The 72,089-nt window shown below is 45.5% G+C and overlaps 2 protein-coding genes across 3 annotated transcripts; one reads left to right on the top strand and one right to left on the bottom strand.

Moving 5' to 3' along the window:
• The first annotated feature begins 12,808 nt into the window (after nt 1-12,808).
• zdhhc17 (zinc finger DHHC-type palmitoyltransferase 17) lies at nt 12,809-61,593 on the top strand. 2 transcript variants are annotated; one of them, XM_046296846.1, is made up of 19 exons: nt 12,809-12,967; nt 13,053-13,230; nt 23,158-23,261; nt 29,034-29,156; nt 31,569-31,646; nt 32,619-32,763; nt 33,587-33,651; nt 34,774-34,936; nt 36,064-36,189; nt 36,861-36,869; nt 38,374-38,516; nt 40,107-40,207; nt 50,590-50,714; nt 53,625-53,687; nt 53,793-53,886; nt 54,793-54,876; nt 57,553-57,710; nt 57,973-58,067; nt 58,673-61,593. In XM_046296846.1, the coding sequence occupies exons 2-19, from the start codon at nt 13,168-13,170 to the stop codon at nt 58,809-58,811; spliced, it is 1,878 nt and encodes a 625-aa protein (XP_046152802.1). In that variant the 5' UTR covers nt 12,809-12,967; nt 13,053-13,167; the 3' UTR covers nt 58,812-61,593. The 2 variants fall into 2 exon arrangements, with proteins under 2 accessions (XP_046152802.1, XP_046152803.1); XM_046296847.1 differs by lacking the exon at nt 36,861-36,869 and having other exon boundaries at nt 12,810-13,230.
• A 118-nt stretch (nt 61,594-61,711) lies between these two features.
• csrp2 (cysteine and glycine-rich protein 2) lies at nt 61,712-70,971 on the bottom strand. The gene is made up of 6 exons (XM_046296848.1): nt 70,708-70,971; nt 67,774-67,892; nt 65,605-65,773; nt 63,467-63,596; nt 62,800-62,893; nt 61,712-61,906 (listed from the first exon to the last, which is right to left on the bottom strand). Exons 2-6 carry the CDS (start codon nt 67,883-67,885, stop codon nt 61,830-61,832), a joined length of 582 nt encoding a protein of 193 aa, XP_046152804.1. The 5' UTR covers nt 67,886-67,892; nt 70,708-70,971; the 3' UTR covers nt 61,712-61,829.
• Between the last annotated feature and the right edge of the window lie 1,118 nt (nt 70,972-72,089).

Raw genomic sequence — 72,089 nt, 5'->3', positions numbered from 1 at the left:
CGCTACGTTTCCCTCTTTTTCGGAGTTGTTTTCTTGGGTTGCTGCATGCGATCCATTCCGTTGTCCTGTTTATAAGGCAGAACACAGGATCCGCGTCGCGGAAAACATATTCTTGGTCGTACTGATGGTGAGTTGACGCTGATCTTATATTCAGTAGTTCTTCTCGACTGTATGTAATGAAACCTAAGATGACCAGGGGTACTAATGTAAGAAATAACACATAAAAAAAAAAAAAACTGCATATATATTACGGTATTCCTACTAAAGACATGTGCATTGCATCAGTGATGATTTGAATTGAAGTCCATTTTGACTTCAGTGCAACATCAGCCTCCAGCAGTGACAAGGCTACTGGTGGCTGTGGCTATTGAAAGCCCTTCAGATCCAAGGCACAGAGGAAAGCCTGAGACAACCATTACACTGAACCAGCTATTTGTCTACATAGCACTCAGTCACCCAAATCACAGGCCAGACTCGACCCCGTCCATCCATTACACTCTGCAGTGGTGTCGTTTCCATGACCATCAGCCTCCAGGGTGTGTGTGACTCAGCATTAGAGCTCTGTTACCAAGGCTGGGCTTCAACCCTGGCAGGAAGCAATATCAACACAGTGTACAGATACTGAGTGTGGACGTTTTAAATGTCCTCTGCATTTAGGCCTCTGCATTTAGGCCTCGTGTCTTAATATTATATTATGAACAGAAGATCATTACAATTACGTGGATTCAGGTGGAAAGACTAGAAGAGACATTATTTCATATGGAATTGTTGGAAAAGTTAAACATGGGTACTGTACCCCTCTTATTTTGGTTAAAACTGCATTGTTGGTTAAGGGCTTGTAGTAAGCATTTCACTATAAAGTACACAACTGTTGTATTCGGCGCCTGTGACAAATACAATTGTATTTGATTTGATTGTCTTTAGCAGGATACTGTAGTGTATGTCATATCAGTGGGTGCCTGTCACATAGGACGTAGCCCAATGACTGCGAGCAAGGATGTTTTTTAAACCAAAATGATGAGTCTATTCACTCATTTCTATGGCCTTTTGAATCCAGCGAACTCCAGAAAGCCATGTGATTTGACCGTCTTAAAAGGTGCAATATGCAGAAACAGCGTCGTCATTTCTTGGTTGCTAAAATTGGAATAGTTCGCTTAATTTCAGCAGCTTTAAAGGGATACTTTGGAATTTTGGCATTTGTGTGTCTCTGCGTCCATTATGAAGGAAGTTAGAGGAAGTTTCGAAAGCCAATGATAACTTGCGTTAGTGTAATGAAAGTCTATCAGATATGATAGACTTCCAGTCATTGCCTTAGCACTAGTGAGCAACTGCCTTCAAACTGCACGCAGAAACATAAAAACAGTATCCAACGAAATCCTGAAGTATCCCTTTCAAGAGAAGTCATGACTGGTTGCAAGCAGGCAATCTCTTCCACATGACCACCTGATCATTTATCACTCCAGTGTTAATCTGATAAATTGTAATTATTCGCCTACCTCCTCATGCCTTTTGCACACAATGTATATAGACTATTTTTTCCCTACTGTGTTATTGACTTGTTTATTCCATGTGTAACTCTGTGTTGTCTGTTCACACTGCTATGCTTTATCTTGGCAAGGTCGCAGTTATAAATGAGAACTTGTTCTCAACTAGCCTACCTGGTTAAATAAAGGTGTTCTCAACTAGCCTACCTGGTTAAATAAAGGTGTTCTCAACTAGCCTACCTGGTTAAATAAAGGTGTTCTCAACTAGCCTACCTGGTTAAATAAAGGTGTTCTCAACTAGCCTACCTGGTTAAATAAAGGTGTTCTCAACTAGCCTACCTGGTTAAATTTACATTTACATTTAAGTCATTTAGCAGACGCTCTTATCCAGAGCGACTTACAAATTGGATAAAGGTGTTCTCAACTAGCCTACCTGGTTAAATAAAGGTGTTCTCAACTAGCCTACCTGGTTAAATAAAGGTGTTCTCAACTAGCCTACCTGGTTAAATAAAGGTGTTCTCAACTAGCCTACCTGGTTAAATAAAGGTGTTCTCAACTAGCCTACCTGGTTAAATAAAGGTGTTCTCAACTAGCCTACCTGGTTAAATAAAGGTGTTCTCAACTAGCCTACCTGGTTAAATAAAGGTGTTCTCAACTAGCCTACCTGGTTAAATAAAGGTGTTCTCAACTAGCCTACCTGGTTAAATAAAGGTGTTCTCAACTAGCCTACCTGGTTAAATAAAGGTGTTCTCAACTAGCCTACCTGGTTAAATAAAGGTGTTCTCAACTAGCCTACCTGGTTAAATAAAGGTGTTCTCAACTAGCCTACCTGGTTAAATAAAGGTGTTCTCAACTAGCCTACCTGGTTAAATAAAGGTGTTCTCAACTAGCCTACCTGGTTAAATAAAGGTGTTCTCAACTAGCCTACCTGGTTAAATAAAGGTGTTCTCAACTAGCCTACCTGGTAAATAAAGGTGTTCTCAACTAGCCTACCTGGTTAAATAAAGGTGTTCTCAACTAGCCTACCTGGTTAAATAAAGGTGTTCTCAACTAGCCTACCTGGTTAAATAAAGGTGTTCTCAACTAGCCTACCTGGTTAAATAAAGGTGTTCTCAACTAGCCTACCTGGTAAATAAAGGTGTTCTCAACTAGCCTACCTGGTTAAATAAAGGTGTTCTCAACTAGCCTACCTGGTTAAATAAAGGTGTTCTCAACTAGCCTACCTGGTTAAATAAAGGTGTTCTCAACTAGCCTACCTGGTTAAATAAAGGTGTTCTCAACTAGCCTACCTGGTTAAATAAAGGTGTTCTCAACTAGCCTACCTGGTTAAATAAAGGTGAAATAAAATCAAATAAAAAAATGTGAAGGACATCCGTCTGACTCTGAAAGCATTAGGCAGCTATTCCAGTCATCCTCGGAAAGAAAAACACATTGTTTATCATTGGCTGAGTGCGGTCCTCTGTTATAAGTCAATGATACAAGCAGTGAGGTTACGCCCAGGGCATCCATCCATCACCGTGGAGACCAGTGAGGAGATCAGTAACAGTGACTGGGGAGAGGAGACTTCCTTCTGTGTGTCGTTGCTCAGAGAGATTTCCTACCATGAGAGTAATGTCATTGTGTGCCGAGTCATTTAATGTTCTCGGTCATTTGAATGCATAGCTTTTTAAAATATGTTTATTTATGGCAGTAGAAGGCAGGCCTCCAGACATCACAATTCCATTCGGGAGCAAGATTATTCATGTTGAGACAAAATGAGGGTGTTAGTCATGTTAATGAAATGAATTCTTAATGCCAACATGTAGCGACATGCGACAGTGTAGTCGAATGGAATCAAATCAGAGAAGAAACCAGAAGGACAGACAGTTTACACAGGCTTTCAAATCCAATGATCTGGTTACAGTACAATTACACATTAATAGCATGTGTTTTTAACATTGGACAGAGTCTGTTTGATTACATGTGAATGATAGTCTTTTTTCTACTATGTATTTCTACAGAGTCGTATTAGTTGACAAGGTAAAGGTAAGTTCAACTAGGCTACTGTAGGCTAATTGCGATTGCGAAGTATCTTGGTCAGAATATTTTTTAGAGATGTTGCTATAGTAATTCAACCTTTTTATTTATTTTTTATTTGACCTTTATTTAACCAGGCAAGTCAGTTAAGAACACATTCTTATTTTCAATGACGGCCTGGGAACATTGGGTTAACTGCCTGTTCAGGGGCAGAACGACAGATTTGTACCTTGTCAGCTCGGGGGTTTGAACTCGCAACCTTCCGGTTACTAGTCCAACGCTCTAACCACTAGGCTACGCTGACGCCCCTTGTTTTTCCTAGTGCACTATAATCTCTCGTGGACAGAATACGTAACATAAATGGTATCTGACACAATTACGTAAAATTGTAGTTTTTGGTTTTGGAAATGAAGTGCACTATGACCTAAACAGTAGCTGGCCTTGTCAGGGAGCAATGTTCACATTGTTTACCATGGTGCTGCTATCACCTATTGGAATGCCAATAGGCTTTATGGCTGAGATATCTACAGCAGCCTGGGCTGTGAAGTGAGACAGAGGCCGGATGTTGTCTTTCTCAAGGGGGGAGAATCTATAGAGGTTGGGAACAGGGAGTCACACAACACCTGAAACCAGAGTGGGACTAAAGCACAGCCAGCTCCACAGCATGTCAGCATCCCATCTTAACAGGTAAATAAAAAGGCCTACGTGGAAACGGATCAAAACACGCCACAGACATCCCAGAGCTGAGCAACAGTACACTGGCCACGAGCTGCAGGCCTAGTTTGAGGGGCGAATGGAAACTATATTTGGCAGGCAAATTACCTGCAAGGCCCTGGCAGCCTGAGCCTGTGACTGAGGGTGTACTCTACACCTCATCACTCAAATGACAAATGTTTCCTCTCTGGGTGAGATGATGATTACCCTGCATTGACATGCAAATCTGTCAAGAATGGAAAACATGGAAATATGTGGTCCCCAATTTAGGCTAGGCTACCAGTCCACTCAGCCTGAATCCTTAGAGAGTCCCAATTTAGGCTACCAGTCCACTCAGCCTGAATCCTTAGGGAGTCCCAGTCTAGGCTAGGCTACCAGTCCATTCAGCCTGAATCCTTAGGGAGTCCCAATTTAGGCTACCAGTCCACTCAGCCTGAATCCTTAGAGAGTCCCAATTTAGGCTACCAGTCCACTCAGCCTGAATCCTTAGAGAGTCCCAATTTAGGCTACCAGTCCACTCAGCCTGAATCCTTAGAGAGTCCCAGTCTAGGCTAGACTACCAGTCCACTCAGCCTGAATCCTTAGAGAGTCCCAATTTAGGCTACCAGTCCACTCAGCCTGAATCCTTAGAGAGTCCCAGTCTAGGCTAGACTACCAGTCCACTCAGCCTGAATCCTTAGAGAGTCCCAATTTAGGCTACCAGTCCACTCAGCCTGAATCCTTAGAGAGTCCCAATTTAGGCTACCAGTCCACTCAGCCTGAATCCTTAGAGAGTCCCAATTTAGGCTACCAGTCCACTCAGCCTGAATCCTTAGAGAGTCCCAATTTAGGCTACCAGTCCACTCAGCCTGAATCCTTAGAGAGTCCCAATTTAGGCTACCAGTCCACTCAGCCTGAATCCTTAGAGAGTCCCAATTTAGGCTACCAGTCCACTCAGCCTGAATCCTTAGAGAGTCCCAATTTAGGCTACCAGTCCACTCAGCCTGAATCCTTAGAGAGTCCCAATTTAGGCTACCAGTACACTCAGCCTGAATCCTTAGAGAGTCCCAATTTAGGCTACCAGTCCACTCAGCCTGAATCCTTAGAGAGTCCCAATTTAGGCTACCAGTCCACTCAGCCTGAATCCTTAGAGAGTCCCAATTTAGGCTACCAGTCCACTCAGCCTGAATCCTTAGAGAGTCCCAGTCTAGACTACCAGTCCACTCAGCCTGAATCCTTAGAGAGTCCCAATTTAGGCTACCAGTCCACTCAGCCTGAATCCTTAGGGAGTCCCAGTCTAGGCTAGGCTACCAGTCCATTCAGCCTGAATCCTTAGGGCGTCCCAATTTAGGCTACCAGTCCACTCAGCCTGAATCCTTAGGGAGTCCCGGTCTAGGCTAGGCTACCAGTCCAATCAGCCTGAATCCTTAGGGAGTCCCGGTCTAGGCTAGGCTACCAGTCCAATCAGCCTGAATCCTTAGGGAGTCCCAGTCAAGGCTAGGCTACCAGTCCAATCAGCCTGAATCCTTAGGGAGTCCCAGTCTAGGCTAGGCTAGCAGTCCAATCAGCCTGAATCCTTAGGGAGTCCCAGTCAAGGCTAGGCTACCAGTCCAATCAGCCTGAATCCTTAGGGAGTCCCAGTCTAGGCTAGGCTACCAGTCCAATCAGCCTGAATCATTAGGAGTCATCTAGTATTTGCCTCAAATTTTTAGGAGGTGATAGTAGTTTGATAGAGTGATTTATAATAGTACAGTTGAACCTCAATATATCCTCTAAAAACAAAAGGTATATTTCTAATTGGTTGATTTTCAAGGAAGGACTAGATCATCTTTGACAACTAGACTAATGGGAAATCATTTCAACCGCTTTTCTGAACCAGTGCCAGACTTGGGCCGGAGCACCGACACCTCAATTTGTCTACTGCTGGAGTTCCTGTTCCTCTTATAGAATATTCACTCAAAAGTATCACCTAAATAAAAACAGTATCGGCAAACAAAACAAATGTGGGCACCTATTTCAGTCCAAGTCAACCACTGAGCATAACCCTGGTTTTAGTCGGCTCACTATACTGCAGCTTCAATTGCCTACACAATTTGTCTGGTGATGTATGCCTTCAGTGTCCCGTTATGAAAAGAGGGTGCAGAGCATGTTATTGTAGAGCTGTTTCTCATGGTGGGGTGTCATGTTACTGAGCTCTTCATATCAAGTGAGAGTTGTAACCTAATATCTGATCGGGCCTGGGCCTGCTAACATAACCCGACCTCAGGATCTCAGTGTAACGTGAAGTCAGCTCAGGGTTGATGTTTTGGACAGCTTTCACAGCACAACGTTGGCTAACAAACAAAAACCAAGCCCTGTGACTTGTATTTCAATATCTGAACATGTTTTAACTGAAGACGCAAAAAAATAATTGCAGACATATTGTAAAATGTTTCCGTGTTTGTTTCCCATTCCCTTTCCTTTAATGGAGAGCAATTATATAATTTCCCTCCCAATGCTTCAGTCACTGCATTCAAAAGATAACAGCAAAATATTTTACTTTTTATTTTTATTTTTACAAAGTGAAGAGAATCAACTTATATTTTACTGTTATATTTTAGCCTGACAATTCATCACAGTCGCAACGTAGGCCTTCCTTGTCACACAACTAGGCTATATCTACTGTAGTCATGCTGATCACGCACGTCTGCATTCAGATTGCTCTGTCATCTAGCTAATATGTTGCCTTGACATGGCCACCTAGCCTGCGATTGAAATACTCGGGAGAGCATCATCGATTCCGTTGCCATTCACATTTAACGATATCAGATGAAAAACAATCGAGCTGGTTGAATCCTGTTCATTGCCCTATCATCTATTACATAACCCCCACCGGGCTAGCTAAATAATGAAGTCAGTTAGCATTCTAGCTAGCTAGCCAGGATCATTTCTAGTTAGTAACATTGACGTTGATAAGCATACAGTTAACAACTCCATAGCCAACACTGATGTCAACAACTATATATAACTTGCTAACTAACTATCTGGCTGGTGTGGGTTAGCACCCAAGCAAAACAGAGCGGAACCATTCAATTTTGTCGCATTCAGAAGTGTCACCCTCCAATCCGTGTCTCTTTTCACACTCGCATAATTAACATCAATAGAAAGGTAACGTTATAGCTCTCCCGTCCTTACCTTGTTTGGTTCAGCTGGCTTATCTGGTACCATCCACTGTTAGTTTGACTGTGGCAACTTCCTTATGATGTAATGGTTTTTTCGTTCGCTAGCAAAGAAGAACTGCAGAAATAGCTAACGTTAGCTTACACACTCCATCATTTCACACTCGATAATGAGTCAGGACAGCTGCCTGCTATCACAGGTTCGCAACATATACATATGATTTTCTAGAAATGGCTTAATTAGTTGATGGAACGGTTTAGTTTCTAAAACTGATTTTTTTTTACATGTATTTTAGAGTCTATATAAAAGCTCTGAAATCCTGTTCGTAGCCTTCCTTCTTGTGAGTGCGAATGTTGAATCAGTGATTAACTGAGACGCCTGTAATCCGGTGATTATCGTTCGACTACTTTTGCTTGATGCTCGGCAGTCTACACAACTAGTAATGTCATGTTTTAAAGGATAGATAAATTGTCCATAAACAAATAACGAATATGTTGTGGGCCACATATACTTGTAGAAATAAGACAGCTACATTTAAAGCGTGTATGTTGCTGTGTAGAAAGGTAATGAAGCCGTAGAATAATGTATTTGTGTAACCACTAAATATGAGATGGGTAGAGTCCGACATCTAGTGGCAGAAAGATGTAGCACTCGCCTGGGTACCAGGCTCTTTCATTTACGTTCCACTCCTTGCCACGAGATTCGATCACCTTCACCGCTATCATCCAATCACAATGTCAATGCAAACTAGACTGATGGGAAAACGTTCAAATTTAATTGATACATTTGAATGGAAACATTCTAACGTTGGGCATTCTGACGTCATACACTTAATTGTAAACATAAACACTGGGCATTCTGACGTCATACATTTAATTGTAAACATAAACATTGGGCGCGGGAAGAAGGCAGGATTCCCGTTTATTGATTTTTTTTACCATCAGCCAACGTGATCACGTCATACCAGAGAAGCTCTCGCCATTCAAACTTGCTACTTCGAGGACACGCATTGGGCTATAGGGTACTGTCTCAAGAGCTGTAAGAGGAATACCGTAGGATTGGACAGAGAGAGGCCAGTGAAGATGTCAGCGGAGATGCATTAATTACACAAGAAAGGAACATTGAAGACAGAGATGTGTAAATTAGAAGTTAATTCATAGGCTGGGCAGCCTGGGCTATTAATCCACCATTCGAATGCTAGCCTATATACATTACCTCGATTAGCCTGTACCCCCGCACATTGACTCGGTACCGGTACCGCCGTATATAGCCTCGTTATCGTTATGTCATTTTATTGTGTTACTTTTTGATGTGATTAAAAAAAAACTTTATTTAGTAAATATTTTCTGAACGGCATTGTAAAGTAAGCATTTAAGGGTAGTGAAGTAGTGGTTCCCCTTGCTTCGTGGGTGACTGTTGTTGATGTGTGCAGAGGGTCCCTGGAGGGGACGGTCTAAATTTATGCTGTTACACAAGCAAGAGACAAAAACTATATTTTGTCTGACACATGTTTTGTGCCAACGAATTGAAGTTGAACATCGCCACATACGACAATTTAATTAAATGTGCAATAAAAAAAAAAGTATAATGCCTAGGCCTGTTTAATGAAACCCTGGCTGTTGACGTAGATCTCCATTACCCACTAAGGTCATTTTTGGGAAATGGCACTTTCTCATCAATAAACACATATCAAGCGCAAGTGCGCCAACAGCTCACACCAGCAGAATGGGGGGCCTATATTCTTTACGAGGGACGTCTAACGTGGATCTTTAAAATAATGATTATCGTCACCTTTCCTCAATTTAAATATTAGACTTATGGGGACACCAAATCATTTGTCAGCCATGCACGAGTGATCATTGTAGCTTTTTATCGTCTAAACATTTTTATTTATTTCACCTTTATTTAACCAGGTAGGCTAGTTGAAAACAAGTTCTCATTTGCAACTGCGACCTGGCCAAGATAAAGCATAGCAGTGTGAGCAGACAACACAGAGTTACACATGGAGTAAACAATTAACAAGTCAATAACACAAGAGGAAGAAAAAAAAGTGGAGTCTACATACATTGTGTGCAAAAGGCATGAGGTAGGCGAATAATTACAATTTTGCAGATTAACACTGGAGTGATAAATGATCAGATGGTCATGTACAGGTAGAGATATTGGTGTGCAAAAGAGCAGAAAAGTAAATAAATAAAAACAGTATGGGGATGAGGTAGGTAAAAATGGGTGGGCTATTTGCCGATAGACTATGTACAGCTGCAGCGATCGGTTAGCTGCTCAGATAGCAGATGTTTGAAGTTGGTGAAGGAGATAAAAGTCACCAACTTCAGCGATTTTTGCAATTTGTTCCAGTCACAGGCAGCAGAGTACTGGAACGAAAGGCGGCCAAATGAGGTGTTGGCTTTAGGGATGATCAGTGAGATACACCTGCTGGAGCGCGTGCTACGGATGGGTGTTGCCATCGTGACCAGTGAACTGAGATAAGGCGGAGCTTTACCTAGCATGGACTTGTAGATGACCTGGAGCCAGTGGGTCTGGCGACGAATATGTAGCGAGGGCCAGCCGACTACAGCGTACAAGTCGCAGTGGTGGGTGGTATAAGGTGCTTTAGTGACAAAACGGATGGCACTGTGATAAACTGCACCCAGTTTGCTGAGTAGAGTGTTGGAAGCAATTTTGTAGATGACATCGCCGAAGTCGAGGATCGGTAGGATAGTCAGTTTTACTAGGGTAAGTTTGGCGGCGTGAGTGAAGGAGGCTTTGTTGCAGAATAGAAAGCCGACTCTTGATTTGATTTTCGATTGGAGATGTTTGATATGAGTCTGGAAGGAGAGTTTGCAGTCTAGCCAGACACCTAGGTACTTATAGATGTCCACATATTCAAGGTTGGAACCATCCAGTGTGGTGATGCTGGTCAGGCGTGCGGGTGCAGGCAGCGAACGGTTGAAAAGCATGCATTTGGTTTTACTAGCGTTTAAGAGCAGTTGGAGGCCACGGAAGGAGTGTTGTATGGCATTGAAGCTCGTTTGGAGGTTAGATAGCACAGTGTCCAAGGACGGGTCGGAAGTAAATAGAATGGTGTCGTCTGTGTAGAGGTGGATCAGGGAATCGCCCGCAGCAAGAGCAACATCATTGATATATACAGAAAAAAGAGTCGGCCCGAGGATTGAACCCTGTGGCACCCCCATAGAGACTTCCAGAGGACCGGACTGCATGCCCTCCGATTTGACACACTGAACTCTGTCTGCAAAGTAATTGGTGAATCAGGCAAGGCAGTCATCCGAAAAACCGAGGCTACTGAGTCTGCCGATAAGAATATGGTGATTGACCGAGTCGAATGCCTTGGCAAGGTCGATGAAGACGGCTGCACAGTACTTTCTTTTATCGATGGCGGTTATGATATTGTTTAGTACCTTGAGCGTGGCTGAGGTGCACCCGTGACCGGCTTGGAAACCAGATTGCACAGCGGAGAAGGTACGGTGGGATTCGAGATGGTCAGTGACCTGTTTGTTGACTTGGCTTTCGAAGACCTTAGATAGGCAGGGCAGGATGGATATAGGTCTGTAACAGTTTGGGTCCAGGGTGTCTCCCCCCTTTGAAGAGGGGGATGACTGCGGCAGCTTTCCAATCCTTGGGGATCTCAGACGATATGAAAGAGAGGTTGAACAGGCTGGTAATAGGGGTTGTGACAAATGCAGCGGATAGTTTCAGAAATAGAGGGTCCAGATTGTCAAGCCCAGCTGATTTGTACGGGTCCAGGTTTTGCAGCTCTTTCAGAACATCTGCTATCTGGATTTGGGTAAAGGAGAACCTGGAGAGGCTTGGGCGAGGAGCTGCGGGGGGGGGGGGGGGGAGCTGTTGGCCGAGGTTGGAGTAGCCAGGCGGAAGGCATGGCCAGCCGTTGAGAAATGCTTGTTGAAGTTTTCGATAATCAAAGGATTTATCGGTGGTGACCGTGTTACCTAGCCTCAGTGCAGTGGGCAGCTGGGAGGAGGTGCTCTTGTTCTCCATGGACTTCACAGTGTCCCAGAACTTTTTGGAGTTGGAGCTACAGGATGCAAACTTCTGCCTGAAGAAGCTGGCCTTAGCTTTCCTGACTGACTGCGTGTATTGGTTCCTGACTTCCCTGAACATGTTGGAGGAATATCTTCACGCCTAGAATAAAAACCCCAAGGCTTCCGTCAGACTCAACTGAGTGAGAAAAAAATAAAGAATTACAGGGGGCAGTTTAGAAAAAGTCCTCTGGAATAAGGCACATGCTTGGATACAAATTATAGAACCAACGTCTCCAGTAATACCATAGCTGTCTCTCCTTGTCAATTCATTTAAATACATGATTTGAACATTGTGCTATAATGCTGCCTAGGCCTACTTTCTGATGGATTACAGCCAACATGTGAAGGTGAGCATATGTTTTGAATACGTTTTTAGGAAAGGAGAAATGTGATTTGTGTGTCTTGAGGTGCGCTGGTGGCTTTGATTGATAGGTCCTTTTAGTGTGTGAGAGAGAGAGATATTACTAATTCTCTCTACGCCCATTTAGAAAGTAGGAGCCGGTCTGGACTCCATCTCTCAATAAGAGAGGAGGGACAAATAATGCAAATGAAATGAGCATAACAAATGGTAAAACATGTATTAGGTCATGATGGTCAGCATATGTGCGAGGAATGACGACAGGTGCCAGTTTTGCGCTTCATTCCTCGAATTAATAGGATGCAACTGAAGCAAACATAGCTCGATTGAATCTTGTAGGCTAATATTTTCCGTATCATTATTTCTCTCTCATTACAGAGTCCGCTCTAGCCACTTTGAACAACATGACATTACATTGACACTGCCTTCTCACAAGGGAATTACCGCAGCAGGTCGTAACGGTCTTGTTTGTTGTTGTTATTCTTAAAATTCGAATTCTATATTGCTCCAAATTTGCGCACACCCATGTACCATATTGTTGTCATGGCTGTTGTTTCCAATTATCAATCAACAACTAACTGAGCCGTAAATCCGGCTGCATATTGAACGTTGAGATTGCCGAAAGACCAGTCAAGCAGTGGCATGGAGTGGAATAGCTCGACTGGTATCAGGCTAATGTAGCACGGTCCCTTCGAAAAATACAAATATTTCATACATATTGCACCACTGAGGTATATATTGCACAGAAACTTTATGGAAGCAAACATACCATTGCATATATTTACGTAGGGTTAATTTTGGTAGGGATTTTTTTTGTTTACATCTTGGAAGTAGCCTAACTAACTAACGGTTATACAGTACATTAACTGCTTTTCCAAACCTATTTTAAAATATGTATAGCCATAACAGTATTAGTCATGATGTTAATACTACTCAAGATTACTGTAAAATACATAAATATTTATTTAGTAAATAGGAACGTTTAAAAAAAATGTGACGCAATTTCTCGTACAGACCATACAGCTGCAACACCGTGGGGAATATTAGCGTTCAAGGTCGTCCATGCGCGCACATATCTGAATCATAACGTTGTTTCGTGTCAGGCATAGAGTGTGTTAGAATAACAGCATGCTACAACAATTACACCTCAAATGGCTTTACATGTGGGTACCGACCTCCTTTCATGACTTAACCTAGAGGTATTGATATGCATGACCCGATACAGAATTATACCAAAACGACGATGTGACACAATGACGTAATGCAACATCAATGTATCCCCAGAAAATCGCTGGACGGTTTGTGAGCCTCGAGCATCGCTTTGACCGAACGTCCGATCCTCCTGTTTGTTTCTACAGAGCGTTGTGTCCCATAATGCTTGGCGAGATTGACCACCAAGATGGCTGACGTTATGGATGAATATGAGAAAGAAGCTGGCTGTGTCCCTATTCTCCATCCAGAGGTAAGGTGCTTGGCCCTGCATCTTTGCACTGGGTTATAACGAGGGTGGATCTTGTACATGTCGGAATCTACCAAACCGTATAAATTCGCCGTGTTTTGGGAGAACCACGATGCCTCCCTCATCGGGAGGGCAGCTACCACCAAATACATGTCAGGTTTTCCCCTGCTGCGTAATAGCATGTTAGCTAGCCAGCTAATTTTGCTGAAGGTGTTATTGAATCTAGTAAATCAGACGACATGCTTGGGTTGTTTATTGTGCCCAACAGATACGCTACCTTGAAAATAACAGAATTACCGAACACGAGATCGTAGGTAGTTATGCTGAACTGGTTTATTGTCGTCAAAAAAGCAGGGCTTTGCTGCAGCCCGAATAATGACTTGTGCTGAAATGTCATGTTGCTTGGTCGGTGATGGCAACGTTAGCATGCAAACAGAGATGGGCGCGGGCCTCGCAGTGAAGTTAGCGAGGCTAGCCATGTCAGTGACAGTATTTGTCAAGCAACGTCAATTGCATTAAACTTCCCTGTCCTTGGCCAACATTCAGCCTATTTACATTTAGCCATATGAACGCATTAATGGTTTAGTTGCTAGCTAGGTTAGCAAGTTAGGGCTAACAAAATAGCTAGCTAATGATTGTTCTTGCTGGTAGCTAGTCAGCCCTAAAGCTAGATATGTTTAGCCCATAGCACAGGAATAAACACTTGAATGTTGTGAATGTGATACAATAATTACATTCATGTTGTAGCTTTATTCCAAATAAATTCAGATCTGACAATAATATTTGGGCCTTATCTGTGTGCAGATCGGCTTTGGGGCCGAAATGCATCCATTGTGACTGCTGAGAATAGTACAGCGAGCTAGCATCTAACGTTACTATTTATTTGAGTGCTGGCCGCTGGATTACTGCTGGGCTAATTTATACAGCACCTAAGACTTATTCACAGAATTTAGTAAGAGTTGAGCATGTCATTTGGCATTTTTGTTCATATAGCCTATTAAATGTGGTCGGGCAAATTGCCTTTGGCTCAGTCTTCAAAATTAGCTGCCTTATTTATTTGTTGTCGAAATGCATTTGACTATTTGGAGTGAAAGGATACCAACAACATGGAATACAACATTGAACTTGTTTCAGGCCACTGTTACTTGATTAACAAACATTAGATGTGTTTTTTAAGAATGGGCCAGTACAGAGGACCTGTCACTAAATTATTCACGGTTTACTAACTCACTTGTGTTGGCCAACCTGTTACACCACATGGTGTTTGAAGCTTATTTCCCCCTCTTGTCTTGGTGCAAAAAGTACAAAGTTTTCAATCTGGTGCTGGCAGCAAGCCACAGAAACAGTCATTTATTTGAAAAAGCACATATTTGAAAGACAACCAATGGGCATTAAATAGTGCCATCTTGCCTTTTGTAAATAATTTGGCAAACCCACACACTTAAAACACACTGACTGAAAATAATATTTGAAAGAAAATACAATTTTCCTGGTATTAGACTCACACCAAGTTCCTGCCAATTTGTGTTACTTTTGCCTGATGCGTCTCTTTTTCTTACTCTTGCGCTTAATGAGTTTTTGATATGTCAAGCCTCATTCCTCTCCATTTATTGGTTATGCAAGCTCTTTTGACATGATGTCACAATTCCTGAATTCTATACGTAGTGTGACACTGCATAGCTTAGATTTAGCCTGTGGTCAGGCAGAGGGCAGCTGGGCCTGAGGGGAGAAGGAGGGTAACCGAAACCAATGTCTCCTTGCATTAAAATCCCATCAGACACTCAACCGACAGCCAACTCTGCTGCGGAATTAAACAACAGCATGCCAGTTAGGAGAGGGTGAAATCTGAAACCATAAAGCACGTTTAACCTGCGGAGGGTTGGGTGTTGCTGTAGTGATAGACGACCTAAACACAGAATTATGTAGTGTTCTGCTCATTGGCTATTATCTATGTGATTTGTAGTATGTAGCCTAATAATACATATTAATATATTCCTTTTAGTAGACACATTTTTGTTTATCCCAGCGGGAATCAAACCCCCTGATCCTTGGTGTTGCAAGCGACATGCTCTACCAACTGAGCCCCAACGGACTTGTGATCTTTCTTAGGCTTCATGGGACTTGTACTGCTCTTATATGTGGACTAATTACCTTATTTCAGTAAGACTGCAGCTCGGCTCCTCACAAATCCAAGCCGTTTGTTGAAGATGGACAGCCCTGTGTTGATATCTTGACTTCATGATGGCGGTGGGACATTGACTGCTTGGAAAACTGCCATATGTCCCATGTTCCCTTGGTACAAATCTCTTGCATGACTCGTCTATCTATCGTTGCAGTATTCCACTCTTGGTCATGTGTGATTGGAATGAGCAGTGTTAGGCCTATGGCAGGCTGTCTGTGACAGAGCCTGCTCCAGAGCCCTCAGGCTGTAACTGTCTCTTGTCAAAGTAGAGGAAGCATTACGCCTCGATGACAGCGTCATTGCCATTTGTCACACCAGAAATACATTTATTTCCAACATATAGGTTGGAGAAATCCAGCGTACGCACCACACAGAACGCACTACTACTGCCTCTGCAACGCAAGACAAATACAGAGGCAGTAGTAGTGCGTTCTGTGTGGTGCGTACGCTGGATTTCTCCAACCTATATGTCAAACTGTATTTGTAGACGGCTTGACAGAAATGGTAGCAGAAGGTGAATGTTGAACTTCTGTTGCACACACATCCAGATGATGCAGTGTACCATAAATACACAGTCACCTGCACTCACGTTGGTTAATCTCTGGATAGAGGTTACACTTTCTCGGGTTGTGAAGAATAGTGTTGGGCTATGCCTGTTGCCTCAACCTTGTTGCTGCTGTTAAAGAGCCTTCAGGCTTAGTGCCCTGGTCTGAATTCCAGAAGGTTGACAAAATGCTTTTTCAGATTCCTCCAAAGCTTAGCTGTCATGTGGCTTTTGAGTCACAGAGCTTTGTGGAAAAGCCATCTCCACTAATGCAGCATAGACTAGGCCTAAATGTTTTGCATCTCTGATATAGGCTGTACATTTATGGCCCGTCTCCCTGATTTGTTTTATTTGAATGAGAAGCCTTTACTGTTCTCTCGTTGATCTCTAATAGAGAGACGTGTGAAATTCAAGTGCCACATGACCCCACCACCATCCACCTGCTCAGTTTTGTGGTGAACATCTGGTGTACTCTAGGGAGTCCCAGAGAGATGCACATCAATAAGCTACCCTTGGATACGACCGTTTGATATGCAAGTTCACTTATTCTCTCTGTCTAGGCCTGTGTTTTCCCCTCTGAATCTCATTAAACATGTCTTCTCATGAATTTCAGCCTCTTTTGCAATCTTTCCTATTGTTGATTTTGTTTGTCTGACTGTCAGCCACAGATATAGTCTGTGTCCCAAATGGCTCCCTATTCCCTACTTTGGACCAGAGCCATACGGGCCCTGGTCAAAGGTAGTGCACTAGGCTATATAGGGAGCCTTTTGGGATGCAGCCTAACTCCTAGGCTCCTGACCCAGTTTAAACATGCAAATTATTGTTTTTGAATAGAACAACTACAGAATCTTGCTCCATTGCTGGATTCATAACGTCGATGGAGGCAATAGACGGCACAGAGATAATGTAGAAAACGGAGTCTGTTTCTCTTTGCTATCCTTTATAGTTGCTTCTTAAACATAAAAGTTCTCCAGTCCAGGTAGCATCCTCTCTCAATCAGCCATTGTCCTCCCATTAAATGAAACTGTGTGACTATTGAAGTAGTAATACAAAATAAATGGCCTTCATTTCAGATGGTTTAGATTGGGCCTGTCCACTGTGGTTGGTGAAGCCTTATCCTCTCTGTGCTTTCGGACCTCATCTGGTGGCAACCCCTAGCTACTGAAAGGATGTAGCAGCAGCTTCAATAGATTATGAGTGGGTCAGATGTACTCTACAATGGGCAAGGAAACATGTCCTCTGCCCTGAACAAGCTTCTGTCAATGGGTCAGGTGCAACAAATGGTGGGATGTATTTAAAGTGTTGGTGATGAAGTCTGGATCCAGAGATTGTATTTACAAACTACAGGCTACAGATGATGGCAAATACCCTAGTTGACTAAATGATTTGAGCTAACTTGTAAAGATAGCAATACAGGCACATCACAGACCTGTACTCTGAATGAAACTTATGTCATTTAGTTTTTGTTTTTTTGCTAGCCTAAAATCTGACACTAAACTGAAGAGGAGCACATTAACTCATGGGGATACTGCAGCTAATACAAAGCCATGCGATTCCATAGTCTACATTTAGGTTAGTTTTTTTTGTAGCTTATTTTTAGATCTGGGCGTATGACACCGTCCCCTGGGATGAGCCTGCCATATGTCCTTATTGACTGAGAACCTCCTTGATCACTGCTTCTTCAAACAGACAAGATTCAAATGGTGAGTCAACTGGATTAGAGGTCGACCGAGTGATTTTTCAACGCCGATATCGATTATTGGAGGACCAAAAAAGCCATTACCGATTTAATCGTCCGATTTTAAAAATAAAAATATATATATTTTTTAAATGTATTTGTAATAATGACAATTACAACAATACTGAATGAACACTTTTTTAACTTAATATAATACAATTTATTTTACCTTTATTTAACTAGGCAAGTCAGTTAAGAACAAATTCTTATTTTTAATGACTGCCTAGGAACAGTGGGTTAACTGCCTGTTCAGGGGCAGAACGACAGATTTGTACCATGTCAGCTTGGGGGTTTGAACTTCCAACCTTCCGGTTACTCGTCCAACGCTCTAACCATTAGGCTACCCTGCCGCCCCGTGGTGAATACACCCCTGGCATGCTGACTGTCTACCTTGTGTTTCTCTCACTGTCATGTAAGGAGAGCTGGTTCAGCACTTCACACTACTCCAGTGTAACTCCAGTGACATGCTGCAGGACTGATTGAGCATGGGTGGCTTCAGGCACCCTTAGTGCCTCTCACCGCTCACTCCTGGCTATCTTTGAGGCCCTTCGTCAAGCCCCCTTGTCCCTTAGCTAACATCCATGGTTGGAGGATGACATGATCATATCATTGGCTACTGGCCTAAAATAGCCCTAACAGTTTTGCTCTGTCTTTAGGGGTTTGTTGTATTGCCAAGCCATCCTCCACTTCGTCAGATAATGTAGTTGCTGCTAGATCAGAGAGACAGGCTGTTATGGCCTCACCAGCAAAATAACATCTCTCTGTTCCTGGAAGAAGTTGCTTGGACCTGTTTCTCAGCATTATTTCAAATCATCAGATCATCATCAGATCATGTTACTTACCGCTGTCAACGACATAACAGTGCATGAAACTGTCCCAATCCGTACCTTGCCAAAAGCATATTGGTGGTTTAAAAAATACCTCTCCTGAGTGTGATTCTGGCATACTCACCAGAATTCCACTCTTTGTGGCTGTAGCTATTATGATGAAGACTTACTATAAGCTAGTGTTTCCCATACCTAGCTCTGTTCTCCCTCAGGCCATCGTTTGGCTTCCATTGTTTTCAATTAACAAGTTTGATACCTTATGGTCATGTGTAGCTCCCTTGGTAGAGTGTGGCTCTTGCAACGCCAGGGTCGTGCGTTCGATACACACTGGGGCCACCCGTAAGAAAAGGAAGGCTATGAACACACTACTAACACACTACTAACGCACTACGAACGCACTAGTTGCTTTGATCAGATAAATGGCATATTATTATTGTTATTGTTATGTCAGAGGTAGGGTTGCACAGTTTGGGGAATATTCAGAGGTGGAAACTTTCCGTGGGAATTAACAGGAATATATGGGAGTTAAAGGAAATGAATGCAAATTAATATTAGTACCGTTTTAATGTTTTTTGTATTGAATACATTTACCATATCATATGGAGACAAACATAAACATTTATCTTATAAGTAGAAATGATTTAATCCTTACAATAGAAATGTTAAAAACAATTTAGTTACGGATTGAACTTTAATTAAATGAGTTGACTCTTCACATGGGATGATTTCACTGAACAACAAAAAAAGGGAATACTGAATGATCCCCAATGATCCATCGCATTTACCAAAAATGTTTTCAACATACATCTGTAAAATGATAGTGTAGAAACTAAAGCTTTGGTTGTCTTCCTCTCAGGCTTCATGTCTTCTCCCTGGACCTCCTCAATGTCCACCTCTTGAACATCAGACTCTGAGGCCTCATCTTCACTGTCACTTTCCAACCTTGTTGAGGATGGCTCGTTGTCAGGTTCAAAAAGCCTCAAATTTTCCCGGATGGCCACCAATTTTTCAACCCTGGTATTGGTCAGCCTGTTGCGTGCTTTGGTGTCTGTGTTCCCAAACAAGGACCAGTTGCGCTCTGATGAGATGTTGGCACGACTGCCATATCACATCTCCATCCCAAAGCCCTTGCTTGGAAGTGTACTTTGCCAGACTGCCAAGAACCTTGCCCTCATCCAGGCCAAGGTGGCGAGACATGGTAGTGATGACACCATAGGCCTTGTTGATCTCCGCACCAGACAGGATGCTCCAGCATTCTTGGGGTCCAGCATGTACGCTGCGGTGGGTATGGGCTTCAGGCAGAAGTCTAAATGCTTTTTGATGTATTTCAGAACTGCAGTTTCCTCTGCTTGGAGCAACAGTGATGTGGGCAGGGCAGTATGGATTTCTACTCTGACATCTGCAAGCAGAGTCTGAACATCAGACAGGATGGCATTGTCTTTCAGGAGTCTCAGGCTGCGTACCACTCTCTCCCAAAATACATCATCCATGAGGATCCTCTTGACGGGGCTGTCCATATCGGCAGACTGTGATATGGCCATTTCTTGGAGACACTCCTTCCCCTACAGGGGACTGTCAAACATGATGACAACACCACCCCCCGGGTGTTGCTGGGCAGCTTCAATGTGGAGCTCTTATTCTTCTCACTTTGCATGGTGAGATAGATTGCTGCTATAACTTGATGACTCTTCACATACCTAACTGTTTACTTGGGACTCTTGTAGAGTGTATCCATTGTTTTCAGTGCCATGATGCCATCGAGGAGCAGATTCAATGCATGAGCAGCACAGCCAATGGGTGTGATGTGAGGGTAGGAATCCTCCACTTTAGACCAAGCAGCCTTCATGTTCGCAGCATTGTCTGTCACCAGAGCCAAATACCTTCTGTGGTCCAAGGTCATTGACTGCCTTCAGCTCATCTGCAATGTGGAGATTACTATACATATTTAATGATCTTGTTATAATCCTTACCCCTCATTAACTGACTACCAAGTGTTTTTCCCATCAGATTTGAATCCGTATAGCCTTCTGTAGGTCTATATGATTCATCATTAACCCAGTATCCTTATAGTCTGCTGTAGGTCTATATGATTCATCATTAACCCAGTATCCTTAGTCTGCTGTAGGTCTATATGATTCATCATTAACCCAGTATCCTTATAGTCTGCTGTAGGTATATATGATTCATCATTAACCCAGTATCCTTATAGTCTGCTGTAGGTCTATATGATTCATCATTAACCCAGTATCCTTAGTCTGCTGTAGGTCTATATGATTCATCATTAACCCAGTATCCTTACAGTCTGCTGTAGGTCTATATGATTCATCATTAACCCAGTATCCTTAGTCTGCTGTAGGTCTATATGATTCATCATTAACCCAGTATCCTTATAATCTAATGTAGGTATATATGATTCATCATTAACCCAGTATCCTTATAATCTAATGTAGGTCTATATGATTCATCATTAACACAGTATCCTTATAGTCTGCTGTAGGTCTATATGATTCATCATTAACCCAGTATCCTTATAGTCTGCTGTAGGTCTATATGATTCATCATTAACCCAGTATCCTTATAGTCTGCTGTAGGTCTATATGATTCATCATTAACCCAGTATCCTTATAGTCTGCTGTAGGTATATATGATTCATCATTAACCCAGTATCCTTATAGTCTGCTGTAGGTCTATATGATTCATCATTAACCCAGTATCCTTACAGTCTGCTGTAGGTCTATATGATTCATCATTAACCCAGTATCCTTGTAATCTAATGTAGGTATATATGATTCATCATTAACCCAGTATCCATTGTCTGCTGTAGGTCTATATGATTCATCATTAACCCAGTATCCTTATTGTCTGCTGTAGGTCTATATGATTCATCATTAACCCAGTATCCTTATAGTCTGCTGTAGGTCTATATGATTCATCATTAACCCAGTATCCTTATAGTCTGCTGTAGGTCTATATGATTCATCATTAACCCAGTATCCTTATAGTCTGCTCTAGGTCTATATGATTCATCATTAACCCAGTATCCTTGTAATCTAATGTAGGTCTATATGATTCATCATTAACCCAGTATCCATTGTCTGCTGTAGGTCTATATGATTCATCATTAACCCAGTATCCTTATAGTCTGCTGTAGGTCTATATGATTCATCATTAACCCAGTATCCTTATAGTCTGCTGTAGGTCTATATGATTCATCATTAACCCAGTATCCTTATAGTCTGATGTAGGTCTATATGATTCATCATTAACCCAGTATCCATTGTCTGCTGTAGGTCTATATGATTCATCATTAACCCAGTATCCTTATAGTCTGCTGTAGGTCTATATGATTCATCATTAACCCAAAATCGATTGTCTGAGGACGGCGCCCTGCATACTAAAGCATGAAAAACACATTCCAACCAGGCAGGTGTGCCACGAAAGTCAGAAATAGCGAGGTAATAAATGCCTTTGATGATCTTCTTCTGTTAGCACTTCAAAAGGTCCCAGTTTCATCACAGAGGGTCCGTTTGTTCGATAATGTCCTTTTTATATCCATAAAAACTCAGTTTAGCTGGCCCGCTTCAGTCAATAATCCACCGTTTCCCTCAAACAAAATGCATACAAATTGATTCCCAAACATTACTACTTTTCCAAACAAGTCAAACAACGTTTATAATCAAACCTTAGGTACCCTAATACGTAAATAAACGATACAATTTAAGACTGAGAATCGTTATTGTCTTTACTGGAGAAAAATTTCACCTGCCATATCAGTTCTGTTATACTCACAGACATTATTTTAACAGTTTTAGAAACTTTAGAGTTTTCTATCCACATCTACCAATTAAATGCATATCCTTCTGGACTTGAGTAACAGGCAGTTTACTTTGGGCACGCTTTTCATCCGGACGTAAAAAATACTGCCCCCTACCCAAGAGCGGTTAACCAAGTATTTTGTACATTTAGTATTGAAGGAATGTGTAGGTCCTATGGATGTTAGATATGGAATGGCTGTCGGGCTGTAAAATTATACCTCACATTCTGTAGGAAGTGAGCCTTGGACAAGTGAGCAGGAGCCCATATCCTGAGTGTGTAGTGTGGGGCAGCTTGACGTACAAGCACACCCCCTGGACAGGACGCAGGGTCTGTCACAGGGCCTTTCATTGGAAAATAGATTTAGTAGGAATCTAGACTATATATAGGCCTGTTATGGTTGTTTTACAGTCAGTACTGTACACGTGAACCAAGTTTCATGCTTTTATGAAAACCCTAACTGCATTCTCCTGGACCAATAGTGTTGTTCAGTAAAGGTTATAGAGACTGAGTGAGAACTGGGATGTGATGTGTATTTACCAGTCACCAAGGCAGCAGTACAGCAGTCCTCTCGGGGTGAGGGGGGAGGTTAAATGACGTTGCCATGGCGTTGCCGTGGAGGCGAATAAGAATGTGAAGGGCCTATGTGGGCGGCCCCGGCTCACTGTTGCCCACCATCAGAACACGACACAGCCTCCTCCAACTCTTTCTGTCGCTCATTCAATCGCTCTCGTGAGATGACGCTGTGCCATCTGGGTAGGCCCACTGGGTCCAGGCAAGGCACGGATTGATGAAACTCATTGCTGTTTTTTTTCTCTCCCAACAGGAACTCAAGCCCCAGAGTCACTATAACCACGGCTACAGTGAGAATGTGGGGCGCAAGAGCCACGTGGATGACTACAGTACCTGGGACATCGTCAAAGCCACGCAGTGAGTACCCACGCACCGCCGTGCTCGCGTGTGTGTGTGTGTGCATGTGTGTGTATGCGCGCAAAGCTTGGCCGGTGTGGTTCAAGGTATACAAGCAATGTGGGCTGGTATACAAGCAATATAACTGGTTTTAAAAACACTTCCTGTTGTGGTATAGTTATCTTACTTGTGTAGCAGGGCAAACATTATTTGCAGGCTCCACGTTGTTCTCCAGCACATAGGTCTGACTGCTTTTTCCTTTATTTAACTAGGTCAGTCAGTTAAGAACAAATTCTTATTTACAATGACTGCCTCGGAACAGTGGGTTAACTGCCTTGTTCAGGGGCAGAACAACAGATTTTTACCTTGTAAGCTCAGGGATTTGATCTTACCACCTTTTGGTTACTAGGCCAACGCTATCCACTAGCCTACCTGCGGTCCCATGCAAAGCAGCTCCCCAGACATGTGGCTAAGAGAAGCTGGCATTTCATCAATCTACACATAATACATAATAAAGCGAAAACAGCTTTTTAGAAATGTTTGCACATTTATAAAAACATAATTTATTGATTCAGACCCTTTGCTATGAGTCTCAAAATTGAGCTCAGGTGAATCATGTTTCCATTGATCATCCTTGAGATGTTTCTACAACTTGTTTGGAGTCCACCTGTGGTAAATTAAATTGATTGGACATGATTTGGAAAGGCACACACCTGTCTATATAAGGTCCCACAGATGACAGTGCATGTCAGAGCAAAAGGTAGAAGGAATTGTCCATGAGGTCGAAGGAATTGTCCATGGATCTCCGAGACAGGTTTATGTCGAGACACAGATCTGGGGAAGGGTACCAAGAATGTCTGCAGAATTGAAGGTCCCGAAGAACACAGTGGTCTCCATCCTTCTTAAATGGAAGAAGTTTGGAACCACCAAGAATCTTCCTAGATCTGGCTGCCGGCCTAACGGAGCAATCGGGGGAGAAGGGACTTGGTCAGGGAGGTGACCAAGAACCTGATGGTCACTCTGACAGAGCTCCAGTTTCTCTGTGGAGATGGGAGAACCTGTTGACTAGTGTCTATCGATGCCTGCACCAGGTCATATCGCTGCTCCAGACTAGTGGCTATCAATCCCTGCTTCGGGGTGAATCTGTACCCCTAGGTTCAGATCTAGGATCTGTTACCCCTCCCCCAGTCCTAACCTTAACCATTAGTGGGGAAAATGCAAAACTGGCTCAAGATCAGTGTCTAGGAGCAACTTCACACTACACCGCTATCGATACTCCCTCTAGTTGGTTTGCATATAGGGTAACAGACAGGCCCCTAGTATGGACGCTCACAGGAAACCACTAACAGAACATGTATTTCCTGTGTGATTTACTACTAGCCTCCCTGGACTTGTTTCCTTGTTCTGGCATCGTCAGGACCAGATATGTATCAGCTAGTCTGCACTACCTGTGATTTCCCTTCCCCCATGAATGTGTTCACATGGTATTATGAAACGTTCCTTCCCCTATGATCCAGACCAATGGTGAATGACCACAGTTCCTTCAAAGTATTCGCACCCATTGACTTTTTACACATGATACAGCCTGCATTTAAAATGGATTAAAATGAGTTTTTTGTCACACACAATACCCCATAATGTCAGTGGAATTTTGTTATCAGATGTTTTACAAATTAATAAAAAATGAAAATCTGAATTGTCTTGAATCAATTTGTTATGGCAAGCCTAAATGAGTTCAGGAGTCAACATGTGCTCAACAAGTCCCATAATAAGTTGCATGGACTCACTCTGGGGGCAATAATAGTGTTTAAGCTACTTTTTGAATGACTACCTCCTCACTGTACCCCACACACACACTTGTCTATAAGGTCCCTCAGTCGAGCAGTGAATATTAGAAATCGATTCAAACACAAAGACCAGGGAGGTTTTTACAATGTTTGGCAAAGAAGGGCACCTCAAACACAGACATTGAATATCCCTTTGAGTATGGTGAGGTAATTAATTAGACTTTGGATGAGGTATCTACACCCAGTCACCTCAAAGATACAGGCGTCCTTCCTAACTCAGTTGCCGGAGAAGAAAATCCGCTCAAATTTTCACCATGACACCGTACCCAAACCTGCCATCGTGCACCAATTGATTTTGTCCCCCCACACCAAACGCGATCACGACACGCAGGTTAAAATATCAAAACAAACTCTGAACCAATGATTTTAATTTCGGGGACAGGTCTAAAAGCATTAAACATTTATGGCAATTTAGCTAGCTAGCTTGCTGTTGCTAGCTCATTTGTCCTGGGATATAAACATTGAGTTGTTATTTTACCTGAAATGCACAAGGTCCTCTTCTCCGACAATTAATCCACACATAAAACAGTGAACCGAATCGTTTCCAAATCAAATGTTATTAGTCACAAACACATGGTTAGCAGATGTTAATGCGAGTGTAGCGAAATGCTTGTGCTTCTAGTTCTGACCGTGCAGTAATATCTAACAATTTCACAACTACCTTATACACACAAGTGTAAAGGAATGATTAAGAATATGTACATATAAATATATTGATGAGCTATGGCCGAACGACATAGGCGAGATGCAGTAGATACATATGAGATGAGTAATGTAGGGTATGTAAACATTATATAAAGTGACATTTTTTTTAAAGTGACTAGTGATACATTTATTACATCCAATTTTTTATTATTAAAGTGGCTAGAGATGAGTCAGTATGTTGGCAGCAGCCACTCCATGTTAGTGATGGCTGTTTAACAGTCTGATGGCCTTGAGATAGAAGCTGTTTTTCAGTCTCTCGGTCCCTGCTTTGATGCACCTGTACTGACCTCGTCTTCTGGGTGAACAGGCAGTGGCTCGGGCGGTTGTTGTCCTTGATGATCTTTTTGTCCTTCCTGTGACATCAGGTGGTGGAGCAGCCCCTTATCCACATCGACGGGGCAGTAGTGGAGAAGGTGGAACGTTTTAAGTTCCTCTTCTTGTCATCTCTCCTCATTCAAGGCTTTTTCTTCTTTGCACTTTATATGGCGATCGGCATCTGAACTTTCATAGTATTACCACGACGACCGACGAACTCAGTTGTCTTTCAATCGCCCACGTGGGTATAACCAATGAGGAAATGGCACGTGGGTATCTGCTTCTATAAACCAATGAGGAGATGAGAGGCAGGACTTGCACCGTGATCAGCGTCACAAATAGAACTGACTTGAAAGGAATTGTATAATATCTGTACATTATATGAACACCTGTAATTACAAAAGTACAATGATTTAATGTTTTGCTTGAGATGAAGAATCAGTGGTAGAGACGTAAGTACACAAAGAGGTCAACTGTACAAAAATCAGATGTCTGTGTTGAAAATATACGTTCAGTTTCTGTTGATACTATGTTCCAGTCTTACTTCTGCTGGCACATGATACTAACAGGAGGAAGAAGGATTGGGAAACTAACTGCAAATAACAATAAGCTGAACAACTCCTAGCAGAGATATCTGTTTATTAGCAACTATTAATTCTGAGTTGATTTGGTATTAAAGTTAAGCGACATCACCTTGGTCAGGGTGAACCTCAGTAGGGGATAAAAAGGAAAAACACCATATTTTGTACTAAGTGTGTTACTTGCAAATGACTAAGTGTATACTCCAAATGACTAAGTGTATACTCATGACTAAGTGTATACTCTACATGACTAAGTGTATACTCCAAATGACTAAGTGTATACTCCACATGACTAAGTGTATACTCCGCATGACTAAGTGTATACTCCGCATGACTAAGTGTATACTCCGCATGACTAAGTGTATACTCCGCATGACTAAGTGTATACTCCGCATGACTAAATGTATACTCCGCATGACTAAGTGTATACTCCGCATGACTAAGTGTATACTCCGCATGACTAAGTGTATACTCCGCATGACTAAGTGTATACTCCGCATGACTAAGTGTATACTGCATGACTAAGTGTATACTCCGCATGACTAAGTGTATACTCCGCATGACTAAGTGTATACTCCGCATGACTAAGTGTATACTCCGCATGACTAAGTGTATACTCCGCATGACTAAGTGTATACTCCGCATGACTAAGTGTATACTCCGCATGACTAAGTGTATACTCCGCATGACTAAGTGTATACTCCGCATGACTAAGTGTATACTCCAAAGAAGTTTCCTGTGGTCACTTGTATAACAGGGCAGAATTCTCTCACAACGCTCATTGGCACTTGCGGGCAGTGTGGGTTTATGTCCTGAGGTGCTGACCTGTTTCACCCTCGACAACAACCCTGATTATTATTATTTGACCCTGCTGGTCATTTATGAACATTTGAACATCTTGGCCATGTTCTGTTATAATATCCACCCGGCACAGCCAGAAGGACTGGCCACCCATCATAGCCTGGTTCCTCTCTAGGTTTCTTCCTAGGTTTTGGCCTTTCTAGGGAGTTTTTCCTAGCCACCGTGCTTCTACACTTGCATTGCTTGCTGTTTAGGGTTTTAGACTGGGATGCTGTACAGCACTTTGAGATAACAGCTGATGTAAGAAGGGCTTTATAAATACATTTGATTTACATTTATTTTGCAACGCTCGCACACGTGAGTGGTGTAGTCAGCATGTGAGGCCAATGGGGACTTTATAACAGAGTTTAATGGCTGTGATCAGAGAACTGAGGATGGATCAACTACATTGTATTTACTCTACAATACTAACCTAATTGACAGAGTAAAAAGGAAGCCTGTACAGAATAAAAATATTCCAAAACATGCATCCTGTTTTGCAACAAGGCACTAAAGTAATACTGCAACAACAAAAATGACAAATGAATTCACTTTCTGGCCTGAAATATACAATTTTGTGTTTGGGGCAAATCCAAAACAACACTTTACTAAGTACAACTCTCCACATTTTCAAGCATAGTGGTGGCTGCATCATGTTATGGGTATGCTTGTAATTGTTAAGGACTGGGGAGTTTTTCAGGATTAAAAAATAAACGGAATGGAGCTAAGCAAAGGAAAAATCCTAGAGGAAAACCTGGTCTGCTTTCACACCAGACACAGATGAATTCACCTTTCAGCAGGACAATAACCTAGAACATAAGGCCAAATCTACACTGGAGTTGCTTACCAATAAAACCATGGATGTTCCTGAGTGGCCGAGTTACAGTTTTGACATAAATTTACTTGAAAATCGACGGCAAGATCTGAAAATGGTTGTCTAGCAATGATCAACAAACAACTATTTTTTTTAAAGAATAATGTGTAAAATGTTGCAAAATGTTGGTGTGGAAAGCTCTTAGAGACTTACCCAGAAAGACTCACAGCTGAAATTGCTGTCAAATGTGTTTGAAACATGTATTGTGTGAATACTTATGTAAATTAGATATTTCTTTATTTCATATCAAATAAATTTGCATGCATTTATAAAAACATGTTTTCACTGTGTAAATGTGTGAGAAATCTATTTAATCCATTTTGAATTCAGTCTAACACAAGTCAAGGACTATGAATACTTTCTGAAGGCACTGTATAAATATGTTGTCATGAATGTGAATATAGTGCAGACATTGGTCTAGGTTTCCCTCTGGAGTAGAATAGTCTGACTGACAAACAAAGAAGGCCTTGTGTTTCTTTTATTGAAGAAGAAGAACCTAAATCAAGATGCTTCATCCTCCTGATATGTGCTCTGTTAAGGACAGAAGGCTGTTATGACAAGGGATACTGTTGTGGGTGAAGCGTGTGTGTGTGTTGACCCTATGCTCACCTTGTCTACCTACATTCTCCAGGTATGGGATCTTTGAGCGCTGCAGAGAGCTGGTGGAGGCAGGCTATGACGTTCAGCAGCCGGACAAAGAGAATGTCACACTCCTGCACTGGGCCGCCATCAACAATAGAATAGACTTGGTGAAGTGAGTGAGACACACACAGACCTCACACTCACACACCTCAGTCACACACACACACAGGCCTCACACTGAATAACCCAATGCCCTTGACCTCCTCTCACTATTCAGCTGTCTTACACGTGAGTTGCAGTAAACTTACATGTACACGTGAAATGCTTCTCCCAACACCCTCCTGTGGAATGTTTCTTATCAGAAGGATTTCCCAGTCAGACTGGAACTCATGCAAGCATACTGTCCTAGAACCCTAAAGACACATACTCACACAGGACATAGTCCTGAAAACACACATACTCACACAGGACATAGTCCTGAAAACACACATACTCACACAGGACATAGTCCTGAAAACACACATACTCACACAGGACATAGTCCTGGAACACACATACTCACACAGGACATAGTCCTGGAACACACATACTCACACAGGACATAGTCCTGGGAACACACATACTCACACAGGACTTAGTCCTGGGAACACACATACTCACACAGGACTTAGTCCTGGAACACACATACTCACACAGGACTTAGTCCTGGAACACACATACTCACACAGGACTTAGTCCTGGAACACACATACTCACACAGGACTTAGTCCTGGAACACACATACTCACACAGGACTTGGTCCTGGAACACACATACTCACACAGGAACACACATACTCACACAGGACTTGGTCCTGGAACACACATACTCCACACACAGGACTTGGTCCTGGAACACACATACTCACACAGGACATGGTCCTGGAACACACATATACTCACACAGGACATGGTCCTGGAACACACATACTCACACAGGACATGGTCCTGGAACACACATACTCACACAGGACATGGTCCTGGAACACACATACTCACACAGGACATGGTCCTGGAACACACATACTCACACAGGACATGGTCCTGGAACACACATACTCACACAGGACATGGTCCTGGAACACACATACTCACACAGGACATGGTCCTGGAACACACATACTCACACAGGACATGGTCCTGGAACACACATACTCACACAGGACATGGTCCTGGAACACACATACTCACACAGGACATGGTCCTGGAACACACATACTCACACAGGACATGGTCCTGGAACACACATACTCACACAGGACATGGTCCTGGAACACACACTCACACAGGACATGGTCCTGGAACACACATACTCACACAGGACATGGTCCTGGAACACACATACTCACACAGGACATGGTCCTGGAACACACATACTCACACAGGACATGGTCCTGGAACACACATACTCACACAGGACATGGTCCTGGAACACACATACTCACACAGGACATGGTCCTGGAACACACATACTCACACAGGACATGGTCCTGGAACACACATACTCACACAGGACATGGTCCTGGAACACACATACTCACACAGGACATGGTCCTGGAACACACATACTCACACAGGACATGGTCCTGGAACACACATACTCACACAGGACATGGTCCTGAAAACACACATACTCACACAGGACATGGTCCTGAAAACACACATACTCACACAGGACATGGTCCTGAAAACACACATACTCACACAGGACAAAGGCTGGCATTGGTCCAATACATTAGTGCAAACATTTTGCATCAGAAAATGCGTTCTTATTGGACTAGTTCAGTTAGTCCCTCCCTGTTAGCTTCTGTTTGGTCCCTAGTGAAGAGAACCCAGGTGTGAGTGAATGCAGCCATCCTACTGTGCTGTGTTTACCATTGTGGTGCAGAGGGGTGTCCTGCTGCAGAGGGGTGTCCTGCTGCAGAGGGGTGTCCTGCTGCAGAGGGGTGTCCTGCTGCAGGGGTGTCCTGCTGCAGGGGGTGTCCTGCTGCAGAGGGGTGTCCTGCTGCAGGGGGTGTCCTGCTGCAGGGGGTGTCCTGCTGCAGGGGGTGTCCTGCTGCAGGGGGGTGTCCTGCTGCAGGGGGGTGTCCTGCTGCAGGGGGGTGTCCTGCTGCAGGGGGGTGTCCTGCTGCAGGGGGGTGTCCTGCTGCAGGGGGGTGTCCTGCTGCAGGGGGGTGTCCTGCTGCAGGGGGGTGTCCTGCTGCAGGGGGGTGTCCTGCTGCACACACACTGTACAGTACAGAAACACTGAACCATGGTCTCTCTGTATAAGAATAGAATCCCAAACCATTCTAATACAACATAGCAGGAAGGAGAGAACATGTTGCTGGATGTCTGCTAAGGTCTGAGCCATCCGTTCCATTGGAAGGCAGACACCCTCTTAAAACGCCATATTGCCGGAGATCCTGAGGCAATAAAACTGAATTGGTTCATCTGTTTTATCTCACTGCATCAACAATCTAATCTTTTCACCACCTGTAGTTGAGTGAGTGAGTGAGTGAGTGAGTGAGTGCTAAATGTATTTGTGACTCTGCCGCTGTGTGTAGGTACTACATATCAAAGGGGGCGATGGTGGACCAGTTGGGAGGTGACCTCAACTCCACACCACTGCATTGGGCCACAAGGTAAGAGTGACAACAATAGATGAGGCATTAACAGACTCTGGTTCAGTCTGCTTTCCAGGACCAAGCTTGTCCAGCAGTCCCAAAACATTAGGTCCTGTTGGAAATGCTGATCTGTAGATATGACCATCTAGAGAGAAAGGTTATATACTGTACGAAGTAGAGGTGTTGTTTCAAGTGGACTCTCTCCTTTCCCCTGTGTGGGTGTCATAGGGCGTGTTTCTGCTGAAGTCCTTTCCCCCCCGAATCACACGAGACCTTCAGGGTTGTATGAAGTCCCAGTACTGCCTGTCCTCACCCCTGTCAGAGAGCTTTCTACTGCATTATTCATATGATCAGCAGGGGGCAGCCATCCCTAGCCGGGGGCCTGATACCTAGCCAGGCCTCACGGCTTTGTCTGCAGCCCCCCCTCCCTGCTATAGTGACCTTTCACAGTAGATGGGAGTGGAGCCCATCTGTCGGGTCACTGACACTTTCTATATGAGATTTATGTGTAGTATTGTGAATATAAGGACTTAATTACAATGTTGAGGATTGTGTTTGGTTAAGTATCTAGTGCATCAATCTTCTTATTAAACATCTCTCAATTGGATGTGGTGTCTGTTTCATTTATATTTTATTCATTTAACAGACAATCTTATCCAGAGTGACTTACACAAGCATTTAGGGTTCAGTGCCTTGCTCAAGGGCACATGGACAGACTTCACCTCGTCAGCTCGGCGACTCAAACCATTTCCTATCTACAAAACCCCCAGAGACTTTACATGTAGTTATTATTGGTGCAATCTGTCATGTCCATTCATGCTGTTAATAATGGGGTGTTATTAAGGGGGGTGGGCTAGTTTATTTTGTGCTGCAGATGAAAGTTACAGATTGATCCTTTAAACAAGACAGAAACATGTCTAAATGCTAATATCACGTAATACCAGTTAGTTCTTGTGCTCATCAACATAATGATGTTGTGTGTGTCCACAGACAGGGCCACCTCTCCATGGTGGTACAGCTGCTGAAGTATGGGTCCGACCCCTCGCTCATCGACGGAGAGGGCTGCAGCTGTGTCCACCTGGCTGCCCAGTTCGGACACACCTCCATCGTGGCCTACCTCATCGCCAAGGGACAGGTATGTCCCAATTGCAAATGAGCCCCTAACCCCTACTTCCTGTGTACTTGTGTAGATCTGAGAGGCTGATAGGTGGAAGCAATATTGTACAAATCCTGCTTAGCCTTTTAGAGGGCATTGTGGAGATATTACCATAATTCTTAAACCTCTGAAATCCTCTCAGATCTCCACAAGTGGTGAGGGGTGATGCAGCGTGCGTCCATTAGATTTACTGTGACGTCACCCCTGTGTTATATTTATTCCGATCGCAGCAGAACTGAAACAGTTTTTTATTTTAAAAGCTTTTCTCGCTTATTCAAATCTCAGGAGATGTTGTTGTCGGCCACCAGGGGCGTTGTTCATTAGTTTCCCACCACCTGGGCGGGCGTTGTTTCATTAGTTTCCCAACACCAGGGCGGCAGGGTAGCCTAGTGGTTAGTGTTGGACAAGTAACTGGACAAGTAACCGGAAGGTTGCAAGTTCAAACCCCCGAGCTGACAAGGTACAAATCTGTCGTTCTGCCCCTGAACAGGCAGTTAACCCACTGTTCCTAGGCCATCATTGAAAATAAGAATTTGTTCTTAACTGACTTGCCTCGTTAAATAAAGGTTAAAAAAAAACAAACAGGGAACGTTGTTTCATTAGTTTCCCACCACCAGGAGGCGGTGTTTCATTCGTTTTCAAAACCTGCATTCCACATGGTCAGCCCTGCCAGGTTTTTCCTGGAACTGTTCAGCAGCATTTTCAAAGAAGTTCAAACATCTTCAAAGAAGCACAGTGTCGGTCTTTTCTGGGTTTATTGGGGGTTTGTGACCAACTGCTCTTTCTCCCTCTCCTCCTATAGGATGTGGACATGATGGATCAGAATGGAATGACTCCCTTGATGTGGGCAGCTTACAGGACACACAGGTGTGTGTGTGTGTGTGTGTGTGTGTGTGTGTGTGTGTGTGTGTGTGTGTGTGTGTGTGTGTGTGTGTGTGTGTGTGTGTGTGTGTGTGTGTGTGTGTGTGTGTGTGTGTGTGTGTGTGTGTGTGTGTGTGTGTGTGTGTGTGTGTGTGTGTCATGTGTTCACCCATATCCTACTTACATCCTCGCCTTTCCCCATCTAGCCATAATACACCAAGTTAATTTAAACTCACAAAGCGGTCACACAAACGGAAATCCATGCCCATTTAGAAATGGAATGCCCATCTAGATACGCAACATTTAGAAATGGAATGCCCACCTAGATACGCAACATTTAGAAATGGAATGCCCATCTAGATACGCAACATTTAGAAATGGAATGCCCACCTAGATACGCAACATTTAGAAATGGAATGCCCATCTAGATACGCAACATTTAGAAATGGAATGCCCACCTAGATACGCAACGTTTAGAAATGGAATGCCCACCCAGATATAAAACATTTGGAATGCCCACCTAGATATGCAACATTTAGAAATGGAATGCCCACCTAGATACGCAACATTTAGAAATGGAATGCCCACCTAGATATGCAACATTTAGAAATGGAATGCCCACCTAGATATGCAACATTTAGAAATGGAATGCCCACCTAGATACGCAACATTTAGAAATGGAATGCCCACCTAGATACGCAACATTTAGAAATGGAATGCCCACCTAGATACGCAACATTTAGAAATGGAATGCCCACCTAGATATGCAACATTTAGAAATGGAATGTCCACCTAGATACCCAACGTTTAGAAATGGAATGCCCACCTAGATATGCAACATTTAGAAATGGAATGTCCATCTAGATACGCAACATTTAGAAATGGAATGTCCATCTAGATACGCAACATTTAGAAATGGAATGTCCATCTAGATACGCAACGTTTAGAAATTGAATGCCCATCTAGATACGCAACATTTAGAAATGGATAATAGACAGGTAAGAGACAAAGAATAATGTGCAGTGGGCTTATACTTAAATAGCCACTGATCTTCAACTGTGTCATTAATTCATAAATAGACCATAAAGGCTTTGCACTTGAACTTTGAACTTTGTCCCGTCCTAACAGCGTGGACCCCACCCGGCTACTGCTGACCTTCAACGTGTCGGTCAACCTGGGTGACAAGTACCACAAAAACACGGCTCTGCACTGGGCCGTGCTGGCCGGCAACACTACAGTCATCACCCTGCTGCTGGACTCCAACTCCAATGTGGATGCACAGAACATCAAGGTGAGGCGGCTGTGCAGCTGATCTTGGGACAGCTTTGTATCTCCCCCTAATTGTTAAGTTTAGGATTGAGGGAGGAGAAGCTGATCCTAGATCTGTACCTACTGGGAAATGTCTCTCCAGAGCCAGGGTATGTTACTGAAGGCCCAAATGTCCAAATGTCCCCAAATGAAGGCCCTCTGACCTGTAGCACATGCTTGTATCTGGTTAGCCTTTTAATAGCTGTCCTGTATCTGGTTACCTTTTTATAGTTGTCCTGCATCTGGTCACCTTTAATAGCTGTCCTGTATCTGGTTAGCCTTTAATAGCTGTCCTGTATCTGGTTAGCCTTTAATAGCTGTCCTGTATCTGGTTAGCATTTAATAGCTGTCCTGTATCTGGTTAGCCCTTAATAGCTGTCCTGTATCTGGTTAGCATTTTTTTAATAGCTGTCCTGTATCTGGTTAGCATTTTTTTAATAGCTGTCCTGTATCTGGTTAGCATTTAATAGTTGTCCTGTATCTGGTTAGCATTTTAATAGCTGTCCTGTATCTGGTTAGCCTTTAATAGCTGTCCTGTATCTGGTTAGCCTTTAATAGCTGTCCTGTATCTGGTTAGCCTTTAATAGCTGTCCTGTATCTGGTTAGTCTTTAATAGCTGTCCTGTATCTGGTTAGCATTTTAATAGCTATCCTACTGTTTAGTGTCCATCCTATGGTCTTACTCCTATCCTACTGTTTAGTGTCCATCCTTTCTCCTATCCTACTGTTTAGTGTCCATCCTTTCTCCTATCCTACTGTTTAGTGTCCATCCTTTCTCCTATCCTACTGTTTAGTGTCCATCCTATGGTCTTACTCCTATCCTACTGTTTAGTGTCCATCCTTTCTCCTATCCTACTGTTTAGTGTCCATCCTTTCTCCTATCCTACTGTTTAGTGTCCATCCTTTCTCCTGTCCTACTGTTTAGTGTCCATCCTTTCTCCTGTCCTACTGTTTAGTGTCCATCCTTTAATCCTGTGTCCTCAGCTGTCCTATGATCTGGTACTACCTAGCTGTCTGAATTAGGCTCTCTCTGTGTTGGATTGTTACCGTGGTGATTAGCTGGTTTGTTACCGTGGTGATCCTCTGGCTGTATTCCTCTGTATTCCTCCAGGGTGAGACGCCGCTGGACCTGGCCAAGCAGAGGAAAAACGTCTGGATGGTCAACCATTTACAGGAGGCTCGGCAGGCCAAGGGTTACGACAGTCCTGGCTACCTGAAGAAGCTGAAGATGGACAAGGTAGAGACCAGGGAGGAGACTGAATGGACATACACAAGCATGCAGGCTCACGCACTCACTCACATACATACACTTATTTGTGTAAGCATGCAAGGCTATGTGTAACGCCACCATTGTCCCTCTGTCTCTAAAAAGCCTTCCGCCACCTGTCTTTCCAGCCAGCAAACCCAGACCCTAAAAAGAGCACCTTCAGGCCAAGTTGCTGCCCTGTTGTTGACGTGAGACAGACAGACCAAAGCTAACACTCTATTCAGACCTTCTCTGGCCTCTGTCTTGAAGTAATTTCCCATCCAAGGTAGTGATTTCTTGGAGTCTGAGGAATCGAGACGTTTTTCTGTACGGACAGACATGAGGATTGTGTCAAGACCCTAATCATGGCGGAAGGAGAATTTGCCCCTAGACGGTGATCTTGGGTCAGATCAGCATTTTCTCCACTAATAGTTAATGTTGGGTTTGGGGGAATGGAAGCTGATCCTAGATCTGTACTTCACCCCAGAGCCCTAATCAGTCTCTCCAAGTCAAGTGATCTAACCACTCCTGCTCGTTGGGACAGGAGGAGCACAAAGCACCAATTAGTTACGCTTGTATCTTGTGTTTTTCAAAGTTTTGCTTCTTGACTTTGCATTTCTGTTGTCTTTCAAATTCATACGCTGTTGCACTGGATGGTGTAGGTTGTCAAGGTACATCTTTAGATAGCACTCCATAGGGAGGCCCCATTAGCTACTGCCACGCTCTGGCACTAGTCACCCAGCCACGCTCTGACACTAGTCACCCAGCCACGCTCTGACACTAGTCACCCAGCCACGCTCTGGCACTAGTCACCCAGCCACGCTCTGGCACTAGTCACCCAGCCACGCTCTGGCACTAGTCACCCAGCCACTCTCTGACACTAGTCACCCAGCCACGCTCTGACACTAGTCACCCAGCCACGCTCTGGCACTAGTCACCCAGCCACGCTCTGGCACTAGTCACCCAGCCACGCTCTGGCACTAGTCACCCAGCCACTCTGGCACTAGTCACCCAGCCACTCTGGCACTAGTCACCCAGCCACTCTGGCACTAGTCACCCAGCCACTCTGGCACTAGTCACCCAGCCACTCTGGCACTAGTCACCCAGCCACTCTGGCACTAGTCACCCAGCCACTCTGGCACTAGTCACCCAGCCACGCTCTGGCACTAGTCACCCAGCCACGCTCTGACACTAGTCACCCAGCCACTCTGGCACTAGTCACCCAGCCACGCTCTGACACTAGTCACCCAGCCACGCTCTGGCACTAGTCACCCAGCCACGCTCTGGCACTAGTCACCCAGCCACGCTCTGGCACTAGTCACCCAGCCACGCTCTGGCACTAGTCACCCAGCCACGCTCTGACACTAGTCCCCCAGCCACGCTCTGGCACTAGTCCCCCAGCCACGCTCTGGCACTAGTCCCCCAGCCACGCTCTGGCACTAGTCCCCCAGCCACGCTCTGGCACTAGTCACCCAGCCACGCTCTGGCACTAGTCCCCCAGCCACGCTCTGGCACTAGTCACCCAGCCACGCTCTGGCACTAGTCACCCAGCCACGCTCTGGCACTAGTCACCCAGCCACGCTCTGGCACTAGTCACCCAGCCACGCTCTGGCACTAGTCACCCAGCCACGCTCTGGCACTAGTCACCCAGCCACGCTCTGGCACTAGTCACCCAGCCACGCTCTGGCACTAGTCACCCAGCCACGCTCTGGCACTAGTCACCCAGCCACGCTCTGGCACTAGTCACCCAGCCACGCTCTGGCACTAGTCACCCAGCCACGCTCTGGCACTAGTCACCCAGCCACGCTCTGGCACTAGTCACCCAGCCACGCTCTGGCACTAGTCACCCAGCCACGCTCTGGCACTAGTCACCCAGCCACGCTCTGGCACTAGTCACCCAGCCACGCTCTGGCACTAGTCACCCAGCCACGCTCTGGCACTAGTCACCCAGCCACGCTCTGGCACTAGTCACCCAGCCACGCTCTGGCACTAGTCACCCACTAGTTACCTGTTGTATCACCTATTGTACTCGTCACGTGTCAAATGAAATGTGATTTGATTTGACACTATTGTTTATGTAATAAGGTTCCACAGTCTACAGTGCATCGCTGCCTTCCTGTTTAACCTCTCCTCCTCTTCCTCTCATCCTTCCCTCTGTCTCTGGTCCTCTCCCAGGAGTTCAGACAGAAGATCATGTTGGGGACCCCATTCCTGGTGATCTGGCTGGTGGGCTTCATCGCTGACCTGGACATTGATTCCTGGCTCCTCAAGGGCCTCATGTACTGTGGCGTGTGGGTCACTGTCCAGTTCCTCTCCAAGTACGTCACACACACACACATCCCAGCAGGTTTGGGCTGAGTTTATTTCTCTGTAAACCTGAGACATCCCAACAGGTTAGGGCTGGGTTTATTTCTCTCTAAACCTGAGACATCCCAACAGGTTAGGGCTCGGTTTATTTCTCTGTAAACCTGAGACATCCCAGTAGGTTAGGGCTGGGTTTAATTCTCTGTAAACCTGAGACATCCCAACAGGTTAGGGCTGGGTTTAATTCTCTGTAAACCTGAGACATCCCAACAGGTTAGGGCTGGGTTTATTTCTCTGTAAACCTGAGACATCCCAGTAGGTTAGGGCTGGGTTTATTTCTCTGTAAACCTGAGACATCCCAGCAGGTTAGGGCTGGGTTTAATTCTCTGTAAACCTGAGACATCCCAGTAGGTTAGGGCTGGGTTTATTTCTCTGTAAACCTGAGACATCCCAGCAGGTTAGAGCTGGGTTTATTTCTCTGTAAACCTGAGACATCCCAGTTGGTTAGGGCTGGGTTTATTTCTCTGTAAACCTGAGACATCCCAACAGGTTAGGGCTGGGTTTAATTCTCTGTAAACCTGAGACATGCCAGTTGGTTAGGGCTGGGTTTATTTCTCTGTAAACCTGAGACATCCCAACAGGTTAGGGCTGGGTTTAATTCTCTGTAAACCTGAGACATCCCAACAGGTTAGGGCTGGGTTTATTTCTCTGTAAACCTGAGACATCCCAACAGGTTAGGGCTGGGTTTAATTCTCTGTAAACCTGAGACATCCCAGCAGGTTAGGGCTGGGTTAATTTCTCTGTAAACCTGAGACATCCCAACAGGTTAGGGCTGGGTTTATTTCTCTGTAAACCTGAGACATCCCAACAGGTTAGGGCTGGGTTTATTTCTCTGTAAACCTGAGACATCCCAACAGGTTAGGGCTGGGTTTATTTCTCTGTAAACCTGAGACATCCCAACAGGTTAGGGCTGGGTTTATTTTTCTGTAAACCTGAGACATCCCAACAGGTTAGGGCTGGGTTTATTTCTCTGTAAACCTGAGACATCCCAACAGGTTAGGGCTGGGTTTATTTCTCTGTAAACCTGAGACATCCCAACAGGTTAGGGCTGGGTTTATTTCTCTGTAAACCTGAGACATCCCAACAGGTTAGGGCTGGGTTTATTTCTCTGTAAACCTGAGACATCCCAACAGGTTAGGGCTGGGTTTATTTCTCTGTAAACCTGAGACATCCCAACAGGTTAGGGCTGGGTTTATTTCTCTGTAAACCTGAGACATCCCAACAGGTTAGGGCTGGGTTTATTTCTCTGTAAACCTGAGACATCCCAACAGGTTAGGGCTGGGTTTATTTCTCTGTAAACCTGAGACATCCCAACAGGTTAGGGCTGGGTTTATTTCTCTGTAAACCTGAGACATCCCAACAGGTTAGGGCTGGGTTTATTTCTCTCTAAACCTGAGACATCCCAACAGGTTAGTGCTGGGTTTATTTCTCTATCTGGTTGACTTTGATATGCAGCTCTAAGGGTTTTGTGGACTGTGAGATGTGATGTTGTTTACTGCTGAGTTCTAACAGTGATTTCCCCTCCATCTGTCCCGCCTCCTCAGGTCTTTCTTTGACCACTCCATGCACAGCGCCCTGCCCCTGGGAATCTACCTGGCAACCAAGTTCTGGATGTACGTGACCTGGTTCTACTGGTTCTGGATTGATATCCTTTACAATAAGAGTCCCTGGTTTCCTCTGCCTTTTCTCATTCCAACCATGATACATCAGTGAACTGCTGTGCTGTACAAGGACCTTTCGTTCACAGCGCCACCTGGCAAGACAGCTGTGTGTGTCAATATTCACCTCCTAACAATCAATTCTTTCATCTGGGAGGTAGGTGGCTTCTGGGAATTGATGGGTTTTGACTGAGAGCCAAAGTGTATGAATATCTCCCCTGTGGCTATTGGTCGATTAGAGTGTCAGTCAAACTGCAGCCTATTCCAAGCAGACAGATGGGCTTTCCCTTCTTCCATCTGGAACCCCTCTGGTCATGATTACCCACAGTGCACTGGAGTGTGAGGTCAGCTAAAGAGCATTGGCCTGCCTCTCAGACTACAGTGCAGAGAGCATCATATCACCCTCAAGGGCTCTTTACTGTTGTGTACAACTTCTGGCCCACAAGACAATGCAAATGTTTCAGTTGGCGGCAGACTCATTATTTCTATATGCTAAACACCATTGCATTTGCGTCACAGTTGACATCAGAGGCGCTTGTGATGCAACCATACTGGTTGTTTTGAGTTTGTTGATTATGACAAGAGGCCGGACAATTTCTGTGGTAACTTGGATCAAAAAGTCATATAATGCTCTCCCCCCTCCCCCGGATCCTTTTCAGAGGCTTGTGAAGTAACATTGCAGTCTAATTTCTCAGACAAGACACTATCTCCTCTGGATCTATTCCCATATAGTTCACTTCCCCTGTAAACTGCACTGATTCTCTCACGGACGGTGAAGAGGTGAGGGGAACTGTTGTCCTCAGTGCTCTGGGGTGCTGAATAAAGCTGGGCTCGCTCTTTGCTATATGAATAGTCTCCTGTCCAGATAAGACAGGTGGACAGTGAAGAGGTGAGGGGAACTGTTGTCCTCAGTGCTCTGGGGTGCTGAATAAAGCTGGGCTCGCTCTTTGCTATATGAATAGTCCCCTGTCCAGATAAGACAGGTGGACAGTGAAGAGGTGAGGGGAACTGTTGTCCTCAGTGCTCTGGGGTGCTGAATAAAGCTGGGCTCGCTCTTTGCTATATGAATAGTCCCCTGTCCAGATAAGACAGGTGGACAGTGAAGAGGTGAGGGGAACTGTTGTCCTCGGTGCTCTGGGGTGCTGAATAAAGCTGGGCTCGCTCTTTGCTATATGAATAGTCCCCTGTCCAGATAAGACAGGTGGACAGTGAAGAGGTGAGGGGAACTGTTGTCCTCGGTGCTCTGGGGTGCTGAATAAAGCTGGGCTCGCTCTTTGCTATATGAATAGTCCCCTGTCCAGATAAGACAGGTGGACAGTGAAGAGGTGAGGGGAACTGTTGTCCTCGGTGCTCTGGGGTGCTGAATAAAGCTGGGCTCGCTCTTTGCTATATGAATAGTCCCCTGTCCAGATAAGACAGGTGGACAGTGAAGAGGTGAGGGGAACTGTTGTCCTCGGTGCTCTGGGGTGCTGAATAAAGCTGGGCTCGCTCTTTGCTATATGAATAGTCCCCTGTCCAGATAAGACAGGTGGACAGTGAAGAGGTGAGGGGAACTGTTGTCCTCGGTGCTCTGGGGTGCTGAATAAAGCTGGGCTCGCTCTTTGCTATATGAATAGTCCCCTGTCCAGATAAGACAGGTGGACAGTGAAGAGGTGAGGGGGACTGTTGTCCTCGGTGCTCTGGGGTGCTGAATAAAGCTGGGCTCGCTCTTTGCTATATGAATAGTCTCCTGTCCAGAAAAGACGTTGTATCACTGAACTCGGTGTGCTTTCAGCTCTGTGTGGAGACAGTCTTTAATGAATACTGAGAGTTAAGATGTGCACAACACTCTTGAGGTGCAGCACAGCTGACTGAGTCAGACCCGATGAAGCGACTTGAAGCGATCAATGTGTTTCTGTAGCTCCAAGATGGCTCCTCCAGTTGCTTTTTGGTCATGGAAAATTCCCTTCCCGGGTCTGAAACTGCTGAATGCCCCATTTAAAGTCAGGAGGGTTGGTCTCTTATCTGCCTCATTTGACTGCTGATGGGAGAGGAGTGTTTCTTCAGTCCATTTCATCTGCATGATGTTGCTCGTCTCCTTGGATCTGCTGCTCTGCTCCCCGTCTACCTCTCTGTCAATCCCTTGTAACCTCTCCTGCTTTTTCAACAGGGCCTGTCTTGTTACCAGTTTCCCTCTGGTTGCAATTTTGTGTCTTTCATGGGAACATTGATCTATGAGAGTTCACATAAGCCACCACTATGAGTGTAAGTGAAATTCACACCTATACACAGGTCCTCTCTTGTGTGATGCAGCTTTGAGATTTAATAGTCAGGCAGGTTTTTCCAGTCTCACCTCTTGCCCAACAGCCAATCAGCCCATTGAGATGTCCTCTTCAATGCCTCTTATCTCATTGTTGTAGGGCTGTTCTATCCAAAGAATATCTACGTCCACGTAGTCACTGTTAACAGTAGCCTGTACCTCATTGTGTAGTGAAAACTGGCAGCTCAGAACAGTAGACGGCTACAGCAAGGGATGGATTCCTAAATGGAGTAGGGTGAAGTTGACGCTAGACGCTGATCTTGAGTCAGTTGAGCATTTTCCCCACTAATGGTTAAGATCGGGGGAGGGGAAGCTGATCCTACCCCATCTGTGCCTAGGACAAACTACACCCCGGAGCGTTCAAACTCCAGCAGTCCCTCCTCACTCCAGTCCAACTGTGCCTCTTTGGGAAGTGGTGTTATGTAACTGAGGTGGTAACCTTGCCTGAGACCTGAAGACTCGCGTTAGCTCTCTGAGTTAATGCCTTGGCTGTAGCTCAGCGGGCTAGCACAGTCTTGGTTCGCGCAGTAGACCGAGGTCCGTACCCAGTTGGTCACATGTAGTCTCAATGTCTGATTGTTGTGATCTGGGTTGAATCTGATACAGTCACGGATGTATGGTAGTTTTGTGTTGGTTGTGGTGCGGTTGTGGTGGTTTTGGTGCGGTGGTTGTATGGTAGTTTTGTGGTGCGATGGTGGTTGGGGTGCAGTGGTGGTTGTGGTGCGGTGGTTGTACGGTAGTTTTGTGGTGGTTGTGTGGTGGTGGTAGTTTTGGTGCGGTGGTGGTTGTACGGTAGTTTTGTGGTGGTTTTGGTGCGGTGGTGGTTGTATGGTAGTTTTGTGTTGGTTGTGGTGCGGTGGTGGTTGTACGGTAGTTTTGTGGTGGTTTTGGTACGGTAGTTTTGTGGTGGTTTTGGTGCGGTGGTGGTTGTACGGTAGTTTTGTGTTGGTTTTGGTGCGGTGGTGGTTGTACGGTAGTTTTGTGGTGGTTTTGGTGCGGTGGTGGTTGTACGGTAGTTTTGTGGTGGTTTTGGTGCGGTGGTGGTTGTACGGTAGTTTTGTGGTGGTTTTGGTGCGGTGGTGGTTGTACGGTAGTTTTGTGGTGGTTGTACGGTAGTTTTGTGGTGGTTTTGGTGCGGTGGTGGTTGTACGGTAGTTTTGTGGTTGTGGTGCGGTGGTGGTTTGTGGTGGTTGTGAGGCAGTCATGCGACGTCTCTGCAATAGTAATCAGTGGAGGCGGCTTGGCCTTTGTCTAGGCTTTGTGTCTGCATTGACTTCCAGGTGTGGGCTTGGTATCTCTGTCTCCGTCTGGTTTTCAAAGTCTGCTACTGCAGACTGGTTATCCTTTAAAACCAGATCAAGTGTCGTTGGCGGAGCCCCAAGCGGTTGCCTTTTCAGCCCCAGCACACATTTTCTTCTACATGGGACTCAAAGGAGAAAATATTTTTCCTCCTTAAAGTAGTTACAAGTACTGGGTCACCTCCACAGTTTTATTGTTACTGAAATAGTAGGACACTGGGGGAGGAGGAGAGAGTAGAAGTCTATTAGTAGGAGACTGGAGGAGGAGGAGAGAGTAGAAGTCTATTAGTAGGAGACTGGAGGAGGAGGAGGAGAGAGTAGAAGTCTATTAGTAGGAGACTGGTGGAGGAGGAGAGAGTAGAAGTCTATTAGTAGGAGACTGGAGGAGGAGAGAGGAGAAGTCTATTAGTAGGAGACTGGAGGAGGAGGAGAGAGTAGAAGTCTATTAGTAGGAGACTGGAGGAGGAGGAGAGAGGAGAAGTCTATTAGTAGGAGACTGGAGGAGGAGGAGAGAGTAGAAGTCTATTAGTAGGAGACTGGGGGAGGAGGAGAGAGTAGAAGTCTATTAGTAGGAGACTGGGGGAGGAGGAGGAGAGAGTAGAAGTCTATTAGTAGGAGACTGGGGGAGGAGGAGAGAGTAGAAGTCTATTAGTAGGAGACTGGGGGAGGAGAGTGGAGAAGTCTATTAGTAGGAGACTGGGGGAGGAGGAGAGAGTAGAAGTCTATTAGTAGGAGACTGGGGGAGGAGGAGAGAGTAGAAGTCTATTAGTAGGAGACTGGAGGAGGAGAGAGTAGAAGTCTATTAGTAGGAGACTGGAGGAGGAGAGAGAAGTCTATTAGTAGGAGACTGGAGGAGGAGGAGAGAGTAGAAGTCTATTAGTAGGAGACTGGAGGAGGAGGAGAGAGTAGAAGTCTATTAGTAGGAGACTGGGGGAGGAGGAGAGAGTAGAAGTCTATTAGTAGGAGACTGGGGGAGGAGGAGAGAGGAGAAGTCTATTAGTAGGAGACTGGGGGAGGAGGAGAGAGTAGAAGACTATTAGTAGGAGACTGGGGGAGGAGGAGAGAGGAGAAGTCTATTAGTAGGAGACTGGGGGAGGAGGAGAGAGGAGAAGTCTATTAGTAGGAGACTGGGGGAGGAGGAGAGAGTAGAAGACTATTAGTAGGAGACTGGGGGAGGAGGAGAGAGGAGAAGTCTATTAGTAGGAGACTGGTGGAGGAGGAGAGAGTAGAAGTCTATTAGTAGGAGACTGGAGGAGGAGAGAGTAGAAGTCTATTAGTAGGAGACTGGAGGAGGAGAGAGGAGAAGTCTATTAGTAGGAGACTGGAGGAGGAGGAGAGAGTAGAAGTCTATTAGTAGGAGACTGGAGGAGGAGGAGAGAGTAGAAGTCTATTAGTAGGAGACTGGGGGAGGAGGAGAGAGTAGAAGTCTATTAGTAGGAGACTGGGGAGGAGGAGAGAGGAGAAGTCTATTAGTAGGAGACTGGGGGAGGAGGAGAGAGTAGAAGTCTATTAGTAGGAGACTGGGGGAGGAGGAGAGAGGAGAAGTCTATTAGTAGGAGACTGGGGGAGGAGGAGAGAGTAGAAGACTATTAGTAGGAGACTGGAGGAGGAGGAGAGAGTAGAAGTCTATTAGTAGGAGACTGGGGAGGAGGAGAGAGGAGAAGTCTATTAGTAGGAGACTGGGGGAGGAGGAGAGAGTAGAAGTCTATTAGTAGGAGACTGGGGGAGGAGGAGGAGAGAGTAGAAGTCTATTAGTAGGAGACTGGGGGAGGAGGAGAGAGTAGAAGTCTATTAGTAGGAGACTGGGGGAGGAGGAGGAGAGAGTAGAAGTCTATTAGTAGGAGACTGGTGGAGGAGGAGAGAGGAGAAGTCTATTAGTAGGAGACTGGGGGAGGAGGAGAGAGTAGAAGTCTATTAGTAGGAGACTGGGGGAGGAGGAGAGAGTAGAAGTCTATTAGTAGGAGACTGGGGGAGGAGGAGAGTAGAAGTCTATTAGTAGGAGACTGGGGGAGGAGGAGGAGAGAGTAGAAGTCTATTAGTAGGAGACTGGGGGAGGAGGAGGAGAGAGTAGAAGTCTATAAGTAGGAGACTGGGGGAGGAGGAGAGAGGAGAAGTCTATTAGTAGGAGACTGGGGGAGGAGGAGAGAGTAGAAGTCTATTAGTAGGAGACTGGGGGAGGAGGAGAGAGTAGAAGTCTATTAGTAGGAGACTGGGGGAGGAGGAGGAGAGAGTAGAAGTCTATTAGTAGGAGACTGGGGGAGGAGGAGGAGAGAGTAGAAGTCTATTAGTAGGAGACTGGAGGAGGAGGAGAGAGTAGAAGTCTATTAGTAGGAGACTGGAGGAGGAGGAGAGAGTAGAAGTCTATTAGTAGGAGACTGGAGGAGGAGGAGAGAGTAGAAGTCTATTAGTAGGAGACTGGGGGAGGAGGAGGAGAGAGTAGAAGTCTATTAGTAGGAGACTGGAGGAGGAGGAGAGAGTAGAAGTCTATTAGTAGGAGACTGGTGGAGGAGGAGAGAGGAGAAGTCTATTAGTAGGAGACTGGGGGAGGAGGAGAGAGTAGAAGTCTATTAGTAGGAGACTGGGGAGGAGGAGGAGAGAGTAGAAGTCTATTAGTAGGAGACTGGGGGAGGAGGAGGAGAGAGTAGAAGTCTATTAGTAGGAGACTGGGGGAGGAGGAGAGAGTAGAAGTCTATTAGTAGGAGACTGGGGAGGATGAGAGAGTAGAAGTCTATTAGTAGGAGACTGGTGGAGGAGGAGAGAGGAGAAGTCTATTAGTAGGAGACTGGGGGAGGAGGAGAGAGTAGAAGTCTATTAGTAGGAGACTGGGGGAGGAGGAGAGAGTAGAAGTCTATTAGTAGGAGACTGGGGGAGGAGGAGAGAGTAGAAGTCTATTAGTAGGAGACTGGGGAGGAGGAGAGAGTAGAAGTCTATTAGTAGGAGACTGGGGGAGGAGGAGAGAGTAGAAGTCTATTAGTAGGAGACTGGGGGAGGAGGAGAGAGTAGAAGTCTATTAGTAGGAGACTGGGGGAGGAGGAGAGAGTAGAAGTCTATTAGTAGGAGACTGGGGGAGGAGGAGAGAGTAGAAGTCTATTAGTAGGAGACTGGGGGAGGAGGAGAGAGTAGAAGTCTATTAGTAGGAGACTGGGGAGGAGGAGAGAGGAGAAGTCTATTAGTAGGAGACTGGGGGAGGAGGAGAGAGGAGAAGTCTATTAGTAGGAGACTGGAGGAGGAGGAGAGAGTAGAAGTCTATTAGTAGGAGACTGGAGGAGGAGGAGAGAGTAGAAGTCTATTAGTAGGAGACTGGAGGAGGAGGAGAGAGTAGAAGTCTATTAGTAGGAGACTGGGGGAGGAGGAGGAGAGAGTAGAAGTCTATTAGTAGGAGACTGGAGGAGGAGGAGAGAGTAGAAGTCTATTAGTAGGAGACTGGTGGAGGAGGAGAGAGGAGAAGTCTATTAGTAGGAGACTGGGGGAGGAGGAGAGAGTAGAAGTCTATTAGTAGGAGACTGGGGGAGGAGGAGGAGAGAGTAGAAGTCTATTAGTAGGAGACTGGGGGAGGAGGAGGAGAGAGTAGAAGTCTATTAGTAGGAGACTGGGGGAGGAGGAGAGAGTAGAAGTCTATTAGTAGGAGACTGGGGGAGGATGAGAGAGTAGAAGTCTATTAGTAGGAGACTGGTGGAGGAGGAGAGAGGAGAAGTCTATTAGTAGGAGACTGGGGGAGGAGGAGAGAGTAGAAGTCTATTAGTAGGAGACTGGGGGAGGAGGAGAGAGTAGAAGTCTATTAGTAGGAGACTGGGGGAGGAGGAGAGAGTAGAAGTCTATTAGTAGGAGACTGGGGGAGGAGGAGAGAGTAGAAGTCTATTAGTAGGAGACTGGGGGAGGAGGAGAGAGTAGAAGTCTATTAGTAGGAGACTGGGGGAGGAGGAGAGAGTAGAAGTCTATTAGTAGGAGACTGGGGGAGGAGGAGAGAGTAGAAGTCTATTAGTAGGAGACTGGGGGAGGAGGAGAGAGTAGAAGTCTATTAGTAGGAGACTGGGGGAGGAGGAGAGAGTAGAAGTCTATTAGTAGGAGACTGGGGGAGGAGGAGAGAGGAGAAGTCTATTAGTAGGAGACTGGGGGAGGAGGAGAGAGGAGAAGTCTATTAGTAGGAGACTGGGGGAGGAGGAGAGAGTAGAAGTCTATTAGTAGGAGACTGGGGGAGGAGGAGAGAGTAGAAGTCTATTAGTAGGAGACTGGGGGAGGAGGAGAGAGTAGAAGTCTATAAGTAGGAGACTGGAGGAGGAGAGAGGAGAAGTCTATTAGTAGGAGACTGGAGGAGGAGGATAGAGTAGAAGTCTATTAGTAGGAGACTGGGGGAGGAGGAGAGAGTAGAAGTCTATTAGTAGGAGACTGGGGGAGGAGGAGAGAGTAGAAGTCTATTAGTAGGAGACTGGGGGAGGTGGAGGAGAGAGTAGAAGTCTATTAGTAGGAGACTGGGGGAGGAGGAGAAGAGTAGAAGTCTTAGTAGGAGACTGGAGGAGATAGTAGAAGTCTATTAGTCGGAGACTGAGCTGGTCCTGTGATGTGTTCTTTTAGGAGGACATTCAATCTTCAGCGACACCCTGACTACCCCACCCTGCACCACACTGTATAGAGGTGTAGGGGGAAGTTGCCCCGAGATGCTGATCTCGAGTCAGTTTTGAAATATCCATATTAATGGATAAGGTTAAGATTGTGGGAGGGACAGCTGATCCTAGATCTGTACCTAGGAGACATTTCACCCCGGAGCTGTATGGACACTGTCAACACCATTAGTCTCCTTAAATCAGCATGCTTGATAAATTCTTGGCGTGACCCTTTTATTTGGCCCATCTTGTGTAACACCCCTTCTCCTAAGCCATTCCAAAGACTAATAGCTGCTACGGGGAGGGCGTACACAACAAGGCCTCAAGGGAAACATTGAAGCGTCGTCCATATGAGAATCTCCATCGATCACTGTAAGAATTACTGGAAGTATCACGGCCCATTGATTTAGTGAGGCGATAAGGACTTCCATGCATGAATCCCTAGTGTCACCCTGTTCCCTTTGTAGTGCACTACTTTCTATGGAAATCCACTATGTTCCTCTACACTATATGGGGATTAATAGCGTTCCATTTGGGCAGCCCCACATAGTTAATTTGAAGTGTTTATCTTATGAAGTAGCTAGATAGACCTACAGAGGAAGAGGTAATTAAAGCGCCCAGACTTCTTTTGGTGATAATTATACAGATTTATGACCTCATTCAGCTTTTAGAGACTGAAAGCACTGTAGAGTATGGCTGAGAACCAAATGCCACCCTAGGTCCTATGTAGGGCTCTGGGGGGGCCATAGGGCTCAGAGTTTCCTTCCTGGAATCTAGTTGTTTGTCATGCCGTGACTTCACTCCACCCCCACTATAATTGAGGAAATCCTTCTTTACGTTACAAGCCCACAGATGTCCTTGTGTCCCACTAACTCTTCTCCCCCCCCCCACACACCCCCCCCACACACACACACACACACACCCTAATCACTAGATTGCCATACAGACTTGAAACGGCTCAAGTCGATAATTAATGACTTCAAGCCAACTCCATAATCTAAAGTTTATTTAGTCAGTCACTCATATGTTTCTCTCATGTATATAATCAACATTCTAACTCCACACTGTGGGAGATGTGTTAATGTGTGGTTAAAATGCACAGAGAAATGACAGTAGTCCTTGGGTGTAGGCATTTCCTAAATACAGGAATATATTCTATGCAAATCCAATTCTGAAGCTGTAATTCCTAAGGAGGTTTATGGGATTCTTTTCATTTGTAGTTCCTGATTAAATGACTACAGGCCCTGTGAAAAGTAAACTTGGGTTCTAGATACAAGAGATTGTATGGCATTTTAGGGTTAAGCCTGACCACTCCCTTTGGTTAGACTCACTCCGTTGCGTTTCCTGTGCAAATGATGACGCGTGTCTGAGGGACTCGGGACTCTGGTTGGGTGAGAGTATGAGTCAAGCTTCCACTGAGCTGCTTTCCTCATAGGCTGAAGTGGGCGGAGGGCGAGTCTTTTTTGCGTCCCTAATGGCACCCTATTCCCTTTATAATGCACTATTTTAGACCAGGGCCCATAGGACTCCGATGTAGTGCATTACGTAGAAAATAGGGTGCCATTTGGGACACACGCTCTGTCTGGATGATGTCACTATGGCTTGTCAGAGCCAGCACAGCCGTCTAGGTCCAATGCAGCTGTTTTTAACTTTGTCAAATAATTTCTGTGTAACAATTAAGTACCTTATGTGATTGTTTTTCAAAATAAATAAATGTCAAGAAGAATAGATGGCATCATAACAAATAGTAATTTCTCAAGCAAGAATATTGTTAAGACTGTCTGGGAGCAGTCTGAGTAGGGAAAACTGAAAACTACCTGTTACTGGCAAAGAGCTGTGGAACTCTTTCTTATTGGTCTATTGCCCAAGTTAGCACCTTTTGATGTTACTAGGCAAGCCAAAACGCCATCACGCCAAAGCAGGCTGAAGTTTCAGGCAGTCTTTTCAAACAGCCCTTACAATATAACGGCATTATTATAATTTTCACAATTTCACAGTATTATTCAACCTCATAGTGTGGAAGTATATAAAAAGCATTTTCTGTCTGACCTTGTCCAGACTCCTGACAGGATGTGAAACCAAAATATCATTGTGTTATTTGGGTGAACTATCCCTTTAAGAGCTGTCGTCACCTTTCAGCCAATCAGCCGTCCTCCTTAACTCCTCTGTACATCTCCCGTTTGCCACCGTCCACCTGCCTTTCCTCCTGAACAGTGTCTGTCTGTTCTACAACTTCGGCAAGTCCTGGAAATCAGACCCCGGGATCATCAAAGCTTCAGAGGAGCAGAAGAAAAAGGTAAATGCTGGTACTACCCATGACGCTGGCACTACCCATGACGCTGGCACTACCCATGACGCTGGCACTGCCCATGACGCTGGCACTACCCATGACGCTGGCACTACCCATGACGCTGGCACTACCCATGACGCTGGCACTACCCATGACGCTGGCACTACCCATGACGCTGGCACTACCCATGACGCTGGTACTACCCATGACGCTGGTACTACCCATGACGCTGGTACTACCCATGACGCTGGTACTACCCATGACGCTGGCACTACCCATGACGCTGGCACTACCCATGACGCTGGCACTACCCATGACGCTGGCACTACCCATGACGCTGGCACTACCCATGACGCTGGCACTACCCATGACGCTGGCACTGCCCATGACGCTGGCACTACCCATGACGCTGGCACTACCCATGACGCTGGCACTACCCATGACGCTGGCACTACCCATGACGCTGGCACTGCCCATGACGCTGGCACTGCCCATGACGCTGGCACTGCCCATGACGCTGGCACTGCCCATGACGCTGGCACTACCATGACGCTGGCACTACCATGACGCTGGCACTACCATGACGCTGGCACTACCCATGACGCTGGCACTACCATGACGCTGGCACTGGCACTACCCATGACGCTGGCACTGGCACTACCCATGACGCTGGTACGACCCATGACGCTGGCACTGGCACTACCCATGACGCTGGCACTACCCATGGCGCTGGCACTACCCATGGCGCTGTCACTACCCATGGCGCTGTCACTACCCATGGCGCTGTCACTACCCATGACGCTGGCACTACCCATGACGCTGGCACTACCCATGACGCTGGCACTACCATGACGCTGGCACTGGCACTGCCCATGACGCTGGCACTACCCATGACGCTGGCACTGGCACTGCCCATGACGCTGGCACTACCCATGGCACTGGCACTACCCATGACGCTGGCACTGCCCATGACGCTGGCACTACCCATGACGCGGGCACTGGTACTACCCATGACGCTGGCACTACCCATGACGCTGGCACTGCCCATGACGCTGGCACTGGCACTGCCCATGACGCTGGCACTGCCCATGACGCTGGCACTGCCCATGACGCGGGCACTACCCATGACGCGGGCACTGGCACTACCCATGACACTGGCACTGCCCATGACGCTGGCACTACCCATGACACTGGCACTACCCATGGCACTGGCACTACCCATGGCACTGGCACTGCCCATGATGCTGGCACTACCCATGACGCTGGCACTGCCCATGACGCTGGCACTGCCCATGACGCTGGCACTGCCCATGACGCTGGCACTGCCCATGACGCTGGCACTACCCATGACGCTGGCACTGCCCATGACGCTGGAACTGCCCATGGCGCTGGCACTGCCCATGGCGCTGGCACTGCCCATGACGCTGGCACTGCCCATGACGCTGGCACTGGCACTACCCATGACGCTGGCACTACCCATGACGCTGGCACTGGCACTACCCATGACGCTGGCACTGCCCATGACGCTGGCACTGCCCATGACGCTGGCACTGCCCATGACGCTGGCACTGCCCATGACGCTGGCACTGCCCATGACGCTGGCACTGCCCATGGCGCTGGCACTGCCCATGGCGCTGGCACTACCCATGACGCTGGCACTGCCCATGGCGCTGGCACTGCCCATGACGCTGGCACTGCCCATGACGCGGGCACCAGCCATCATGCCGATACTACTAACCAACGCACCACCATTTTGTTACGAAATGGCAAGTAGAGTTGGGTGAGGTTGCCCATAGACACTGATCTTGGGTCAGTTTAACCTTTTTCCAACTGATGTTTGGGGTTGGCGAAGCTGATCCTAGATCTGTACCTCAGGGAAACCACCCCCGGAGCATGAGAAGTGCCTAAGTTGAGAATTTGATTAGAGAGCTGGGCACATTGCACCATTTTGTTTTTTACGAATTAAAAGTAGTACACTATATGGGGAATAGGATGTAATTTGTGACGCACAATGTTCAACCCAGTGGCCCAGTGCTAGAGGCATCCACTCTCCCCACAGCTCTGGGAGTCGCCTCTCATTAGCACACACTGATGGAGTATAGTAGGGTATCCAGCTTTTTACTGACCCCAGCTCAATCCCCATTGTGTGGGATTGATGAGAGGGCTAAAAATAGCCCCCATCGTTAGTGCTCTGTAGTGTTAACCAGAGCCTGGTCCACTGGTCTGGGCATTGCCCCCATCGTTAGTGCTCTGTAGTGTTAACCAGAGCCCGGTCCACTGGTCTGGGCATTGCCCCCATCGTTAGTGCTCTGTAGTGTTAACCAGAGCCCGGTCCACTGGTCTGGGCATTGCCCCCATCGTTAGTGCTCTGTAGTGTTAACCAGAGCCTGGTCCACTGGTCTGGGCATTGCCCCCATCGTTAGTGCTCTGTAGTGTTAACCAGAGCCTGGTCCTCTGGGCGGGGCATTGCCCCCATCGTTAGTGCTCTGTAGTGTTAACCAGAGCCTGGTCCACTGGTCTGGGCATTGCCCCCATCGTTAGTGCTCTGTAGTGTTAACCAGAGCCTGGTCCACTGGTCTGGGCATTGCCCCCATCGTTAGTGCTCTGTAGTGTTAACCAGAGCCTGGTCCTCTGGGCGGGGCATTGCCCCCATCGTTAGTGCTCTGTAGTGTTAACCAGAGCCTGGTCCACTGGTCTGGGCATTGCCCCCATCGTTAGTGCTCTGTAGTGTTAACCAGAGCCCGGTCCACTGGTCTGGGCATTGCCCCCATCGTTAGTGCTCTGTAGTGTTAACCAGAGCCCGGTCCACTGGTCTGGGCATTGCCCCCATCGCTAGTGCTCTGTAGTGTTAACCAGAGCCTGGTCCACTGGTTAACACCTCTCTCTCACACCTCTCTCTCTCTCTCACATCTCCAGACTATTGTTGAACTGGCGGAGACAGGAAGCCTGGATCTCAGCATATTCTGCAGTACTTGTTTGGTAAAGAAATTACTTAATTGTATTATGTACTGAAGTGTTTTGCATGGTTTGGGTTTAACGTTGTCATTCTGTCAAGCCCCAATACATTTGTATTTGTCCACACAGATAAGGAAGCCCATCCGGTCCAAACACTGTGCCGTGTGCAACCGCTGTATCGCCAAGTTCGACCACCACTGCCCTTGGGTGGGCAACTGTGTCGGTATGTGTAACACCAGCAGCAGTTTTTAGCTTAGCAACAACCCATAGCCCAGCAACCGGAGTTAGTTCAGCTGATAGTCATTTATGTCCACAGAATTCCAGCCTATGAAGCAGCACATGGTTCTTTAAGAAAAATAAACAAGCTGACACCCATATGAATTCATTAGCTGTTCTGGCAGAATATAGAAAGGTGTGTGTGTGTGTGTGTGTGTGTGTGTGTGTGTGTGTGTGTGTGTGTGTGTGTGTGTGTGTGTGTGTGTGTGTGTGTGTGCGTGCACTGCCCAGCTCTATTAGCCGTGAAGCAGCAGCTGCCTGTTTTTCCCTCGACTGTTTGGACTTCCAGACAGATGGCCTCATGAAAAGCTGACACGTGTCCAGACATGTCTGCCTGTAAACTTTGAGATGGAAGGAAGGGGGTCCTAAAGCGTCCATGCTGTCCCCTAAGAGCCTGACAGGATGGAGTTTGCCTTTCAGACAGGCAGCGACGTAGACGCACTACCAGTTACTCCCTAGAGGTCCACAGTGTGTTGGCCAGGTGCCCCCTCCTCACATCCTTTAGTCCAAACAGTGACTGGCAGCAGCCCCACACACCTGCTCATGTATCTGAGTATGACCCAAAGAGCCGACTGACAGATCTGACAACTACTTGGCCTCATTCAATCCTACTGTACTCTCTTTCTCCTTCTCTCTCTCTCTACGTCTCTCATTTGTCTTGACCTGGAGAGGAGCCAGGAGGACAGTGAGGGAGGGGATGAGGACAGTGAGGGAGGGGATGAGGACAGTGAGGGAGGGGATGAGGACAGTGAGGGAGGGGATGAGGACAGTGAGGGAGGGGATGAGGACAGTGAGGGATCAGACAGATGAGGCTTAACTCCCCCTCTCACTTTTCTCATTGTGCTGTCAACAGGAAGTGGGAATCACCGCTACTTCATGGGTTATCTGTTCTTCCTGCTCTGCATGATCAGCTGGATGATCTACGGCTGTATCTGCTGTGAGTGGACCACCCCAACCCACCACACCTCATTCTAGTTACACCATCACACCACACCTCATTATAGTTACACCATCGCACCACACCTCATTCTAGTTACACCACCCCACCACATTATAGTTACACCACCCCACCACACCTCATTCTAGTTACACCACCCCACCACACCTCATTCTAGTTACACCACCCCACCACACCTCATTCTAGTTACACCACCACACCACACTAATATAATAATAATAATAATATAATAATATAATAATAATACCTCATTATAGTTACACCACCACACCACACTAATATAATAATAATAATAATATAATAATATAATAATAATACCTCATTATAGTTACACCATCACACCACACCTCATTCTAGTTACACCATCACACCACACCTCATTCTAGTTACACCACCCCACCACACCTCATTCTAGTTACACCACCACACCTCACTCTAGTTACACCACCACACCACACCACCACACCACACCTCATTCTAGTTACACCACCACACCACACCTCATTCTAGTTACACCACCACACCACACCTCATTCTAGTTACACCACCACACCTCATTCTAGTTACACCACCACACCTCATTCTAGTTACACCACCACACCTCATTCTAGTTACACCACCACACCTCATTCTAGTTACACCACCACACCTCACTCTAGTTACACCACCACACCTCACTCTAGTTACACCACCACACCTCACTCTAGTTACACCACCACACCTCATTCTAGTTACACCACCACACCACACCTCATTCTAGTTACACCACCACACCACACCTCATTCTAGTTATACCACCCCACCACACCTCTCATTCTAGTTACACCACCCCACCACACCTCTCATTCTAGTTACACCACCCCACCACATCTCTCATTCTAGTTACACCATTCTAGTTACACCACTCCACCACATCTCTCATTCTAGTTACACCACCCCACCACACCTCTCCACCACATCTCTCATTCTAGTTACACCACTCCACCACATCTCTCATTCTAGTTACACCGCCCCACCACACCTCTCATTCTAGTTACACCGCTCCACCACACCTCTCATTCTAGTTACACCGCTCCACCACACCTCTCATTCTAGTTACACCGCCCACCACACCTGTCACTCATTCTAGTTACACCGCTCCACCACCTCTCATTCTAGTTACACCGCTCCACCACACCTCTCATTCTAGTTACACCGCTCCACCACACCTCTCATTCTAGTTACACCGCTCCACCACACCTCTCATTCTAGTTACACCGCTCCACCACACCTCTCATTCTAGTTACACCGCTCCACCACACCTCTCATTCTAGTTACACCGCTCCACCACACCTCTCATTCTAGTTACACCGCTCCACCACACCTCTCATTCTAGTTACACCTCATTCTAGTTACACCGCTCCACCACACCTCTCATTCTAGTTACACCACCCCACCACACCTGTCACTGAAGTTACACACCATGATGTCTTTATAATTGTACAGCTGTTAACAACCTAGCTGTATACAGGATGTTTGGCTGCACCACTGCCCAGTCATGTGAAATCCATAGATTTGGCCTTTATGAATTTATTTCATTTGACTGATTCCCTTCTATGAACTGTAACTCAGTAAAGTCTTTGAAATTGTTAGATAACAAAATAACATCTCTATTGGTTATGGCACACCACATTTTGGTTATTACTTTCATTTGTCCATTAATCCAGTTATTTTTTGCTGTTATTTCATTTCTATAAACTTGTAATATAACCCTTTCAGTCATAGGTTGTCAAAGTCATCACTCATACATTTGTCAATCAGACTGCGGGATCAGATTTAATCGTCAGTCCTTCTCCTTCACCCTTGGGTTCTTCCCTAACCTCTCTGCCCCTCTACCCAGACTGGAGGATCAGGTTTAATCGTCAGTCCTTCTCCTTCACCCTTGGGTTCTTCCCTAACCTCTCTGCCCCTCTACCCAGACTGGAGGATCAGGTTTAATCGTCAGTCCTTCTCCTTCACCCTTGGGTTCTTCCCTAACCTCTCTGCCCAGACTGGAGGATCAGGTTTAATCGTCAGTCCTTCTCCTTCACCCTTGGGTTCTTCCCTAACCTCTCTGCCCCTCTACTGGAGGATCAGGTTTAATCGTCAGTCCTTCTCTATCACCCTAGGGTTCTTCCCTAACCTCTCTGCCCCTCTACCCAGACTGGAGGATCAGGTTTAATCGTCAGTCCTTCTCCTTCACCCTTGGGTTCTTCCCTAACCTCTCTGCCCCTCTACCCATACTGGAGGATCAGGTTTAATCGTCAGTCCTTCTCTATCACCCTAGGGTTCTTCCCTAACCTCTCTGCCCCTCTACCCAGACTGGAGGATCAGGTTTAATCGTCAGTCCTTCTCTATCACCCTAGGGTTCTTCCCTAACCTCTCTGCCCCTCTACCCAGACTGGAGGATCAGGTTTAATCGTCAGTCCTTCTCTATCACCCTAGGGTTCTTCCCTAACCTCTCTGCCCCTCTACCCAGACTGGAGGATCAGGTTTAATCGTCAGTCCTTCTCTATCACCCTAGGGTTCTTCCCTAACCTCTCTGCCCCTCTACCCAGACTGGAGGATCAGGTTTAATCGTCAGTCCTTCTCTATCACCCTAGGGTTCTTCCCTAACCTCTCTGTCCCTCTACCCAGACTGGAGGATCCACTGCGCCACCAACTACACCAAGGATGGTTTCTGGCTGTACCTGACGCAGATCGCCTCCTGCTCTCCCTGGATGTTCTGGATGTTCCTCAACAGTGTGTTCCACTTCATGTGGGTGGCTGTGCTGATCATGTGCCAGCTCTACCAGGTTAGAGAGACCATTGATTGGTTGTATGTTTAACCTGCATTTAGCCAGGTGAGATACGTAAAGTAAGCCTGGTCCCAGCTAGAACGACCCATAGGACAGGAGCATATATCCTGTTTAGAATTAGAATTGTCCATGGGATGCATTTACATCCTTGACCCTCATCTTGACCCTTTGTTGTGATGCCATAGATGGGTCCATTTTATTTATTTTGTACAACTATTTGTGACATTGTGTTCTACGCATGTGCCCGCCCCTCTTCCAGATTGCTGGTCTGGGAATCACCACAAACGAGAGGATGAACGCCAGGAGATACAAGCACTTTAAAGTAACGGCCACTTCCATTGAGAGCCCCTTCAAGTGAGTACTAGCCCTCCCTTCAGGAGCCTCTGCCAATCTGTGTCCTCCTACCCAGAAATACTGACCTGATCCTGGGTCAGTACAGGACAATGTTTCCTTTTCATGTTTTTTATTCCCTCAAAATGGACTGTTCTGGTTATGGTAACAATGGGTACATTCTGGTGCTTACTTAAAGGGATGGTTCATCCAATCTACGAGCCAGTTTCCCAGGCACAGATGAAGCCTAGTGCAGGACTAAAAAGCATTCTCAATGGAGATCTGTTGAAAGTGCTTTATAGTCCAGCACTTGGCCTAATCTGTGTCTGGGGAAACGGGCCCTACATGTTTTGGGTGAAATTAATGTTACCTTGAGTTGTCTATATAGGCCAGTACTGACATAATCCACAATAATCCATTGTTTACTTTAGTTACAGGCAGTAGCTAGCATGATTTAGCATCGTCCCCTGAATTCCCATTTGTTAATATTCCCCTGATATTAGCAAAGCTGCTACCTACCAAAACTTCACCTGATACACATGGTGTACTACTTGTATCAATGGATAACACATGAAGAAGTAGTTATTAGGTCATGATGTCAACATTTTAATTTCTCTCCCTCTCCGTAGTCATGGGTGTGTACGGAACCTCATAGACTTCTTTGAGATCCGCTGCTGTGGCCTGATCCGGCCCAAGGCGATAGACTGGACCACACAGTACACAATCGAGTACGACCAGACGTCCGGGTCGGGCTACCAGCTGGTGTAGCCGAGAAGAGAGGAGAGGTGGAGCAACTGTGTCTAGAAGAGGAGGAGGGGATTCCCCAGGGTTCAGTATCGGAGCCAGGCTGTTCTTTGGAGCACTCCCCTCAGACCTCCTTCCTCACCCATTCAGACTGAGAAAACCAGCCAGGAACTAGCATGCTGTTACAGGACACCACCATAAGACCAACACCTACTACTAGTCTATATGAAACCACCTCCATTACTGTACCCACCACCACCTCCGAGCCCCTCCTGGGGGGGCCTTCTCCTCTGGTCCCACCCCCGTCTCTCCTGCCCATGGACGGTGCACCGCTGCCAGACGCGGCAGGGAGAGAGGCAGAGGGAGGAGGAGAAAAGAGAATATAAAAAAAACAAGGAATCTTTATTTGTTTGCTGTACTAGAGTCATTATGCTGCGGTGAAGGCAGTACGGTTGACGGCAGTATCATTTGTTCCCTTATTTTTTTAGATAAATTTCACATCCATTTTTTTTATCGTCCATCTTGCCCTGCAAATTTTTTTTTTTTTGGTTTGTTTTTTATTGTTGCTCAAAACTCTATTGTTCCTTTTAGAACTGTGGTGGCTAGGGAGACTGGGGAAGGAAGGCCTTTTAAGGAAGAAATTGGTTGTTAAGCAGGATTTGATAAGGGATGGTTACTATGGCATGGTCATGTACCATCGTTCAAGTCACCCTGAGCATTGTTTAGAATTGCCAAAGTTGTCAGTATGTCGTAAAATGGCATTTGCAATTGTTGGGGGGGGGGTCTGTTCCCAGTGGTCTCTTTCACAAGGTATTGAAGGTGCAGATAGGAGCGACATCCCACTTATAATGTGATGCAAGCATATTTATTTTAACTCTATTTATAGATCAAATGATGTTATAGTATCATCTTATTTTAAATTTGTTTGTTTTTTATCAAGAAAACATCAGCTACAAATTGTATATGGATGTCTGACATGGTGCCCTGAGACCTTCACTAGAAAAGTCGGCACACACACACTACAAGAGTAGTGTTAGTGAGAGATCAACTAGAGTCAGGGGAAGATGAGGCCATTCCATCCCAGACTGAATGGATGCTTCTGGGAGTTTACAACAAAGGTTCATTCCAAGTGTGAATTTGTTTTTTTGGGGGGTGGGGGTCCTTTTGTTTGTCTGCCTGACAATGCACTGATCACCTTTTTGTTTCCTGTCTCGCCGTTACTGAAGAAATACAGGCGTACTCCTGACAAACACTTTAATGTTTACCGATTGACGGAGCTCGGGCCCAATGAGAGAAAGGTATATAGCCCGAGACCTGCCCCTTCTTCTGGGTTCTCATCTGTTATTGCTCATTACATTTCCCGCTAGTCGTCTCTACGCAGCGGCAGCGCAAGGACGGACTGAAATGTCAAATATGTCCATCTGTACATAAACAATCTAGTTTTCTTCGTGAGTGATTTTATTTTGTCAGTTGAAGCTGCTCCTTTTTAAACGTTGATTTCATCCAACCAAATGGAAAAGAGAACTCCCCGATTATAATCCAATTGTATGACTGTAGCTTTTAGTGATGTCCGACACTGCTGTCTAAAGGCATTTTAACCCTGCAAACTACACTGCATGTGTGATGCTTGGACATTGGGCTGTCGCCATACTGTTGACCCCCATCCAAGCTGCCCAGTGATAGCCATGTGTCTGTATATAGTGAATGTTCAGTATTTACAAGTACTTTCTTCGGTATGTTCGCTTTTGTTTTTTAAATCCAGTGTGTATCTCCAGTGCAAGTCCTCCTTCTCGGTCTGCAGACACCAGATATCAAGTCTGGTCCAACCTGCCGAAGTGTAATATTAATGTTCCATGCTGGTGGTTGGATTATACTGGAAGTAAAGGTTTTTTCTATGTCATATTGCTGGGTTTGTTACCCCACTGGATGCAAGAGAAATAATGACAGTATTTTTTTCTAAACTGAAATCATGCGTGTCATCGTACGCTGTAATCCAGGATAACGTAGAGGTATGAAGCATGGGTTTAGACATCGCATCGTTGTTTGTATCCCCTTATGACGTAAGAGCACGGGACGCACCATTGAGGCGATCTCCATTTTTGAAGTACATTTTCTACTTTAATCAGTTGGCAAACTGCCACCTGGAGTGGGTTGTTGGCGATTTACCACCACCTGCAGGTATGGGGTGTTTGCCCACCAGTATAATTCATTGGTGGTGACCTGGATGGAATTATACAACCCTTCGTTAACTACTTCAAAATGGTGAAAGTCCTCAATGGTGCTGCCTGTGCTAAAACAGGCTTTTGGGAACTAGAGTCCTGTGTGGTATTAAAAGGTTTACCATCTTGTGTGGTCATGTCTACATCAGTGAGGGACACGGGATCATTTTGCAGACTCACCTACATCTAAAAGGAGCTCAGCGGTCATCATAAACAACCTACAGGTATAGAGCTCATCCAGGTTCTGTTTCGGTTCCAGAGAAATATTCACATTAGCCTGAGTGCCACTGTTTGTACACATGCCAATTCCTTGTCACCCATTGTCATGCCAAACATGTTTGACTTGACAATGAGGAATGGAGTTGTCAAGAGCACAAACTGATCTGGGATCAGGCTTTTCACACCGGCTCTTCCAACAAATGTCATTTTCCCCCCAGCTGCCACCATGTGAAAAGCACATGATCATCTACAGTGCCTCTCCGCCTTCTTCAGGACATCACCGTAACCCTGCTTCAGATGTTAATATATTGGGCATGGTTCAATTTTAATGGCTTTAATAATAAAATACATTCAAATGTGAAAATACATGTTGCTCTCCTGTGTTTTCTTCGAAAGGCTAAATGTGTTCAGATTAGTTATCAAAACATGTCGGTTTTGAAATTCAGCTCTTCCCCATGTATCTGCAAGGAATGTTTCACACTTAAGTTGTTTTTGTTATAGCTTTTTATTTATTGTAAATGGTCAATCCTCCCCCAGCCTTTAAAAAAACGTAGCATAGGCACAGCAGTTTTCAGTCAGAAATACATTGTCTTGAGGGTGATCATCATTCGGCATGCACCAGAGCGCCAGCTCCCTGGCCATAACCAAATCCTTTGGGTCCAAAGTTCTTTGCGTAACATGCTGGGGACAAAAGAAAACAATGAGTATGGAAATGCATCCTAAAACATGTCACTTTACGTCAGTCAAAGGGTGATTGCCATGGAGGAAGCTGTGTTAAATACAACACTGGTGAAAAGTAACCTTACAATGGACTGTTTCCCTGTGAGCCTGCTGATCCAATGAGGAGTTAACTAAAGTATTATCAACCGCAGCACAAAACGAGCCTGATCTCAATGCTGCGTGGGCGCTACATGAGACGCTACATTAAAAAAGCCAGTTGGCTCTGGGTCCCTGAACATACTCTGTATGTACAACGCATTTGACAAAACGTTTGTTCTTCACTCATGATTACACAGTGGCTCAATGGTTTTGTGCAAACGGACAGTTCTTACATGATATTACAACTGAGTCAGATTCGCTGGACAAGTTGAGTGTTTGCGGGGCCTAAGATTCCCCCTTGAGCTTCAATAAAAGAACCCCTAAGTGCGTATGGGACTGTGTGCGTGCGCACGTACTTACGTGGACAGCGCTTAATCTATTGTTTAGCCAAAACATTCCAATGCCATTTGGTGTGTATGACCTGGAAAGAGGAGCTAGAATACATGGCCTCCAATGCCCTCTGCTAATAGTATAATGCTCCTGTTTTTGTTTTGCAGTGCTTTTATGTAACAGCTAGTTCATCTAGTTCTTGTGCCTCAGGTATAATCATGTAATCTGCCTATGGTGGGTGGGGTTGGGTTCCTCCGGGGTGAAGGGTCCTCTAGGTACAGATCTACGATCAGCTTTCCCTCCCCCAATCCTAAAACTGAACCAAGATCAGCTTCTAGGGGCAACTTCACCCTACAACGGTTCCCTCACACTGGTGACCATGCAGGCCCAAGCCTGAAAGGGAATCTAGAAACCCGATGTCTCACCTTTGCAGTAGATCTCTCCATCTTTCTCTGTCTGGGTGGTCGACTCCAGGCTCTTCCCACACTTGGCACAGCGGAAGCAGTTCTTATGCCATGGCTGTCAAGATGAGATACTACTTTATTCATTACTGATGATTAGGACCATCATATCATTGACTAGATTGTAAGAATGTATCAACTAGTGCGCATTGAGGGCAGATTCTAATGTTTTTCATTCCCCAGCAGTATACTACACAGGTACAAATCATACAGGCATTGTTCTAACATCAACACCAGATCTTATTATCAAATGATTCTTATTGTGTTGCCATAATCCTTCACACTGTACATTTCCTCTCATTGTGAGCCGCAGAATGCAGCGTAACACCAGTTTAAAGTCACATCAGCCTGCCATGACGTGATGGCCTACATCTGCCTGAATCCCCCCAGCCAGTCAGTCAGCACTGCAGACTTCTACACCAGCTGCCTGGAAACCAGCCCTCCAAATCCAGAGTTTATGAAAAAGCTTAAGCCAGAAAAATGTTATTTCTGTCTTGTGAATTTCCTGCAGTGAATCCATCCAATCGGCCCCTTGCAATAGTAAACCCACCTGTTTTCAATCACTGGTGGTCTCTATACAGTTAGCTCAAAACCTTAATACTCTACTACTACCCCCCCCCCACTCACTCACCTTGCCTGCCCCCACGATCTTCTCCGCAGCGTACACTGACTCCCCACACCGGCCACACTTATCCGAGCCCCCGAACTTCTGGGCGAATTTGGAGGGGTTGGGGTTGGTGGTGGGTCTGTGACACTGGGTCCTGAAGGTATACACAAACAAACAGCATTAGGGGAACAAATCCCCTCTGGTTTCTCTGGGGAGTGCATCAGGCCCCTTTCTCTGGGGAGTGCATCAGGCCCCTTTCTCTGGGGAGTGCATCAGGCCCCTTTCTCTGGGGAGTGCATCAGGCCCCTTTCTCTGGGGAGTGCATCAGGCCCCTTTCTCTGGGGAGTGCATCAGGCCCCTTTCTCTGGGGAGTGCATCAGGCCCCTTTCTCTGGGGAGTGCATCAGGCCCCTTTCTCTGGGGAGTGCATCAGGCCCCTTTCTCTGGGGAGTGCATCAGGCCCCTTTCTCTGGGGAGTGCATCAGGCCCCTTTCTCTGGGGAGTGCATCAGGCCCCTTTCTCTGGGGAGTGCATCAGGCCCCTTTCTCTGGGGAGTGCATCAGGCCCCTTTCTCTGGGGAGTGCATCAGGCCCCTTTCTCTGGGGAGTGCATCAGGCCCCTTTCTCTGGGGAGTGCATCAGGCCCCTCTCGTCCCCAGGACCAAGGAGTCAGGCTTGGGTAGGCGCTGGGTAAACTCTGGGACCTTGGAGCGCTCCCTAACGAAGGGGAACCGCCTGCCCCACAGGCCCTGAATAGGAGGCTTTGTGCCGGGGACAGTGTGGAGAGAGAAGAGGGTCAGCAGGGCTGCCCAGGAGCCTGTGGTTAGGTTACATAATGGGGCCCTTTCATCATAACAACCACCTGATGCCAGACTGGGTAAACAGCCCTGTGTGTACAGTAGATGAGGTTACTGGCCATTACCACGGCTCTGACTGACTGGCTAGAAGGTTACTGGCCATTACCATGGCTCCGACTGACTGGCTAGAAGGTTACTGGCCATTACCACGGCTCTGACTGACTGGGAGGTTACTGGCCATTACCACGGCTCCGACTGACTGACTGGGAGGTTACTGGCCATTACCACGGCTCCGACTGACTGGCTAGAAGGTTACTGGCCATTACCACGGCTCCGACTGACTGGCTAGAAGGTTACTGGCCATTACCATGGCTCCGACTGACTGGCTAGAAGGTTACTGGCCATTACCATGGCTCCGACTGACTGGCTAGAAGGTTACTGGCCATTACCACGGCTCTGACTGACTGGGAGGTTACTGGCCATTACCACGGCTCCGACTGACTGACAGGTTACTGGCCATTACCACAGCTCTGACTAGGAGCCTATCAGGTTATTCCCAGGTCTCTCAGAAATACAACTATGTAGAAAGAGTGTCATGCTGCAATATGAGTCTGGGCCCATATTCAAAAAGCATTTCAGAATAGGAGTACTGATCTAGGATCATGTCCTCTGTCCATTATGATCTAAAAGGGAAATCTGATCCTAGCTCAGTACTCCTGTTTTGTTCTAAATACAAACCCTGATTACAGTACTTAGTGTCTATATTCGTTTATAGTTTATTTTGACAGATGTATATGCACTCTAGTCTAATGTATTCTAGGCTGAACTCTGGAAGTTTACAGTATTCCTCAGATGATCAGGGATCCATTTGGATAACTGTTGAGCAACTATATGTCAGTGTAAATGCACATCAGCACCAATGCAATAATAATAACTGAACAATCGCGTCAGGTCTAATCCGACAGCTGGGTTTCCCTTTAGTCATTTAGCAGATGCTCTTAGCCAGAGCTACTTACAGGAGCAATTAGGGTTAAGTGCCTTGCTCAAGGGCACATTTACCTAGTCGGCTCGGGTATTCGAACCAGCAACCTTTCGGTTCCTGGCCCAGTGTCCTTAACCGCTAGGCTTTTGCTGCCCACATAATCTGCAATAGAATACGATTTCATTGTAACTTGATTTACCATACAACCACACAGTAACCAATGAACAGAAGAGAGGAATATGGTGTAGGGCGAAGTTGCCCCTAGATGCTGATCTTGGGTCAGTTTTGCATTTCCCCCACTACTGGTTAGGATTGGGAAGCTGATCCTAGATCTGTACCAAGGGGAAACTCCACCCCCAGAGCTTTGTATATACTACACACGTACTCCTCTGGTTTGATCCCCAGTCTCTCTCCACGGTCCATGCTGAGTGTCCCAGCTCCCTGACCGTAGCCGTAGCCCTTGGGGCCGTACTTCTTTCCATAGCAGGACTTGCAGTAGATCTCAGTGTCGTGGATGGCCACATTGTTGCTGTCTAAACCCTTTCTGCAGACCACTGGATAGGAAGGAAAAATAAAGCTGTCTGAATAACACATTGCATTGTAACTGGAGGGATGCTGAATTGTCACAAGTTTCCCTAAAAAGGTCTTAATTCCTCAACGGTGGATTTAGTTTCTAAATGGGATATTATCCCTCATTCCAGGAAGGGGGGTCAAGAGAGAGCGCCACAGTGTGACATCACAGCAGCAAGATCAGTGACCTGTTGCCACAGGAAAATGCAACCAGTGAAGAACACCACTGTAAATACAACCCTTATGTTTATTTCGCCTTTTGTACTTTGTGTAAATAGTTCTAGTTACAACACTGTACATATGACATTCATATGGAACTTTGAGTAATGTTTACTTTGATTATTTCACTTTGGTGTAGTAATGTAAACATCTGTTTCTCATCCCAATAAAGCCCATTGAATTGAAATAAGACGGAGTGAGACAGAGCATTCTTTCAGATTATGTGCATCAGGTACAATCTGAAACAACAGTGATTTTGTCCCCACTACCATCCCCCTCGGGCCCGGGTCAGGTTATAAAAGCATACAGGTGAAATAGTATGGGGGCTTCCGGTTTGAGTATGTAGGAGTAAGGTGGTTCCCACACACATTTACCTGAAACTACAATTCACCTTTAACTCCAGATTAAAGTATTTTCATTTACAATGTTTAAGACAGTTTATTATCTCACAACTTAATCATCCTGTACAAGCAAGATCTATGTATACCTACCTCTGTATAACTACCATCTAAATAGCATGGCTTCATTTATAAGGTGTTCAACAAAGCAAAACTAGAGGTAGGTGCATTATTAATGCATAAATAGTACACTACCCTATGAGTCCTGGTCAGAAGTAATGCACTATGTAGGGAATAGGGTGCCATTTGGGACCCACTTTTGGTTCCCACTGCTCATTAACTCATCTATAGGTCTGTCTGTCTCTAAACAAAGCCAGTTTTGTAAGGAACCCACAAAAATGGTTAATTTGTGGGACAGATTGTTTTTGTGCTTGCTTTGATGGCAGAGTGCTAATCCACAGCACGTGCTCTGTGTGTACACTCCAGTCAAGGTCCCCAAACGTCTTCTTCACTGAGGAGGTACAGACACACAATCTCATACGGCTAGAAGGACCATGTCCACTTACTATTTACTGAGCTATGGGATGAGAAACACAGCAATACATTGTGCATGATACACTGCATAGATTGGTGAACTTCAGTTTGACCCCCATCATATGACTTCCTCAAAGTATAGTTCCTTTCTCATGGTTCCCATTCATATTAAAGTGAACAGAAAAGACCATTCAAGATGGAGGTTGGGCAGCGTGGGTTCACATGCCCTGTTCAGACACACCCTCTAGTCCCCTCAAATTCTGATCTGGACCTCGATCCAATACTTCTGTTCATTATTCCCTCTAATCAAGGACTGATTTAGACCTGGGAAAGCTGGGCTGTGTTCACACAGGCATTCCATTTCAATTTTTATTTTTACCAATCAGATCAACTCGGAAAAATAACTGATGTGAAAAGATCTGATTTGATTGGTCAAAAAGACCAATTAGTGGAAAAAACATCAATTGAGCTACCTGTGTAAACGCTGCCCAGGTGGGTGCAATTCATTGTCAGGTAGAACAGAAAAGCAGCAGTAGTCTGGACCTCGTAGGGTCAGATTTTAATACCCTTGCTCTAGTCTAACCCCATGACACTTGTAGATCTGATCTGAAATGATTGATTGGGATAGGTTTAAGCAATAAGGTGAACCTTCCACCTGGCTTATCAGGAAGAAAGGTAGAATGAAAACCATATTTCTATGGCTCCTTACACCTGTTCAATCCTTTCAGAGCTCCACAATTGACATGGACAAAGCGGACTAACAGGGCCACCACGTTCAGTAGCCAAACATTGTCGAATATTTCAGATAGAACGTTCCAAAATGTTTCGTCCTACTGAACGCATGCCACTTAGGCTGATCCAACACTGAGGAGAGAAAATGAGGTTGCACTCACTGCACAGGAAGCAGCATTTGTGGAAGCTCTTCCCATCACACTGCACCTCCTCAGCATGGTACACCGTCCCCTGGCAGGCACCACACTTGTTACCTCCTCCCCAGTTTGGCATGTTTGTGCTATTGGAGAGAAAAATGTGCAGAGGGGATGAGAGACATGATGTGAGACTTAAAATAAGTACTCTGGGTGAAGTTTCCCCTAGGTACAGATCTAGGATCAGTTTCCCCTCCCACAATCCTAACCTTAACCATTAGTGGGGGAAATTGACCCAAGATCACAGTCTAGGGGCAACTTCAGCCTAACTCTGAAAGGAGAAACACAGAGGAAGTTATAGGTTAGTCCTTCCTGTCCGACACAAAATATCAGTGAAACACCTTCCTGGACCAATGAGATACAGGCACAAGACAACAACCCCTCCTGTGCTCAGGAAGTCCAAACAGAACAACAGGTGACTGAGTTGAAGTGAGGACAAAACAATAAGGCAGCTGAACACATTATGGAGGTTTCATAGGTTCCACAACACCTCAGAACAATGTTTTTCTAGGAGTTAGAAAATATTAATTCAAATGGCTTGTACAAAACAAGTGTGACCTATAAACACTGATGTGGTGGCCACACAGAATCTACATGACAAACTGATGCAGACAGTCACATGTCATCATTTTATAGACCAGCCAGCCGTACACTGTTATTGATTAGACACACAAAAACATAATTTAAGATGTTACACTTCCATCTGCATTCTATGACAAGCAGAGGGTCCACAAACAACCAGAACGTCCACTCTATTACTATGTAGTGCACTACTTTTGATATGGGCCCTGGTCAAAAGAAGTGAATAGGATGCCTTTTGGGACATAACCATGATGTCACCATCAAGAAAATAAAGAGTGCTCTTACTTTTTCATGAAGGAAACCACAGAGCAGTGCAGTCATTGATCAAGCATGAGGACAGGTACTTTGTAGAGTTCCCTCCCTCCCAACGTTATTACAGACTGCATGACATGCCCAAACACGAGAGAGAATCAGAAGTTCTCTCAGGGCGTATAATGTCTGATCTTTCAAAAGGGTTTCAATGCCCTGCATCCAATATTTAAAATCAGTCTTGTGGTATGTGCATGAATAGGTTATTGGGAGTTTCACCACTTGGTTGTGCCTCAATGTTTTTAATACATCTACAGATTATGTACTTATTTTTGAGACATGGGAGAGCAGATTTGGGGTGAGGTTTAACCAACTGAAAAAATAGCAATGAAGCCTATTCAAATCAAAAACCAAAGAGTTATTGAATAGGTATAATTTTTACATGTATGTGGAATCACATACAACCACATATATATATATACAGGATATTTGCAGACGACAGTACGGTGGTAGGTCTGATCACCGACGACGATGAGACGGCTTACAGCAGGGTTCCCCAACTGGCGGCCTGCGGGATGATTTTATTCGCCCCCCAAGAAAATGAATACCCTAAATAAATACATTATTTTTTTTTTTAATCAATTGTTGGACATAAGACTAAAAACAACAGTAAATCAACTCCAAGTGATTTTAATTTAGAACATGTTCCCAAAGTAATTCCACACATAGATATACGTGATCGTAAACAAATGTAAGCAAGGTTTGAAATGATGTTTTAGTCAAATGTTATGCGTTTGGGCTTCTTGCGGTCAATTTGATGTTCCGCCTCCCTGACTATCTGCTCAAGAAAATAAATTGAACCGCGACTGAATTTAGTTGATGATCCCTGGCCTACAGGGAGAAAGGCTGACCTGGCAGTGTGGTCCCAGGACAACAACTCCCTCAATGTCAGCAAGACAAAGGAGCTGATCGTGGACTACAGGAAATGGAATTCCGAGCACGCCCCCATCCACAGGGCTGTAGTGGAGCGGGTCGTGAGCTTGAAGTTCCTGGGTGTCCACAGCACAGCTCTTCCCCCCCCGGAGGCTGAAAAGATTCGGCATGAGCCCTCAGATACTCAAAAAGTTATACAGATGCACCATTAAGAGCATCTTGATTGGCTGCATCACCGCTCCGTATGGCAACGGCTTAGCAGCCGACGGCTAGGCGCTACAGAGGGTAGTTCGCACCCAGGACCTCTACACCAGGCGGTGTCAGTGGAAGGCCATAAAGATTGTCCATCCACCCGCCATAGAATGTTCTCTTTTTCTACCGCACTGCAAGCGGTACCAATGCACCAATTCTGGAACCAACTCGACACCGAACAGCTTCTACCTCCAAGCCATAACTGCTAACTAGTTAACTAATAACCTACCTGGACTAACTGCATTGATCCTTTTTGCACCAACGATTTTTACTAATCACATACGCTGCTGTTACCGTTTATCTATCCCATTGCCGATTGTCACTTTATCCCTACATGTGTACATAATTACCTCATACCCCTGCACATCGACTCGGTACTGCGTGTAACGTTACATCGCTAAATTATCGTTACTAATTGTGGATTTATTCCTTATTATTTAGTTATTTATCTCTTTTGTCTCTGCATTGTTGGGAAGGCCCGTAAGTAAGCATTTCACTGTTCGTCTATACATGTTGTCCCTGTAGGCCAGGGATCATGATTTAACCATTTGTATTTCTGTTGATACGTCTCATCAGATGTTGCCTAACCCAAGAACCTCGACAGACAGTACAGGACACTGCTACAGTATAGATAACTCACCAGGCTAAACAGGTGTGCCAATTTATTTGGAAAAGTTTCATCAACGGTCCAACTGAGATATGAACCAAACCACTTGCCTGAGCCAAGACTATAGTAAAAGTCTATGCAACAAACGAGTTATTTCACCTGAGCGACTTGTCGTCGACCCAATCTATCTGGAGAATCCAACTGTTTCACGTAAATAAACTCTCCTCGTGCCACCAATATGGATTCAGCTCTGCTGCATAGAAACAAAATGTACCGACCTGTATTTGTTGTGGGAGAATCCTTCAATTTGATCCCCGCGTTTCGACGTCGTGTCCTTTGCGGACTCACCAAACGACTGTGTTCACGGTTGTTTTAGAGAGGGGAGTGGTTTAGCCAGGCAGTGGAGGAGAGTTGTACTGTTTTACTCATTCATTGCTTTTAACCCAACATGTCAGAAATATAGCATGAAAAAAATACCTGTGATTAGACCTGTCTGAGTTAAGCCAGATATGTTTTAATTAGAAATGCAATGCAGGAAACCATAAGGGTTAGAGGTGGTGTGTTGCAGTGTCCCAGTAATAGCCTGCAGAAATGACAGCTCTGAAGTATACCACGGGTATGAAAAAACATGTATTTTTACTGCAATAATTATGTTGCTAACCAGTTTATAATAGCAATAAGGCACCTCGAGGGTTTTTGGTTTATCCAGGCAGTCAGCGTTATCCTTAAGAACAGCCCTTAGCCATGGTATATTGGCCATATATCACACCCTGTCGGGTCTTATTGCTATTATAAACTGGTTAGCAACGTAATTATTGCAGTCAAATGTAATGTTTTGTCATACCCGTGGTATACGGCCTGTAAAGTAGAATACATAAAGCCATCACATCACACTGAGACCAGCATGCATTACCTTAACTCTCTCACATAAAAACCACCATATTCAGTGACATAGCCGCATCAGTTTCATTTGGAAATGGTGTCCTATGATTGGTTGAAAATGTCATCCAATAGAATTGTAAATCACATGAGTAGATCATGCATTGTAAAGTTGTGATCACCTGCATAGACCTGTGCAGAATGTATGTATCTGCAATATACCACTACACTGTTATGTACTGTAGCTGAGTTGGAATGAAGTGAAAACTGTCAGAAACCTACATGTGGATCTATGGTGGCAAGACTGAATGTCGGAATGTTAGAATCCACTGATGTTCAAATATCAGGTTTCCCACATCATAATGGAAGCTTCGTCATGGAAACAGAAAAGTGACAGGCACAGAGGCATCTCACAGGGGAGTATGCTCTTCAGATAAGGATGATCCTACAGACAGCCTAGATAGAAACACACATGCTTAAGAGGCAGCCCTTTGAAACGGATACCAGTCTGCACACACTCACAGGCAGACAATCCCTCCCTCTCTGCACCCACAACAAGGCTATAACTTTTGTTCTAGGGACTCTGTACTTTAAATGTTCCTGCAGCAACCGAGTAGTACTGGGTTGTGCCTCTGTGGATGAGTTCACATGGTATGGGGTGAAGTTGCCCGTAGACACTGATCTTTGGTCAGTGTTTAATGTCCCATAAACTTCACCCTACTCCATTAGTTAACACTGTTGTGTAAAAATGAACCAGAATGCTGAGCAAAGGCCTTTTCTG

This window comes from Oncorhynchus gorbuscha, linkage group LG14 (assembly GCF_021184085.1).
Source record: "Oncorhynchus gorbuscha isolate QuinsamMale2020 ecotype Even-year linkage group LG14, OgorEven_v1.0, whole genome shotgun sequence".
NCBI lineage: Eukaryota > Metazoa > Chordata > Actinopteri > Salmoniformes > Salmonidae > Oncorhynchus > Oncorhynchus gorbuscha.
Note: the sequence above shows the minus strand (reverse complement) of the source record. Positions and strands in the feature narration are given on the sequence as shown.

What these genes read in the sequence shown, in the direction of transcription:
- zdhhc17 (XM_046296846.1), top strand. Translation starts at nt 13,168, where the DNA reads ATGGCTGACGTTATGGATGAATATGAGAAAGAAGCTGGCTGTGTCCCT. An exon ending in GACATCGTCAAAGCCACGCA is followed by an intron (nt 23,262 to 29,033) that starts GTGAGTACCCAC and finishes TACATTCTCCAG; the next exon opens with GTATGGGATCTTTGAGCGCT. An exon ending in AATAGAATAGACTTGGTGAA is followed by an intron (nt 29,157 to 31,568) that starts GTGAGTGAGACA and finishes CGCTGTGTGTAG; the next exon opens with GTACTACATATCAAAGGGGG.
- csrp2 (XM_046296848.1), bottom strand. Translation starts at nt 67,885, where the DNA reads ATGCCAAACTGGGGAGGAGGTAACAAGTGTGGTGCCTGCCAGGGGACG. An exon ending in CAAATGCTGCTTCCTGTGCA is followed by an intron (nt 65,774 to 67,773) that starts GTGAGTGCAACC and finishes CTTCCTATCCAG; the next exon opens with TGGTCTGCAGAAAGGGTTTA. An exon ending in AGATCGTGGGGGCAGGCAAG is followed by an intron (nt 62,894 to 63,466) that starts GTGAGTGAGTGG and finishes TCATCTTGACAG; the next exon opens with CCATGGCATAAGAACTGCTT.